General features: G+C 41.5%; 1 protein-coding gene and 1 pseudogene across 1 annotated transcript; both read left to right on the top strand.

Annotated features, from left to right (window-relative positions):
- Positions 1 to 17,338: 17,338 nt before the first annotated feature.
- Positions 17,339 to 24,873, top strand: LOC131412282 (transmembrane and coiled-coil domains protein 1-like; annotated as a pseudogene).
- Positions 24,874 to 36,103: 11,230 nt separating this feature from the next.
- PROKR1 (prokineticin receptor 1) lies at positions 36,104 to 49,638 on the top strand. Its single transcript, XM_058550658.1, has 3 exons — positions 36,104 to 36,349; positions 38,348 to 38,975; positions 46,322 to 49,638. The coding sequence occupies exons 2-3, from the start codon at positions 38,503 to 38,505 to the stop codon at positions 47,016 to 47,018; spliced, it is 1,170 nt and encodes a 389-aa protein (XP_058406641.1). The 5' UTR covers positions 36,104 to 36,349; positions 38,348 to 38,502; the 3' UTR covers positions 47,019 to 49,638.
- Positions 49,639 to 53,578: the final 3,940 nt, after the last annotated feature.

Raw genomic sequence — 53,578 nt, 5'->3', positions numbered from 1 at the left:
CATCACACTACTCAGAATGGTGTGCAATTTAAAACTTATAAATTATTTCTGAAACTTTCCATTTCATATTTTCAGACTGTAGTTGACGGCAGGTAACTGAAACCCTGGAAAGCAAAAGCCTGGATATGGGGGGACGACTGTATAGCTTTAAACTACTGCAGTTGGGAGTGAAAAAAAAAAAACAACTAGTGGTTCTAATTCATTATAAAATGCTAAATAAATACCAATCTATGAGTACACCTAATGCTTAGCCCCATACTGTATACAGAGCTGGTTTTCAGAAAATGTTTGTTCCTGTGAATTCAATTTAGATCTTGTGACTTTGAGAAAATGAATACTCTAAAATAGAAAGTGACTTACACTGTAGCCAACAGAATCCCAGTCCACATCAGCTGAGAGAAAGATAAATTCATAACACAAGAAACCTTATAAATACTTCTATCTTAACCATTAATAACACCCAAATTATTAAAAGCTAGAAAATGTCAAATGAAAATAATGAAGACCTTGTAAGCATATTAATGAAATATGTGTTATTATGTATGTGCTGATATGTGTATGAGATAATAACTTAAAAATAAGACCTTCTTTGGTGTTACACAGGCATTTGAACTTTGTTTCCCTTTTTACAGTTAAATCATTTTTATCTAATTCAATCTAACTCAAAAAAGTCATTTATTCTCTGTGGCCATCATTATGCTGAAAAAAAAATTAAAAGCTATTGAAAATGTGATTAATCATGCCCTTTAAGTAAAGTAGTTTTTCAAGTTCATGACAGGTTGGCTAATATTCCTAAACTTTCCTATATAACTTATTAACTTCCCATCAGACATTAACTTCAGAAAGCATTTCTGTTTCATCATGATGACTGGAAAATATGTATCGGATTAAAGTAGTGATAAATAAATGGCAAGCAGTAGGATCTATTGGAGCATATGAGGAAGCCATGTGGGGTAAAACTAATTTGGCCTGAGTTTGTTTTTCCAAAAGGGCCTGTCACCTTTAAACATGCATTGTGTATCTGCTTTAACATGTCCCAAACAGAAGAGTAAATGCCTTTAAGATAAGGATGCAGGGCCGGCCCCGTGGCTTAGCGGTTAAGTGCACGCGCTCCGCTGCTGGCGGCCCCGGGTTCGGATCCCTGGCGTGCACAGACGCACCACTTCTCCGGCCGTGCTGAGGCTGCGTCCCACATACAGCAACTAGAAGGATGTGCAGCTATGACGTGCAACTATCTACTGCGGCTTTGGGGGGAAAATAAATAAATAAATAAAATCTTTAAAAAAAAAGGGATGCAACTTCCCCCACAATGGCATTTCCTTAAGGATAAGCATTTCTCCCTAGGCTAGGATTTGATTGCTGTGCTCATCCTGTGACCACCCAGCTCAAGACAACAGACCTGACACCAGCCACGCCCATGGAGACGGCAGACCTGCTCCCGCTGTGTCCATCAATAGCTATTCTGGCAGGGCAATCTGGCAGAGCGATCTTGTGGCTATTGTAAAAGGGACATTGCAATCATATGTGATACGTGCTCTTTGACGGTATATAACCACTCTGTACACTCCACTTCTTTGGTGCCCTTCGTTCCTTAGGGAGGAAAGACCCTGGGCTATGGTCCTCAAAAGTTGGCTCATAATAAACTCAACCCAATTTTGATTTATAGATTGATTATAGATTATTTATGTTGGCATTTCTAAAGGTATCATTATCATTTAGTTTTATTGCTGGAAGAAGCTTTAGAATTTATTAAGAAGCAATGCGGGCTGTGGAAGAATGTTGACTGTAATTTGGGTCAATAATGATTGCTCCCTCTGTTATGACCCCATGTGTAAAGGACCACCAAAAAATACAGAAGAACATTCACCAATAGCTAGGCAATACCTTAATCTTAAGGAAATTTTGGTATATAAAGACCAAAGAATATTGAAATTTTATAACATACTTAAAATTTCATTTCCAAAATATCAGAGAAAACAGACAAACAGAAAGAGCATAAAAATCACCCATAACTGCCAGCACCTTCAGACCATCACTAGTAACCCCCTTTCTGAGCATCCTATTCCCATTTTCCAACTGGTAAATGAAAGATTAGAGAGTTTAAGTGAATTCTCCAAAGTTGCAGAGGAAAAGTTAGTAGCAATGGCGGTTCTAAGAGGAGATGGCAGGTGATTTAGGCCTTCTCCTCGTATACTCTATGTGAATAGTTCGAGTACTCTCTTCCAACCTACCCCAAGTCCCTTCCACCTTTTGAAGCTGCCCCTAGGTGAGAGTGGTGGGTTCAGGGGTGGATCTGGTTCACCTGATGCTTGGACCAACTCTCTCACACCTAAACTTGTAAACAAACGAAGGCCAGGAGGTCTGATTTTTACCTCATGCTTTGATCTTGCTTCAGGGCACTGCTTTAGAGTGTAGACAATGAGAGACTAATACAATTATCAGCCCTACTGGAATCCATCGTCTCAGCGAACTAAAGTCCTGTTTGCTAGAGTTTCTATTTAAAAGAATGAGATAAATCAGTAACGGAATAAAGTAGATGCCCACCCAGCATCGTTCTTTCAGCGATCAATAAAGTATTTCTGAAAGAGGGGTTCTTGATTCAAGACGCAAGGACCCTGTTATGCTAATTTCAGCCCATTTCCTGCCTCGAGATGACTTCCCGCTTCTGTCACTGCCAGTGACTGACAGCCGGCTTAATAATTAAATTCAAGCAATGTTTGCTTTTCTTGACCTTTACTGAGAAATGAATTTTCAAGCTCTGGACACGGATAGAGTGCCTTAATTTGGGGAGAACAATGTGTTTGCATCATTCCCAGCAACCCGTGGATCTGATTATCTGTGTTATTTCTACGTTCCACTTCACAGCAGACGTCTAGAGGACGGCTGGTAGTTGCAGCGGCTCTGTAATTAATTCCCAGCTTTAGCTTTCCGCACAGCGTCACCCAAAGAGGGCATGTTTATTTCTGGTTGAATGAAACTCTAGCTGACCACTGCTCTCAAGAGCCTCCAAAACCTTATTTTCATCCTTTAGATTTTTCATAGGTCTTTGTTCATGTTGGCTCATGGGAACAAATAGTTTTCTCCAGTTGTAGCTTCTTGTTCTCGCCTTGCTTCCACCCGCTCTTTCCTTCTTTCTTTGATTCCTTATTGCTCTCCATCCCCCTCTGCTGGGGAAGACTGGGTGGTGCAGCAACAAAGAGCCCTCACCTTGGTGAGCTTCAGGTTTTCATCTTTAAAATAGGAATAACAGTACCCATCTCATAGACGCATTGAAACAAGGCAAGACCATGTATGTAGTGTGCCCAGCAAGTGCTTTGCACACGCCATGGTAGGCACTGGATCCACGTAACTTCTGTCGTTATTTTCAGATATATACAAGAAGTCTTCTTTATGATTCTTCTTTCCCCTGCTGTGCCGACTTTGCAGATTGCCCTCTTTTTTTTTTTAATCTTAGCTTACTTTTCTCAAATCCTTCAAAGAAAATCAGTTTCTTGAGAGAAAATTTTTCCTCTTTATCAACATCAGTTTGGCTGCTCCAGATCATCCTGAGATTCTTTCTTTGTCTGGTTGGCACCTACCTTGGGATTTCTCCAGGCCTCTCCTGTCAGTGGAGGATGCCACCTCCAAGAACTCAGCTAGCTCTAAGGAGGCAATCTTCTCTGTAAACAAAAGGTTAGACTCCATCTTTAAGAACTCTTCCAAACTGAGTCTAAGAACGAGTAAAGACAAGCCCATACGCCTCAGAGACCTGTGGTGGGGGCACAGAATGTTCAGACATATTATGCATAGCCAGGGTGACTGTATAGTTTATTGCCACACTGGGATACTTCTGAAAGTGAAAGAGGACACTGAAATTGTTTTAGAATTAAGTGATTTTTAAAATATTTATTTATTAAGCAACAAATTGGTTTTATTATATTGGCAGACCCACAAAAGAGTTTCATTCAAAACTATTTTTCAAAACTAAAAATCTTGTAAAAAACTTAAGTACATATATGTATACAATAAATCAAAATTTAAAATTCCACTATAGGTTTTTTAAATATTAAAAAATAGCATAAGGAGAATATTTGTTTTGTTATATATTCTTCTCCTTTAATTAATTTCTTAGCCATATTACTATCTTATTCTGTGACACTAGTATTCTACTGAAGAATACATTTTTTTAGTATTGTCTTTTTAAAATTTTTTCATAAAATCATCTGCAATCTTCTTCAAAATTGACATTATGGTTAACCAATTTGAAAATTTTCTATACCTTCATCTGTCTCTTCTCTGTAGAATATAATTTGTTAATGGAGAAAATATTCAATCTATAGATGCTGAGGTACCCAGTAAGCTTAAAGCCAATTCTGCTAAATGGAGGCTATTTCCAAATTTATTTTGTTTTGTATTGAAATGGAACAATATGTTAATCCAAATGTTTTCAGAGGTACTTTATCACTATTCAGAGTACCTTTCTTTAACAAATGTTTTTACAAGACAAACTCATCAAATATATTTTGTGTTTATTTATGAGTCTTTGGATGCTTTCAGCAAAGTGTCTCAGATTCTGTAAAAAATTGTAAGCTCACTCAATTTCATTCCATTCTGGTACAGGATATAAAGTTATTCAATTAGAAATAGGAGCCCCATCAAAAGATTCTACTTTGAGAAACCAAAGCTATAAGACTTACAGAAAACAATTAAAAAATGGCAATATTTAACTCCTTCCCTATCAATAATCATGTTAAATGTAAATGGGGTAAACTCCCTAATCAAAAGACATAAGTTGGCTGAATGGATTAAAAAAAAACAAAAAACTGGATCCAACTATGCTGTCTACAAGATACTCATTTTAGATCTAAGGGTGTGCCTAGTATGAAAACGAAAGGATTGAAAAGATATTCCATTCAAATAATAACCAAAAGAGAGCAGGGGTGGCTATATTAATATCAGGCAAAATAGACTGTAAGTCAAAGACTGTTGCAAGAGACAAAGAAGGACCCTATATAATGATAAGACGGTTAATTCACCAAGAAGATGCAACAATTATAAACATATGAACACCAAATATCAGTGCGCCTAAATATATGAAGCAAAACTGATAGATTTGAAGGGAGAAATAGACAAGTCCACAATAATAATAGGAGATTCAATATCACACTTTCAATAATAGATACAACAATTTTATGGAAGATCAACAAGGAAGCAAAGGGCCTGAACAACACTATAGACTGATTGGACCTAACAGACATATACGGAACACTCCACCCTGACAATAGTAGAATACCATTTCTCTCAGGTACGCATGGAACATTCTCCAGGATAGACTATATGTTAGGCCATAAAACAAGTCTTGATAAATTTAAAGAGATTGAAATCATACAAAGTATCTTTTCCAATCACAATGGAAGGAAACTAGAAATTAATAGCAGAAGGAAAACTGAGAAAAATCTACAAATATTTGGAAATTAAACAACACACTGTTAAACAACCAATGGGTTAAAGAAGAAATCAAAAGGGAGATTAGAATATATCTTGAGACAAATAAAAACAAAAACACAACATACTTATGGGATGCAGCAAAAGCAGGGCTAGGAGGGAAATTTATAGCTATTAATACTTACATCAAAAAAGCAGAAAGATCTCAAATTAACAAGCTAACTTTATACCTTAAAGAACTAGAAAAGAGGCATACACTGCACTCAAAGCTAGCAGAAGGAAAGAAATGATAAAATTAGAGCAGAGATATATGAAATAGAGAATAGAAAAGCAATAGAGAAGATCAATAAAACCAAAAATTGGTTTTTTGAAAAGATAACAAAACTGACAAACCTTTAGCTAGATTAATGAAAAAAATAAGAGAGAAAACTCCACTAAGAAAAAAACTAAGACTAACTAAAAAAAAAAAAAAAAAAAAAAGAGATAAAGGGAAGATATTACCACTGATTTTACAGAAATAAAAAGGATTATAGGAGAGTACTATGAACAATTGTACACCAACAAACTGGATCTCTAAATGAAATGGACAAATTCCTAGAAACACAAAATCTACCAAGAGTGAATCACGAAGAAATAGAAAATCTAAACAGAGCTATAACTAGCAAGGAGATTGAGTCAGTAACAAAAAGCCTCCCAACAAAAAAAATCCCAGGGTCAGATGGCCTCACTGATAAATTCTACCAAAGAATTAAAGAAGAAATAACACCAATCTTCCTCAAACTCTTTCAAAAAATTGAAAAGGAGGGAATATTCCCAAATTCATTCCATGAGGCCAGCATTACTCTGACACCAAAGCCAGACAAAGACACTACAAGCAAACAAAACTACAGACCAATATCCCTGATGAAAATTGATGGAGAAAAAACACTTGAAGAAATTCAACACTCTTTCATGAACGAAACACTCAACAAACTAGGAATAGAAGAAAACTATCTCAACATAGTAAAGGACAGATACAAAAAGACCACAGCTGACGTTACACTCAATGGTGAAAGTCTGAAAGCTTTTCCTTTAAGATCAAGAACAAGGCAAGGGTGCCCGCTTTTGCCACTTCTGTTCAACATAGTACTAGAAGTCCTAGACAGAGCAATCAGGAAAGAAAAAGAAATAAAAGAAAAGAAAGAAGTAAAACTTTCTGTTTGCAGATGACATGATCTTGTATGTAAAAAACCTTAAAGATTCACAAAAAACAACTTTTAGAACTAATAAATTAAACAAAGTTTCAGGATACAAAATTAACACACAAAACCCAATTGCATTTCCACATACTATTAATGAACAATCTGAAAAGGAAATTAAAAAACAATTCCATTTACAATACCATCAAAAAGAATAAAATACTTTGAAATAAACTTAACCAAGGAGGAGAAATATTTATACACTAAAAACCACAAAATGTTGCTGAAAGAAATTAAAGAAGACACAAATAAATGGAAAAAAAATCTCGTGTTCATGGGTTGAAAGATTTAATATTGTTAAGATGTCCATACTACCTAAAGTGATCTATAGATTTAATGCAATCCCTATCAAAATCCTAATGGCATATTTTGCAGCAATAGAAAATTCATATGGACTCTCAAGGAATCCTGACTAGCCAAAACAAGCTTGAAAAAGAACAGAGTTGGAGCTCTCAAACTTCCTGATTTCAAAACTTATTACAAAGCTACAGTAATCAAAACAGTGGGGTACTGGCATAAAGACAGACATATAGACCAATGGAATATAATAGAGATCCCCAAAATAAACTCTCACATTTATAGTCAAATGATTTTCAGCAAAGGTGCCAAGAACATTCAATGGGGAAAGGATAGTCTTTTCAACAAATGCTATTGGGAAAACTGAATATCCACATGCAAAAGTATGAAATTGGATCCTTACCTTACATTATATATAAAAATTAATTCAAAATGGACCAAAAACCTAAACATAAGACCTACAACTACAAAACTCTTAGAAGAAAACAGAGGAAAGCATCATGACATTGGATTTGGCAGTGTTTTCTTGGATATGACACCAAAGAACAAGAAACAAAAGTAAAAATAGGTAAATTGGGCTACATTGAAATTAAAAACTTCTGTGCATCAAACAAAACAATCAACAGAGTGAAAAAGCAGCCTATAGAATAGGAGAAAATATTTGACAATCATATATCTAATAAGGGGTTAATAACCAGAATATATAAAGAACCTCTACAATTCTATTTAAAAAACACAAATAACCCAGAGGCTGGCCCAGAGGCATAGTGGTTAAGTTTGCGCACTCCACTTCGGAGGCCTAGAATTTGCCACTTGGGATCCCAGGCATGAACCTATGCACCACTTATCAAGCCATGCTGTGGCGGCATCCCATATAAAGTAGAGGAAGATGGGCATGGATGTTAGCCCAGGGCCAACCTTCCTCAGCAAAAAGAGGAGGATTGGCAACAAATGTTAGCTCAGGACTAATCTTCCTCACAAAACAAACAAACAAGCAACAACAAAAAAACAACCTGATTAAAAAATGTACAAAGGACTTGAATAGATGTTTCTCTAAAGGAGATGTACAAATGGCCAACAAGCATATGAAAAGATGCTCAACATCACTAATCATTAGGGAAATGCAAATCAAAACTACAGTGAAATATCACTTCACACCGATTAGGATGGCTACTTTCAACAAACAAACAAACCACAACAACAAAAACCAGAATATAACAAGTGTTGATGAGGATATGGAGAAATTGGAACCCTTATGTGTTGTTGATGGGAATGTCAAATGATGCAACCACTGTGGAAAACAGTATGGTGGTTCCCCCCAAAATTAAAAATTAAATTACCATATGATCCAGCAATTCCACTTCTGGGTATATATCCAAAAGAATTGAAAGCAGGGTCTCAAAGAGATATTTGTATGCCCATGTTCACAGCAGCACTATTCACAATAGCCAAAAGGTGGAAGCAACCCAGATGTCCATCAACAGATGAATGGAAAAACAAGATATGGTACATACATACAATGGAATATTATTTAACCTTAAAACAGAAGGAAAGTCTCACACATGATACAACGTGGATGAACCTTGAGGACATTATGCTAAGTGAAATCAACCATTCCCCAAAAGACAAACACCGTGCAATTCCACTTATGTGAGGTAGCAGAGTAGTCAAATTCATAGAGACAGAAAGTAGAAGGCTGGTTGCCAGGGGCTGGGGAGAGGGGGGAAGTGGGGAATTGTTGTTTTCTGGGTATAGAGTTTCAGTTTTGCAATATGAAAAGGTTCTGAAGATTGGCTGCAAAACAATGTGAATACACTTAAGATTTCTGAACTGTACACTTAAAAATGGTTAAGATGGCAAATATTATATGTATTTTACCACAATTAAAAAAAAATCTTCTTGGGGCTGGCCCGGTGGTGCAAGCAGTTAAGTGCCCGCACTCCGCTGTGGCAGCCCGGGGTTCGCTGGTTCGGATCCTGGGCGCGTGCCAACGCACCACTTGGCAAGCCATGCTGTGGCAGCATCCCATATAAAGTGGAGGAAGATGGGCATGGATGTTAGCCCAGGGCCAGTCTTCCTCAGCAAAAAGAGGAGGATTGGCAGATGTTAGCTCAGGGCTGATCTTCCTCACAAAAAATAAAAAAATCTTCTCACAAGTAGAGATATTCCAGTGCACAATTAGAGATTCTCAGTTAAAACTCTCTCATTTAATTTTTTCAGATCCTCTAGCTTTTATAGGGATAAATTTCAATATTTCTTTTCAAGCTTTGTTTTCAATAATTGTAATTTTCTAAAAGCTTTAAAACTTAAGTTGTTTTGCTGTTGTAGGGGAGGAAGACAATTCCTCTACCCTCTATGTCTTTCTGGCTGGTCTAAGAATTAAATTGACATGAGACAGAATAACAGGAGAAAATCAAAGTTTAATAACATGTATACATGGGAGAAACCCAGGAAAATCCAGGAACTTGCCAGAATGGCCAAAGTAGCCATCTTAAATGCCATCTTCAGTTAAAGACAAAGGAGGATGTTGGGGGTGGTGGTTTGGAACTTCAAGGGGGAGGAAGGCAACTCACATGGAGATGGACAAGCAAATGTTTAGTAGACAGAACTTTGGGAAGAAGGTGCTTAGCAAGGACCCTCACAGTCTACCGGTACCCAGAGTTATCTATGGTGATGGCCTGTCCTGGGGACAGACTTTTTATCTTAAATTCTTTTAGTCAGTTAGGGAGAAGATCAAAGCTTCTTCCAGAGTCTCTTGTCCTTAAAAATAATCAAGCCAAAGAGACACATTTTGGTGTGTGCAATTTTGATCCCCTACACTGTTAAAGTCATTGAATACTTTAATTGAAGATTTTAAATTGTTCATGCTCAAAATGCAACCAAAATTTAGAGGACCTATTAAAAAATTTTAATGCAATCATAAGACACTTTAATTTACAAATTTGTTCTTCAAAGACACAATCATTTCCAAAATCTGATTGATAACAGAAGGTAAATAGAGATAACACATTCTGGCAAGCTAAAGAATTTTTTTTTGTATTTAACCATATCTTAATTTTTAAAAATGTTTAGTTGTTATTCTACATTTATTTATAATATTTATAAATGTTGACAACTGCAGCTTCTGTTTGGTTTCATAGACTACTGAAAGCTTGAGTATACTTATGAATTATATCTACAACAAAACTAATTTTAGATAGGAGTCTGCTCCATAAGTTTCTTAATTTAATAAAAACATAGTTTTTACCACAATACTGTGCTTCCTTGAAATTCAGATTATCAACATACACACACACCAAATAATTTTATCTTCCATATTAAACTTATTACTTGAATTTATAATAGCATTTACTATAATATCAAATGTTTACCTTTGCCAGAATGAACGTCCAGAAGCTTTACTATGATGCTATGAGTGTTGAAAAAAAGCGATCAAACCATTATTGGAATCAGCTCAACTGACTTTCAATTAGAATCATTTGATGACACCAATATAAAATGTTCATGTAAAATTTTTTTATAAATAGAGCCAATACACTAAAAGCTATTGCGTCATTTGCACACACCAAGAAAACTTTGAATTAAAGCAGAGTTAAATGAACTGAGAAGAATGGTCATTTGATCTAAATGAAAAGTCATACTTCATGGAGTAATAAGTAAAAGCACCTTCTGCAGTTGGACATGGAAAATTAGACACAGTCTTCTTAAAATAACTTCTAACTCTTGTAGTAGATGCTGATACTTTTCCAGCAGATCTGTATCTTCTTGTTTTCCTACGGTCAGTGATATCACTACGGCCACTATAGTGGACATTTATCACCAACTTCCCTAAAAAAATGAAAATTAGTACTTTCCTTTCCATAAGTTCATGGATATCAAGAGATTTTATTGCAAAAAAACCCAAAAAACCCTACCAAACTGTATTCCTGATGCCTCAGCATCCTCACACACAGACCAGGTGCACCAGTGTGAGAGGGCTGGCACCTGCCACAAATTCCCCTTCTTGCTCTCCCCCGACTGTGACCTAGTGGCATTCAATCGCACCAGTGAAATTCCTCATAACTTTTGCTTGTGTCCTTCACCCTGACCCCCAATAAAGCCCCTTGCCCATGGGTCCTCACCCTTTCTTGGCTCCTTAGCTCCTTGGTTGAGTCCACTCCCTTGGTCCTCCACCAGCGGGGTCCCCTGTGTGGCATCCTGTGCCTCCCTCTTCTAGGACCTGCGAGTATAACACAACTCTCACTTTCACACACCTCTCCACGGTGTTATACTGGGTGCATGCCAGATTGATCATCAAAAAACCCCCATTTTAAGTAACATAATTATTCCTCACAACACACAAACATTAAAATAAATACATAGTCTTGATTTTTACCATACCAAAGATGATGAAGCCACTGTAGCACAATCACTCAGACCACTCTCTCTACTCTCTATGGCAGGACAGCTCAGCCTCTGTTCCCACACTCCTATCCTGTCATTTCCCATGTTTCCCGGGGACCCTGTCAGCTGGTGGCTGGCAAGCTTGGAGCATCTTGCAGGCCACAGCATATGGGCCATGGCACAACTGCTTGATTTACCAAGCAGCCAGTATGGACAGAAGCACTGAAGCCTTCTACCCCCCCTGGAAGACCGGAAGAACTTAGACGACACTCACGTCTAGTTTTATCTGCCCCTTACAGCTTCACTGATTTACATTGCCTTCCACACAGACATTCAAGTTTGCAATCCCTGGTTCTAAAATGTTTTTGCCATCCAGCTTTGTGATGGTGTATTTGTGTTGATAATTCTTGGATTTCTCTAGATGATTTCAAATACCTCTACTATGCATCCACTTACTTTCTCAAGTACCTCTGAGGGAAAGAAAGCGCTGCTCCCCTTCCTGCAGTGGAAGTTGAAACTACGGATAACAAATGGCAGCACAGGAACTTGGACTTGCATTTGTCTGATTCCAAGGCTCATGTTCTGTCCAAGACTCCATGCTGCTCCTCTTGCCCCTAAGCACTGGTGAGGACACAGATGATGGATGAGTACAATAGCCGCTGTTTGCTGAGAGCTGCCAGATCCTATGGTAAGCATTTTAGGTTCTGAAGCACTTTAAAGTTTCAAAGTTGTTGCTTTAAGCTGCCAAGTTTGGGTCATTTTTATGTAGCAATCGATAATTAATTGAATTAATGTTTAATTTGACTCCTTTAACCAACTCCCTAACCTTATTCAGCTTCCATTGCTGCCCAAGAAACTTACCCAGAGAGAACAGATGAGTCATGGCGATCTGCGTATTCAAGATCCCATGAGCGTTAGAGTTCTCTTCTCAAATTTGTAAATGGAAATGTGATTTTATTCTTCAGTGTCACATGCTTGACTAATGAGTCCACTCTAAAGAGATTGATCAGTCCTCGTTTGGCACAAAAATCAGGTTGCTGAGCCATGAGGCTGAAGGCCACACCCCGAGTGGTTGTGAACACAGGAAGTTAATGATTGCCCTGTGAGGGTAAGACAGCCCTTAAGCCATTCCTTGGGTGAATATATCTGCTTTTCCACACAAAACTCCTCAATTTGGTTACCTGGGAGTAAGAGTAGGAGTCCTGAGGAGCCTAACTCCAGTGGGACCTTGAATCCACAGACCCTCATGACTCATCTCTTCTCTGTTTTAAGTTTCAGTGGAAGTTGAATGAGGTTGAGATGGTGGTGGTTAGAGGAATTGAATGTTTATGGGTGTATTAATTATTGATTGTTGCATAAAAATTACACAAAACAACAAACACATTTCTCACTCAATCTCTATGGATCAGAAAACTGAGCATAGCTTAGCTGGGGCATCTGGGTTAGGATCTCTCATAAGACTGCAATCAAAGTGTCATATGGGGCTGTGGTTATCTCAGTGCTCAACTGGGGAGGATTCACTTCCAAGCTCACTCACATAGCTGGTGGCAGGCCTTACGCCCTCACTGGGTATTGGCCAGAGACATCAGTTCCTTGCCACATGAGCCTTCCCATAGGGCAGCACGTTGGCTCTAGATCAAATGAGAGAGAAAGAGAGGGTGCCCGAGACAGAGCCACAGTCTTTTTCAACCTACTCTCAGAAGTGACAGATCGTCACTTTTGCCATATCCTATGTACTAGAAGTGAGACACGAGGACTAGCCAATGCTCGAGGGGAGGGGATTGTAAAGGGCATGAATACTAGGAGACAAGGATCATTGGGGGTCATCTTAGAAGCTGCCTACCACAACCTTCCTTGTTCTTTTTCAGAACTGCCATGGCTATTCTTGCAGAAGTCGAGAATCAGTTTGTCAAATTCAATAAGGAATTCTATTCAGATTTTAATTGGAATGCACTCAATTTATAATTTAATTTGGGGACTGCTAACATGTTTACAAAATTCAGGCTCATCCAGAAGCATACCAGCTCCTCCATCTACTTGTTTCTTCTTTTATGTCATTTAGTATTATGGTTTTCTTAATAAGCCCTTGCATATTTCTTGTCAGTTTTATTTTTAAGTACTTCATAATTATTGTTGCCTTTGTGAATGGAATATATTTTTTTCCTTTGCATTTTCTAATTGGTTATTGCTATTGCTGTGAATAAGAAAACAACTTAATTTTCCTGTGCTGATCTTTTATGGGACCAATTTAATGGACTGTCTTAAATTAGTTTTAGTATTTATTTCAATATATTTTAAGAGATTTTCTAGTTAAACAATGATATCATCTGCAAACTATGGCAGCTGTGTTTATTCTTTTCCAATATTTGCATTTCATTTATTTTTCTTCTTGCATTAAATTAGCTAGAACTCCCAGGACAGTGTTGAATGATGGAAGTGACAGCCAGTATCCTCATCTTGTTCCTGATTTTAATGGGGTTGCTTCTAATGTTTCACCATGAATTATGGGACTTGCTGTCATTATAGAAAAAAAAGCCCACAGAGTTAGCATTTTATAAACAAAACTTTTGTCCTTTATCTAAAGAGTTGTGTAGAGGAAGAAATGAAGGAGACAAACACAATAATTCAGTCCTATACACATTAAAATCACAGGGTCTTTTTTATAATGTAAGCATAAACTAAGAGCTCTTTAAGAATTGCTTTGTGGTAAGCAAGGAAGAAGGGGGTCTCATGATATCCAGTAGGGGACATAAGACCCATGGTCCTACAAGGGAAGATCAAAGCGGTCCTTGTGTCATAGTGTAGAAACTTTAAGGTCCATTTAAAAAGGGCGTTGATAACACATGTGATATTTATCCAGGACAGTATTTGAGAAGGCAACACAGCATCTTTTCCAGGGGAGTCAAATACTGAAGACCTATAAAGAGATCTCAAAGTTGGTCCAGAGGACTAAAATATTAAGTAATTCTTTGCTGAGATGCTAACATTTAGAATATATGACATGAAGTTTCATCGATTACTGGGTCTGCTTTCTTCTGTACAATAGATTTCTAGTTAAGTAAGTTTACTTTTATTCATAGCTTATAAAGAGTTAAAAAAAAGGATGGTTTTGAATTTATCAAATGTTTTAGCATCTAGTAAGTATACTTCTTCACCTTTCGTCTATTAGTGTAATGCATTACATAATTATTTCTAATGTTGAACCATGCTTGTATTCCTGGAATAAATCCTGGTCATGATTCTTCTGCTGTATCCAATTTTGCTAATATTTATTAAAGGTTTTTGATCTTTGCTCGTAAGGGCGATGGGAAAATATACGGTGAAATTTCCATCATCTGTTCCTCAACAGTTCAATAGACTTTTTGCGTAAATCTGGGTTTGGTACGTTTTATAGGAGGAGACGTTTAGCTACTTTTTCATTTCTCTGTAATTACTGTGATTTCTACCTCTTCTTGAGTCAATTTTTGTAATTTCCATAAAATGATACACTTTGTCAAGTTTATAAAGCTTTACTTTCATATTTTAAAAAATCTCCCGTACAACCATATTTATGTCCCTTTTTTGACTGCTAAAGCTATCCTCTACCACTGATCTTGTTCATTTCTTTCAGAGATTTCATGCCCTTTGACACTTTGCCTTGGTAATGATGGGTGAGGTTGATGGGTGATTTTGAATACAGATGATTGTTGTTTATTGTTTTCCTAGCACTAACTGCTTATTTACTTTATTCTGTTTGCTTTGGCTGCCTCCCTGAATCACAGACCATTAAAAAGGCAGAATGGAATAGGGGAAATGTTCTAATATCAAGATACCTGGATTCTCATCTTGATTCCAGAACTTACGAGGTTTGTAGGCTTAAGGCTCAAACACACAACCACACGATGGACAACCCTCTCCTCTCAAAGTGAGAATCAGTACAATAGGGGCCAGTGGCCCAAGGCGGGGAAGGTAAGCCATAAGGATGTTTGGTTTCTGGGCTTCCCCTGGTACAAGGAGCACAAGTATAAAAAGCACTGTTATGGATTGAACTGCATCCCCCCAAATTCTTATGTTGAACTCCTAATTCCCAGTACCTCAGAATGTGCCTTTATTTGGAAATAGAGTCATTACAGATGTAATTAGCTTGGTAAGATGAAGTAATACTGGAGTAGAATGGGCCGCTAATCCAATAAGACTGGTGTCCTTTTAAAAGATTTCATGCTTATTAAAAAATTTGGGTACAGACATGCACACAAGGAGAAAGGCACGTGAAGATGAAGGGAGAAATTGGGATGATGCTTCTACAAGCCAAGGAATGTCAGAGATTGCCAGCACACCACCAGATTTGGAAAGAGACATGGAACAGATTCTTCCTCACAGCTCTCAGCAGGAACCAACTCCAACTACACTTTGATTTTGGATTTCTAGCCTCCCAAACTGTAAGACAATAAATTTCTGTTTTTTAATCCACAGTTTGTGGTACTTTGTCACAGCAGCCCTGGCAAACTCATACCAGTGCTGAACTAGACAGTATCTCTAGGAGTATCTCTAGATACTCCAGCAGTTCATGATTCTAGTCTTTGTAAACCATCACAGGCTGTATTCGTCAGCCTTTGCTGCAATAATGGTGCATTACTAACAACCTCCAAACTCAGTGGCTGAAACCACCAACATTTATGTTTTCACTCATGGGTCTATGGCTGTGGCTTTGCTTAATGCTGCCGGCCTTTGCTGGACTTGACTCCATCATGTAGGAAAGATCCGGGTCTGCTCTCTCTGTCTACTCATTTTGGGAGCAAGATTAAAGGAGCAGCCACCTCTGGGACACATTCTCAAGTGGAAAGCAGGAGCTCAGAAGGTGGAGCCAAACCATGCAAGTGGTCATACAGAGTATATTCATTCACATTCCATTGGCCAAAGCAAGTCATCTGACCAAGCCCAAGTCAGCTGAGGAGGGGCAGGGCCAGTGGAGTTAGCAAAGTATACTCTACCTATGGACAAGTATGAACAAATAATCACTAACAATGCAATCTACTGCACAGGCCCTGAGGCTTAAAATGAGCTTGGTTTTGGCTTTGTTTGTTTTTTCACTGTTAGATAAGCTATTTCCTTTTCCTGAAAAGCCCTCCCTTCCTTTCTCCCCTTTTCTCCTTTAAGACCTGTGTTGCCTGGCATGGGGCTTTGCATACATCAAGCAGTCAATAAATGTTTGTTAAATTTATTGTTGAATTTAACCTTTTCTTCTTGATGTGACTTTTAAAAAATGCAGCCTTTCAAATAGCAGGCATTCAAAAAAAAGGAACTGAATTGAGGACAGGAAAAAGAACAGCTCTGAATTCAGCTGTTGATGGAGACCCAGACGACCTTGACTGATTCAAGGATTACAAACGAGAAAACAAAATGGCATCCTACTGAGATTTTCTGATGTCTTTAAGAGCCAATAACTTGGCCCCAAACTAATTAAGGTCTATCTTTTTAATTCAATACATTTCTTTTGAGTTTTATTAATTCTCTCACTATTTTTATTTGCTATCTTTTCTAGGAATTACAAGAAAATATTAACATATTTCATTTTCTTCCTAACCAGAACTTCCAGGGGGTGTATCCCAGGTATGTGTATAGTGAAAATGTTCCTCGGGTGAATCTGATGCACAGCTTATATTTAAAATCATGTTTATAGAGGTAAAAAAAAAAAAAAAAAAAAGCCTCAGGAAGCCTCTTAATCCTCCCAAAGAAACCTTTGGGCTGGGAGGCCATATTCAGTCCTGCCTCTTGCCCTATTCTTCTCCAAATCAGTTTGCCTCACCAGAATGGAAACGGCATAAATTTCAAGTTCTGGAAACATGAGTTGAATTCTGGCTCTGCTATTTACTACCTGTGTGACTTTAGGATATTACTTCTTTTTTTTTTTCCAGTGTAAAGTGGAACTAACGACAGGACCTACCTTATAAAGTTGTTGTGAGGATTAAATGAATAATGTATATACAGTGTTGACACATAGTAGGTACTCAACGAACATGTGCTCCCTTCTTGGCAAGGCATGGAGTCTGGTCCCAGAGAGTGACCGGGTCATGGAGGAAGAGAACTCTGTGGAAGGACCTGGATTCTCCCCTTGGGAGTTAGTCTCCTCCATTTCCAGAAATAACTTGTGCACCTCAGGCAAAGCCACTGTGTACAGGTAAAATCTTGACTGTGAATGCTCCCAGCTCAGTGAGAACCATTTAATGCTGGTTGCTGTTGTTTGTTTTTTTCTTTTAATCTGAAAAATCTATGGGGCAGGGGTGTGAAACTGAATGAATCAAAGATTACAGGGGATTTTTTAAAAATCTACTAACTACTTTTGCTGAAGCTTTTTCCTGTTGATTGCTGACCTTTGAACTGGGTCTCAGTCCTTTCCACAAAGATTCCACTGAGCAGGCCTTTGTGCCCCAGGAAAACGCTGGTTATGCCTTGTGACCAAACCCTCAGCCCAGGCTTAGGACAGGACTTGGCATTTGTGATAGAACCTAAGAGTTCATTTTCCTAGAAGTAAGGCTACAAGAAAAACAATAACAAATGGTTAAACAAGTTAATTTCTCCTTTAGCTAGGGAGAGAAGCACTTAAAAACACTTGAACTGAATTAAATGGAATTTGGCCCATAGCCAGAGGACCTTGGTACAATCGTTTCCTGTCTTGTCTAAGGCAGTTACTAGAATGGAACATAGCTAAAGATGGAAACCTTTCTTTTTCACAGGAGAAACAAGAGTATGAAGACCCACAAAGATGGTAGGTATAGTGCTGGGGACAGCAACAATATAATGTCACGTAGTGTTGTGCAATCACCAGTTATATCAAGTTCCAAAACATTTTCATCATCTCAAAAGAAAACCTGGTAACCATTAAGCAGTCACTCCCCATTTCCCCCCACCCCCAAACTCTGGCAACCACCACTCTGCTTTCTGTCTCTATGGATTTATCTATTTTGAATATTTCAAAAAAATGAAATCATACAATATGTGTCCTTTTGTGCTTGGCCTTTTGTGCTTTCTGTGTCACTTAGCATAATGTTTTCAAGGTTTATTCATGTTTTAGCGTGTTTTGCTCTTTCAGCAAGAGAAATTATTTCATTTCTTTTTTTGGCTGAATAATATTCCATTGTATGGATATACCACATTTTGTGTTATCCTTTCATTGGTTGATGGACATTTGGATGTTTTTGGCTAGTATGAATAATGCTGTTATGAACATTCATGTACAGTTTTACGAGTGAACATGTATTTTCAGTTCTCTTGGGTACCTGCTGTATTAGTCAGCCTTTGCTACAATAATGGTGCGTTACTAAAGGCAGTTGGAATTTGATAGGGGTTGCATTGAATCTGTAGACTACCTTGGGGAGTATTGCCATCTTAATAATATTGTCTTCTAATCTATTAACACGGGACATCTTTCCACTTATTTGAGTCTTCTTTAATTTCTTTCAACAGTGTTTTGTAGTTTTCAGTGTACAAGTATTACACTACCTTGATTAAATTTACTCCTAAGCATTTTATCTTTTTGATGCTATTGCAAATGGAGTTGTTTTCTTAATTTTATTTTTGGATTTTTTTTTCTTTCCTAATTGGATTGGCTAAAATTTCCAGTACAATATTGACTAGAAATATGAGAGTAGACATCTTTGTCTTGTTCCTGGTCTTAGGGTGAAAACTTTAGACTTTTACCTTAAGTGTGATGTTAGCTTTGGGTTTTTCATAGATGTCCTTTATAAAGTTGAGGAGGTTCCCTCTATTCCTAGTTTGTTGAGCATTTTTATTATGAAAGAGCATTGTATTTTTTCAGATTTTTTTCTGCATCAGTTGAGAGAATCATGTGGTTTTTGCCCTTTATTCTATTAATATGATATGTTTTATTTATTGATTTTTATAAATTGAGTTAGCATGTCAGGGGTAAATCCCACTGGGTCATGACATAATCCAAATGATATAATCCTTTGTATATGTTGCTGGATTTGGTTTGATTGCATTTTGCTGAGGGTTTTGGCGTCTATATTAATCAGGGATATTGGTTTATAGTTTCCTTTTCTTATGATATCTTTGGTTTTTGTATCAGGGCAATACTGGTCTCATAGAATGAGGTAGGATGTTTTCACTCCAATTCTATTTTTTTGAAAGAGTTTGAGAAGGATTCGTGTTCATTCTTCTTTAAACATTTGATATAGACTTCACCAGTGAAGCCAATCTGGTTCTAAGCTTTTCTTTGTTGGAAATTTTTTGATTACTGAATCAATCTTTATACTTGTTTTAAATCTATTCAGATTTTCTGTTTTTTCTTGGGTCAGTTTTGGTAATTGGTATTTTTCTAGGAAATTGTTTGTTTCATGTAGGTTATCTAATTTGTTGACATAAAATTGTACATAGTATTCCTTTACAATCTTTTTTTTTTTTTTTGTGAGGAAGATTCGCCCTGAGCTAATGGCTAATGTCTGTGCCAGTCTTCCCCTACTTTGTATGTGGGTCACCGCCACAGCATGGGTGATGTGTGGTATAGGTCCATGCCTGGGATCCAAACCCATGAACCCAGGCCGCCAAAGCAGAGTGCACCAAACTTAACCACTAGGCCACAGAGCCGTCCCCTACAATCCATTTTGTTTCTGTAAGGTCGGTAGTAATATACCCTCTTTCATTCCTGGTTTTAGTAATTTTCATTCCTGACTTTACTAATTTTAGTAATTTCATGTCTGATTTTATTATTTATCTCTTTTTCTTTTCTTGGTCAGTCTAGCTAAAGGTTTATCAATTTTGTTGATCTTTTAAAATAACCAACTTTTCATTTCATTGATTCTCTGTATTGTTTTTCTATTCTCTATTTTGTTTATTTCTATTATAATATTTATTATTTCCTTTTTCTTGCTTTAAATTTAGTTTGTTCTTTTCTGGTTTCTTAAATTGAGAGGTTAGGCTATGGATTTGAAATCTTTATTACTTTTAATGTAGGTACTTACAGCTATAAATTTCCCTCTAAGCACTACTTTCACTGCATCCCATAAGTTTGGGTATGTTGTGTTCATTTTTGTTCATGTTTTTTTTCTTTCATCACTTAGAATATGTCATCCCACTGCCTTCTGGCTTCCACAGCTTCTGTTGAGAAACCAGCTCTTAATCTTATTGAATATCCTTGTATGAGTTGCTTCTTGGCTGCTGCTTTCAAAATTCTCTCTTTGTCTTTGACTTTTAACAGTTTGATTATAAGGAATCTCCATGTGGATCTCTTTGAATCGATCCTACTTGGAGCTCATTGAGCTTCTTGGATGTGTAGATTAATGTTTTTATATTTTTTTAAATCAAATTTGGGAAGTTTTTGGCCATTGTTTCTTCAAATATTCTTTCTACCCCTTTCTTTCACTCCTCTCCTCTGGGACTTCCCTTATGCGTACGTTGATATGCTTGATGGTGTTCTCACAGGTCTCAGGCTCTGTTGATTTTTCCTTATTCCTTTATTTTTCTGTTCCGCAGACTGGACAACCTCAATCAACTTTTCTTTAAGCCCAATGATTCTTTTTGTGCCTGTTTGAATCTGCTGTTGAGCCAATCTACTGAATTTTTCATTTCAGTTATTGTACATTTCAACTCCAGAATATTCTCCATTTGATGAGATGTTGTTCTGATTTTCTTTAGTTCTTTCTCCATGGCTTCCTTTAGTTCTTTGAACATATTTTAAATAGCTGACTTAAAATCCTTGTCTAGTAAGTTCAACATCTGGACTTCCTCAGGTACTGTTTCAATTGATTGCTTTTATATTTCCCAGTTTATTGTTTCTTTGTGTCCTTTGTAATTTTTTGTTGAAAACTGCACATTGAATATTAAGTGGGTGACTCTGGAAATCAGATTCTCCTCTCTCCCTAGGATTTATTGTTGTTGTTGCTTGCTGTAGTTTTGGTCTTTGTTTGTTAGTGACTTTTCTAAACTAGTTCTGTAAAGTTTGTATTCTTTGTTACATGTGGCAACTTAAGTTTCTGTTGTGTTAGTTTATTGGTCACCTAATGATTGGACAGAGATTTCTTTAAACACCTGGAACCAAAAATTCTTCTAGCCTTTGCCAATGGGTTCTGTGTGTGTGCTGAGGCATGCCTTCAATGCTTCTTGTGGAGGGGCATAATTTTGGAGTTCCTTACTCTGCCATTTTGCTGAAGTCCCACTTAACTTTGAATAACCATGCCAATATTGGGCATTTGAAGATGTTATGCAGTATTTCAAGGAATTTCATATCCATTTTCTCATTTCATTATCATGACAAAATTTGGAGTTGAGAAGTAAATATCCCTTTTATAGATGAGGAATTTGAAATGTTCTGCAGGCAGTTACTCTATCTTCTGTGTCTCCCTAGCTCCTCTGTCACATCATCATAATTGTGATTAATCTGTTTCATAAGCAGACCGTGAACTCCAAGACAGAATTGATAATGCTACTTGTGTCTTTGAATCCAGGCACACAGCATAAGTCTTAGAACAAAGTGCATGTTTTTTGGAATTAAAAAAATAAATAATGAATGAAGTTTTAACATGTAAGATCTCTTTCCTGATGAAAGGATTCATGGACTCCTACAGTGTTAGACCTGCAAGTGTCCTCAGGTGCTACACAGGGAGGGAAAAGATGGTGCAGGACTTAGCTTCCTACCCCAATGTTTCAACAAAACCAGCTCCACATTAGTTTAGTTTCCCTCATGTTCATTTAACAAATATTAAATGAGCTCCTACTCTGTGTCAGGCCTAGATAAGGACTTAGAAATTAATAAGACAAACTCCTTGCCATGGAATTTACATTCATGGGATAGAGAATAAGCATATGATTTCTAGAAGTAAATGCTAAAAAAAACAATTAGAAAAGAAAAAGCAAGATAAGGTACGAGAGCACTGGGGGACACAGAATTATTTTGGGTGGAGTTACCAGAAGTATCTTTTCTGAGGTGACATTTGAGCAAAGATATGAATGAAATGAAGGAACAGGCCATCTGAGGATGTGGAGACAGTGTTCCAAGAAGAGGGAGCAGCAAGGGCCAAGGTCCTAAGTTGGGAGTGAGGTTAGCATGATCCGGGAGGAATGAGAAGGCCACAGTGGCAGGCACGGGATGATCAAGGGCAGAGCGCCATATGTGAGAAAGGTGGAGATCAACCCAGTCAGTCATGTAGTGTTCTGCAGGTTATGGGCTGCCATGTTACATTTGCTTTGAATAGATAGTTCTATGGCTAACGAAAATGTTTGAAAAATTTTCGTTTTTCTATTACAATTTGTGATTACATATTTACTTGTTTCTCTCATCCTCCCTTCCTTCCTTTTTTTCTCTTTCTTCCTTCCTTCCTTCCTTCCTTCCTTCTTCCTTTCCTTTCCTTCCCTCCCCTCCCCTCCCCTCCCCTCCCCTCCCCTTCCCTTTCCTTCCCTTCCCTTTCCTTTCCTTTCTTTATTTCTGTTTGTGTTCCCCACCAACAAAGGGGTCTGGGCCATGTTTTCTTTACCTATGATTAGCACAGCATTTGCTGTTGGAGGGTACTCAAATGATATTTTTTGAATGAGCAAGGAAATTGACAACCAGAAAGGTAAAGTAGCATTTTCAAGGCCACACAGCTAGTTAGTAACAAAGTCAGAGCCAAACCTATATTCAGTTCACTTTCCATTACTTTACCACATCAGTAGCATGGAATCAAAAACAGATCCAAAGAATTTTACAATTAGTGTGGCTTGTTGTTTCCTGTTACTGACTCCAAGTATAGTCTAGTCACACAATGACACAGATGAGACATTAGCAGAAGATTACTTGTTGTTTCATTGAGTCAGATCAAAGTTTTCATGGTGATAGTTAGCATCAAAGATACAATCATGTTGTAAAGAACCAAAAGGTGTGTTTGTGAGGGGTGGGGTGGAGGGGCTGGACCATTCGTCCCATGTCCCATGTCAGAGAAGGGTGGCTTAGTTGCAACCCCTCCTTAATGAGGGGAAGAGAGAGAAAGGAAAAATAGTGTCAAGAAAATGATAGTTGTCATTGCAGATGCAGAGGCCACAAATCAGACAGAATCAGAACACCCATTGTTAAAATGATCCATGATGCTTTGGAGAACATTACTGTGATTGGCCAAGGCTCGAAGCATCTCTTTTAGCACAAGCGCAAGAGGTCATCAGTATCTCCACACAATGTGCAGCAAATTCAGGCAGACCCAGAGCCTGAAATGGATCCAGAAAACAAGAATTCATGTACTGAGATTGATGATGTCTTCACCCACCCCACAGCTCTGAATTGAGTCCTGCAGCAGATCCTGCCACCCAAGATGAAGAGAAGGACGAGCTTTAATAGCAGTGTTACCAAAATAAGTGGGCTTGCCTCCTGGTGAGTTAAATAAGACCAGTGGAAGTTGTCTCACAAAGTAAAGTGTATTTGCAGCAAATAGGAGGCCATGAGGAATCATTTCCAAAGTTGTGGCATCCCTGCACAAAGGGAAGTAGAAACTTTTATTTCAGATAGGGAATGAATATTCAAAAGGGAGAGGTGGGTATTCGCTTGCACAGGCTCAGTTGGAGAACATGCTTCCACATAATGAGGCCTAAGCTCCTGGAGAAATCTTTGCATTAAAAATAAGGCAAAGGTTGTGGGCATAGCTATTGTGGTGAGGGTTGGTCAGTTTCAGGATGGCTGGTGGTTACATCTCCTTAACATACAAAAAGAAAAGAAACAACTTAGAAAAACAGTAAATTGCTTCCAAACCCACCTTTGAGTTTCTCGAGGCACCTAGTCGGTGACAGTGGGCAGGGCAAGCCAGAGACCCCAAAGGAAAGTCACCAAATCAAAAAGAAATCTGGCCAAAAGATGGCAGCTCTTATACAAGCAGGCCAGCCCAGGTCTTCCTCTCTGATTGATGCTTCTGCCGGCTCAGCAGTGATGGAAATAGCTTGTGTTGCTGCTCCACGTCAACCAGGAGTGGATGGAGTGGTTGGAAGTAAGCAGCATTGCCCAGACTTTCAGTGCAGTGGCCACTAGCACTGATGGCAGCATCCACACAGACTCCATGGATGGAACACCAGATGCTCAGTGCACAAAGGCTGCTACTGCTCACGTGCACCAGAAGATTCTGAAGCTTACATAACAGATCAAGGCTGTACAAACAGCCCAGGGGACAACATTGACGAGTGGCTGAAGCTTGCCAACAGGGCAGACGAGCAGTAGGCCACTCACATCAAATAGGTCTTCGAGAAGAAGAACCAGAAATCTACCCAAATCATCTTCCAGCTGCAAAAAAAAGTTGAGCACTACCACTGGAAGTTTTGGGAGCTGGAGCAGAATGGGATCCCTTGGCAACCACAGGATATCTTCAGGGACATACACCAGGGTCTGAAGGATGTGGGAGCAAAGGTGACTGGCTTCAGTGAGAGTATTGTTGACATTGTCCAAGGTGAGCTTTTCAGCTTCTCCCGCACCCATTCAATGGTGGGGGCCACGGTCTCAAAGCCCAGAGGGATCATCTCATTTGTTCAGAACAAATTTGACAGTGTAGACAATACCTCTAACTTGATGCCACAAGGAATCATGTAATTTTAGAGCTTGAAGGGACCTTAGAGATTATGACAAAGCTGAATCCCAGAGAAGGTAAGCAAGTTGTACATCATCACACAGGTAACAGCAAGGTAGAAATCTGAACCCAGAACTTTAGGCTTCCAGCATAGTGCTGGAGCCTTTTCACTCAACTGAATGTAGAATGCGAGAATACAAATAATCATCAACTAGCATGCTGAATTGATAAAACAGACGTTTAAGGACCAAGGATTGATCCAGCAGACAGAATCTGGGCCATTGCTAGTGTTTAGCATGCCTTTGTGCAAACTAGAAAAAAGTGCCCCTTCCTCTGGGTGGACTTAGGCCACAGGAGGATCATCAGCTTGGCACAAGGCACATGGGCAGGGCTTCAGCCTCCACGTGCCTCTTTTTCTGGGTGCTTTGTACAGGATATGCCCTTCACAGCCTCACCCAGCAGCCTGGCAGAATGGGGAGACGGTGCAGAGAAGCCCAGGAGTTTAGAGGATAGTGCAGGGTGATTCGTACAGCAAGGAGCTGACTCATTTCCTAGTTTTTGGGGTTTGAGGAAGGGTCAGTCTGCACCCCACACACCTCTCCCCCTCACTATCGAGTTGCTAAGATTTGACTACAGAGGGTCAACCTCGAGGCTCCTAGTTTTATCACCATAAGAAATTGAAAGCACTCTTTGTAAAACGACTGGTAACACCTCATGTTAGAGAAGGCGAGGTGTGGAGGCACAGTTTGTAATAGCGAAAAACTGGAAACAATATAAATATCTATTAGTAGGGGATTATATCAAGAAATTGTGGTATATCTGTACAATGGAAGACAGTACAGCAACTAAAAAGGATGAGGTAAATCTATCATATATGTAATGGCGTGGAAAGGATGTCACATTGATAAGTGAGCAAAGCAAACTGCAGAACAGAACATAAGGTATATATACTTTTGTTTAATGAAAGTATATATGCATAATCTCCCTGATTTGTACAAAATGAGGTCACATTCCTTTTACTATTCAGAGTAAATGTCACTGAGCCTACATGTCAACCCCTTATGAGAATTTCCTTCATGTCTGTACATTACATTTCAGGAATAAATCCAGGAACCCCCAAGATACTTTTGTACCCAAAGCCCAGTTCAGTGTGCCCCTGTCTATCTAATGGAGTCAGAAGTCAGATACACCCCCTTGAGGCTGGAGGACTCCCCACTGTTACGGGACCTGGTTCCTCCAGGATGTGTAGCTAAGCTCTGTGGCTCTCACTGCTTAAACCATGAAACCCTGAGACTCCCACTAGAAGCCTCTCTTCTCTGCCGTTGCCTCCAATCCCAAAATGCATTTCTCCCCTATATTGGGTGCAAAGGGCCAGTTCTGGTTGCTTTCCTGACTAGAGGTGGCTCTGAGGCCTGCTGCCTAGACTCTGGGGCTCCAACACACTGCCAAGGCTTTTCTCACAGCTGCCCCGGTCATCAGTCAGAAAAGTGGAGGAAGGATCTGGCCACACAATCATCTTGCTTCTTTAAGACCAAGGCAGTTCATTTCCACCACTGGATCTTCCATATGGCCTCTCCATGCCTCCCTTCCACGTACCCCAAGAAGTGCCTTCCTCCAGCAGGCCCAAGGCCCACCCATTTCCTCCCTAAGTATGACTGAGATGCAGAATAACTGTGTTATTGTCTTGTCTTCATGGGTTCCAACAGACAATCTCCTCAGGGAAAATAATCTGAGGTTGAAATTCTACCAAAGCATGAATTGTTTAGTCTTCTACTTAGTTTCTTTGATACACATACACAGAGAGTATTCTAACAAACAATGTACACAATTAGAATGTTAAATTAATGTTCTGGCAGTGAGGTAGGTATTTTGAACATCTGTGACTTTATAGTCTATCCTCTCTATTTGTTAAAAAAATACATTAACATATGCTAATATCACATTAATGAATTCTGTATAAGTTATTTTAAGATACTCTATATTTAGGAAAATATCTATACCGAACTGCTAATAATGGGATTAAGGATAAAGGTAAGTGTGAGAATGTTTGTTTTCTATACTTAATACGGCTTGAAATTTTTTTTTTACAACACGTTACTTATAGAGACAAAACTTAAAGACCTTGAAACTATATACTTCATGTACTATGCCTAAGTAAACGTTATATGTATATATATCGCCTTGTTCTTGAGAACAGTATTTGATGCGGAGGGTGGGGTGAGAGAAAGAGAGAGAGCGAGCGAGCAAGGAGCTGCAAGTGAGCATGAGCTCTGGACACACACCTGAGCATGGATGAGGTGGTATCATCTGGAAAAAGCTGAGGAGGAGACCAAGGAGTCAAAGAGAAGAAGGTGCCATACAACGTGGCATTTCTGCCTGAGCCACTTCACCTCTTCTCAAACCCTCTGGCTGAGCGATGGCTTCTCGTCTTCTTCACCTACGTGTCCTTTGTCTCCATATTCCCACTCCTCTCATCCTCCTCCCCCACTTCCTCTCTGGGTTAATTAACATTGAAAGTGGTTTCATTAGGTCAGCTGTATCTCTACAGTCTGGCTTTTTGCCAGTGATTAAAGTGCTTCTGGGGCTTTGCCTTGTGTATCATGTCTCCTTGCACCCCCGTCCCCCGCCCCCCGCCACAACTTGAAAACTATCTGAATATAAGGTAGTTTTGTAACTTACTCAGTAAACCATGCAAAAGATTAATTACACATTTTAAAGTGTAATATGAGTTTGAAACTGGAGGCCAACTTGCTTTAAGTATACTCAGTGAGTTGCCTGTAAAAGTAGATAACGTATTACTAAAGCCCACCCTACAGATAACATCTCTGATGCTTGGGTTACCATGGTAACGAGTGCTTAAGTTATTTTTCCGGAACTGAGAGATCACTCCTTGTCTAGTTCAGGCCAGTTAAGACCAACGACTCATCAACTGGGCCTGTATGAATGCCTGATAGGTGACCCTTTGACATTAGGGGGCCAAAAACTCCACCCTCACCTCATGCTAATACCGCCATTTTGAGACCATATGTCCTATGAAGAGCATGAAGTTTGACTATGCTTGAGAAGATCATCTGTCACCCCACTTATCCTCACCTCCAATCATCTATCCCCACACTTTAGACTACCCTTTATCCTATAAATAACCCTAATCCCCATTTTCAGAGAAGTGGATTTGAGCCTTGTTATCCTGTCTTCTTGCTTGGCTGCCTTGTGAATAAACCTTTTCTTTGCTGCAAACTTGTCCTCTCAGTGACCGGTATACTGTGCGGCAGGCAAAATGAGCCTGGTTGGTAACAAGTTCATCCTTCTCCTGTGCATTTCTCTACAAGTGCAGGTAGCACAGAACTGTCACACCTGACTTCCAATGATGTCATCTTCTTGGCCCTGTGCCTATGGCTGTTCTGGCTGAACCTCAAGCAAACGTCAGACAGACCTAAAATCAGAAGAGGGAAAAATGGTTATGTAGAATCAACTGAAACAACCCATATTTATTACAAAGCACCTCTGGGTAGAATGCAGTAAAGGCTGAAGAATCTGAGAAAGCTGGAGATTCTTCCAAAGTTAGAGTGTTTCTTTGAATTTTTAAATTAAGCTACTGATCCAATTTCAATTTTTACAGTTTGTGATCTGGGCTAATTTGAGAGGCAAAATAGTATCTTATTGTTTTTAGATGACATTTCTTTTTGTTAATTGCCTATTTGTGTATTTTGCCCATTATTCCTTTGAAGTACTAGTTTTTTCCTTGGTGTGACAGTGCTTCAGGCATTAAGGATCTTGACCTTTTGTTTGCAACATTTGTCATAAATATTTTCCTGGTTTGACATTTATCTCTTACTTTTGTTTATGATTTTCCTGACTTTCAGATGTTTTGAATTTTAATGTAGAAAAATCTGTCCATTTTCTCCTTTGGGATATCATCTATTTTTCTGTTGTTTGTTTGTTTGTTTTAAAGCCTTCAACAGTCTGAAATCACATAAATTTCTACCAATATTTTCTTTCAGTTTTTAATTTTTTGAATTTAACTCTTTAATTCTTGCATATTGCATTTTAGAATATAGTGTGAGATAAAGATCTAAATTAATGATTTTCCCTAACAGTTGAATCTCCTATTCATCGTTATTAACTCACCCTTTTCTCATTGAAGTTTAAAATATTATACAAATAACATAAGTTCATTAAAAAAATCAGAAAATACAAATAATTGAAATGAAGGGAAAAACATTTGTATTTTCTTTTCACTCTGAGTTGAGGATTAGCAATTTGCTTTGTCCCTTCAGGCATTTTCTTTTTTAGATATATGCACATGTTTCCCCTCCAAATGGAATCATATTGCAATGTGGTTTTGTAACCTGATGTTTTTCCATTCAGTAATATATCATGACTATCTTTCCATGTCAATCAATATACTTTTACAGCACTGTGTCCTAATTAACTTTCAATTGAAATATACTATAGATTCAGAGAGGTGCACATTTCATAAGTGTTCAGGTGGATGAATCTTTACCAACTGAACACACCCATGTGACCAGCTACCAGATCAAGAAAAAGAATATTACTAGCACCCCAGAAACCCTCTAAATGGCTCTTTCCAGTGATCTCCCTTCCCCAAGGGTAAACATTGTCCTTCTATCCTGACTTCTAACAGCATAGATTCATTTCACAGCCCCATTTTTGATAATAACATAGTATTCCATCACACATAAATGTATTATATTATACTTTTTATGGGTTAAATTGTGTTCTCCGGAAAAAGATATGCTGAAATCCTAACCCCTGGTACCTGTGAATGTAACCTTATTTGGTAGTAGGGTCTTTGCAGATATAATCGAGTTAAGATGAGGTCATTAGGATGGGTTCTAATCCAATAAGACTAGTGTTCTTACAAGAGGAAAACACAATATGAAGACAGAGACACGAGGAGAACGCCATGTGATGAAAGAGGCGGAGATGAGAGTGGTGCAGCTGCAAACCAAGGAACACCAAGGATTGAAAACTACCACCAGAAGCTAGGGAGAGGCAAGGAAGGATTCTACTCAGAGACGCAGAGGGAGCATGGCCCTGCTCACTCTTTGATTTCAGACTTTAGCCTCCAGAACCGTAAGAGAATAAATTTCTGTTGTTTAAAGCCACCTAGTTTGTAGTACTTTGTTATGGCAGCCCTAGGAAACTAATAGATACATAACCCAATTTTGATGGATTTGGGGTTTTTCTAACATTTTATTACTTTTTATAGTGCAATGAATATTTCTCTTTTTAAAATTTTTTTCCTTAGAAGAAACTATAAAAGTGGACAATCTGTATCACAGAACACTAGAAGGACAACGGCTATGAATCACGAAATCCCTGTCTTTGAGCATTGAACTCGTGATATAGATGCTGCTTCCCTATGCCTATGGGTACAACAGGCTCACATAATGATATAATTGACTGCTGACATCATCTGCATAATGCAGAAAACTCCAGCCCCTTCTCTGTGGGAGTCTCTAGGGGATTTATCATTCAGGTTCTTGAATAATCCTCTCTCATTCTTCCCCTTCTGCTCAATCCCTCAAAACATCCTCCCATAAAGGCTTTTGGGGCCCTGGTTATGCTACTTCCTCTGAGAGTGCACTGTGTCAGTGGAAAGGACCCATCTCAGGGCTTCAGAAGCTGAGCCTGCAAGGTGCCAGGGCATTGTGACATTCCACGTGGCCCTCACTGTGTTAGAACCAGGTCACGTTTCTCAAACAAGGAGAAAAGGCCTTTTTGCCCCACTCTGTACCAGGAACACCCAAACAGCACTGCCTGTGTTCTCCCATTTTCCAGAGTCCCACTGCCTATAGCCCTGTCACCTGGGGCTTAGTCAGGAAGACCAGAACCTGAGGCAGATACCATGCGTCAGCTCCATCTCTGTCCACATCTCTCCCCTCCCTCACCCCCATGTAAACTAGTCCAGATTGGTGCTTCCACTGAGTTATCAGACTTCACGCTGAGATATATCCAGATCTCAACAGTGGGCACACTTTATGCTCAAACTCATTCCCTGCTGTCTTCTTAAACCTTCATAATATTTCCATATTAATAGGTCAAATTTCCTCTTATTACACTTCTTTTTCAACAAAATTCTTGTATTTTTCTATTACCTGTTTATTCTTTCAGATAAACATAGGAATAGTTTAGTCAACCATTAAGAATTTGTTAGGGGTGGCATTAAATCAATCAAATTAATGCAAGAACTGACATCTTTGAAGTGTTTGGGCTTCCATGAGGAACGAGGGCATGTCTCTGTACCTGTCTGCATCTTCCTTCACATCTCCAGAGGGACTCAGGGAAGTGGAGAGAAATGGCAGAGAGCAGTCCAAATGACCTGCTGAGTGGGCTTTGGGAAGCCGATCAAGCATTGCTGGCTTGAGTGCTGGAGAGGTAATTGGAAAAGGAGGCGGGATGGATTCTGAGCCAGCTCTGGGTACCCTCCAGGAATCCTTGATTTTTTTCATGGCACTGGATGAGAGTGTGTGCCAAGAGAACAAATCTGATGAAAGCAGAAAATAAGCTGATTTAGTAAATTTGCCAGACAGGAGGAACTGTGGCTGGGCCCTGGGGCCAAGGAGCACGGAAAGAGGGGCACATTGAGAACAAGCAGTAATACGTGCTGTGGGTGTGGCCGGCCAGAGATGGAGGGCTGGGCTAAAAGTCAGGAGAGCTGGATTCCAATCCGGGCTCCGAAATCAGCTAGCTCTGTTCCCTTGGGTTAGTAGCCTTCTCTCTTGAGCATCTGTTCACTCCTTTCTCAACATAAGAGTGCTCACTGAATGATCTCTGAGATGCTTTGAGCTGTTTCTGTGTGGTGTTTGCTAGAGCATCACGGGAATTGCATAGCTGATAAAAGCTCCAAGAGGTTAAAAACTTCCATGTCTAAACCAAAGAACGTAATTACGGAATAAAATGACGAAGAAATGAGAATTCAAAGCGCCTTTGGGGTGATTTCTGCCAGTGGAGTAGGAAAGAAAATATATTTAAAATAGCCCAAGAACATTATTTAGGGGTGAGGGACACCGCCAAAAAAAGTGTTTTCCAACTGAGTTCTTTTGATTTTGTCTGGTGAGGGCTCCCTCGGGTGGCAAATTCTCCCAGATAGAGTGGCTTTCTTGTAGGCAGGATGAGGCAAGGCACCTCTGCCCCTCATGGCAGTAGACGTTAATCACAGAAAACATTTCTAGGCTGTTGATATCCTTGGGGCTACAAGTTTGAAAAAAAATACATCATTGGAGTTCCAGATTTTGTTTTTAATTTCTTTCCTTTTTTTTTTTTTTTTAAATAAAACATCTTTTTTAGTTCCAGATTTTAACTCTGTTGCAGAGGTAGGCTATCAAAATTGGGCCCCAGATGCATGTCTGCTTCTCAGATGAAGGAGGGCTCTCCTGAAGCCTTTGGCAGAAACTGACATGAGGGACCAAGTCCTTCAAAGGAGTCCCTAACAAGATCTGCAGTACATAGAACCTGCAGGACTGCATCTATGTCCATTATTCCATTTCCCCCATGGAGGTCCCAGCCAATAGATCATCCCAATTATGGCCTCCTGACTCCAATGCCAGGAGTCATCCAGGACCTCCCTACTCTGAAGGTCAAAAACTTCTTCGTTGTGGCTAACCTCATCGTTAGCCTCAAGTACCATTCATTGCCAGGTCTTTGAAAGGGAAAAAGGAAAATTTTAAGTTCTGCATGGTAGCCAGCCTCCAAGATGGCCTCCAAATCAGTCCTCAATAATTCACACACTTGTGTGGTCCCCTCCCACATTGTACCAGGGTTGCTGCTGTTGTTGTTTTATGATGAAGTCAGCTACCATGTTGTGAGGTCACTCGGGCAGCTTATAGCTAAGCCTATATGATGCGGAGCTAAAGTCTCCAGCAACAGCCAGTGAAAAGCTAAGACCTGACAACAACCTCGTGAGTGAGCGTGGAGGTAGATCTTCCCCCCAGTTGAGTCTTTAGATGAGACTGCAGCCCTGGCTGACAGCTGGACTCCAATCTCATGACAGACCCTGAACCTGGAACCATCTAGTTAAGCCACTCCCAGATTTCTGATGCTCAGAAACTCTGTGAGATTATACGCATTTGTTGTTATAAGGTGCTAAGTTTTGGGGTAATTTGTCATGCAACAATAGATAACCAATGCACTCTGTGCTTTGTTTTTTGATTTTTGAGTGGAGATAGAGTCAGGAAGACATTTGCTGTGTCGAATGAGGACATATGCTATGTGGAATGACAAATCAACATTTGTCTATCTTGTGCCAGGCTCTGTTATAAGTCCCTAGATCCCTAAATTTATTTCATAATAAGAATCAACTGGGGCGCTGTTTAAACATACAAATTTCTAGGACCCTTCTCTGGGTTTAGGGTGGGACCAAGGAATCAGTATGTTTAACTAGCACCCCAGATAATTCTTATCATCAGGCAATTTTGAGAAACGTGCCAGAAAAGGATTCAAAAATGAATGTGACATAGCCCTTCCTCAGGCAACAGTGCAAGATGGGAAGCCGATCTATACACAAAGGTGCATTTAAAGAGAGGCACCAAGTGGTAAGGAAAGATGTGAAAAACATTGACGGAATCAAGGAATACTTCCTGGAAGAAATGACACAGTAGCAAGCTCTCAAAGGTTAGTTAAAATCTCATGGAGCAAGATATGGAAACAATCACAGAGTGACAGTAACAGCTGGCATTTATCAGGTGCCTGCTAAGCACCAGACATTGTGCCAAGCACTTTATCTGCCTAACTTTATTTAATCCTCACAACAACTGTCTGCAGTAGGCACTATTGTCTTCTGTAATTTACAGATGGGAAAGCTCGGCTTTGGTTACCACACTGCCCAAGGTCACACAGCTAGAAAGGAGGCAGCTGATTTCATATGCCATGCTCCTAACCATTATCGTGTTCCACGTCCCAAAGGACTTGAGACTCAGAGATGTGAAAGGGCTGTGACATTTTTGCAAATGACAGGAGTTTTGTGCAAATGACAAGAGAAGGTGTCCAGGGAGGGATATGGGCCAGGGGAGGATATTGCATGAAGTGTTGGAACCTGGCAGTGACTTCCTAGTGCGAGCTGAACTCATTCATTTTGTAATGAGGAAAGGGAGCCCCAGAAGGGTTATGTGACTTGACTAGAGTCACACAGTTTGATAGTGGCAAAGCAGACTAACGGTCCAGATCCCGGGCAGCCCCTTTCCATTATGGACAGTTGGAGGCCAAACTGGGATTGGCCTCGAATGCCTTGCTAACGAGGTCTGAACTATTCTACAGCTCATTGTAGCCATTTTAAGTGTACAATTCAGTGACATTAAGCACATTCACAACGTTGTGCAACCATTATCACTATCCATGTCCAGAACTTTTTCATCGTTCCAAAGAGAAACTCTGCATCCATTAAACAATAACTCCCCATTCTCTGCACCGCCCCCCCCCCGGTACACATCATTCTACTTTCTGACTCTATGAATTTGCCTATTCTAGGTACCACATATGTTTGGAATCATATAAATTTGTCCTTTTATGTCTGGCTTATTTCACTTAACATGAAATTTTCAAGATTCACCCATATTGTAGCATGTATAATATGCTGGAATGTATTACTTCATAAATACTTCATTCCTTTTTTCCCCTGTTTTTTATTGTGGCAAAATATAGATAATATTTACGATCTTAACCATTTTTAAGTGTACAGTTCAGTGATTAAGTACATTCATATTGTTGTGCAACCGTCACCACCATCCATCTCCGGAACTCTTTCCATTTTGCAAAACTGAAACTCTGTACCCATTAAACAGTAACTCCTCCTTCCCTTATCTTTCCAGCCCCTGGGGATCACTATTCTACTGTGGGTCTCTATGATTTTGACAACCTAGGTACATCATATAAGCGATATTATACAGTATGCGTCTTTTTTTGTGACTGGCTTATTTCACTTAGCACAATGTCCTCGAGGTTCATCCATATTGCAGAATATGTCAGAATTTCCTTCCTTTTTAAGGCTGAATAATATTCCATTGTATGTATATACCACATTTTATTTATCCATTTATCTGCCAATGGACATTTGGGTTGCTTCCATCTTTTGGTTATTGTGAATAATGCTGCTATGCACATGGATGTACAAATATCTCTTTGAGACACTGCTTTCAATTATTTTGGGTATACACCCAGAAGTGAAATTCCTGGATCATATGGTAATCCTATTTTTTAATTTTTTGAGGAACTGCCATACTGTTTTCCACAGTGGCTGTATCATTTTGCGTTCCTACTGACAGTGCACGAGTTCCAGTTTCTCCACATCCTCACCAACGCTTCTTATAGTTCATTCCTTTTTTTAAAGATAAGACATATTCTAATGTATGTAGGCAACACATTTTTAGAAATCCATTCATCAGTTGATGGACATTTGGGTTGTTTCTGCCTTTTGGCTATTGTGAATAATGCTGCTGTGAACGTTGGTGTACAAGTATCTGAGTACCTGCTTTCAATTTTTTTGAAGTGGAATTGCTGGATCGTAGGGTAATTCTATATTTAACTCCTTGAGAAATCTATGGACTTTTGAAGGACATCTGTGCTCTGTAAGCTAGCTCTGGTCATCCTAGCCTTCTTCTGAACAGATATCCGTGAGCCGGTGCACAGACTCCTTCCTCTCCCCTGCATGCACACTGCCCCCCTACCCTGACTTCATTGCTTTCTGGAAGGTAGTTCTCTGAGCCTCTTTTACACTGAGGTACAAGCAGCTGAGAGGGAAGCTGGCCCTGGTGTCCAGTTGGGCTCGCCCGAGGGAACCAGGTTTGGGTTGGTCCCGGCGTGTCCTGCGAGGGCGGTGATGTAGGCAGGAGGGGAGGCTCCTCTCTGTTCTTTGAAATCTCACCAGCTAAGCGAGCTGTATCCGCCCACTCTGGCGGTGGCCCTGGGGCTGCCCAGGTGAGCCGGCAGATTAGTCCCGTGCCCTGGGGCGGGCACAGCCGGGCCTGGTGGGTCCCTCTAGCGCGGAGTCCTCACTGAGCTCCGCTCCCGGCGCGAGCGCCCTGCTTCCCGCCCGGGGCGGCCGTTCCGGAGCCTGGCCCGGCTCCCTCTCGGGTGTCCTCGCTGCGAGCTGCCGCCTCTGCGTCCCCGACACTCTGGACCGGGGGCGACTCCGGGTCCCCAACCGCGCCGCGTGCCCGGGAGACCCCGACGTGCCCCGACTTCGAGCCCGGACCCCGGCGCCTCTCCAAGCCAGCAGCCCGAGCCCTGCGCGCCCCGCGGCCCCGGGGGCGGGGACAGCGGGTGCGGGGCGGGCCCGGGCCGGGGGTGGCCTCGCCACGGAGCCGCCGTTCCTCGGGTCTGCCGCGGCGGCGCGAGCGCAACTCCCGCCGGAGAGAGCCCCGAGCAGAGGAGAGAGGGGACCTGTCCTCTTCCTGCGGGCCTCTAGGAGAAGCGGCTCGTGTCCCCGGGCCCGGAATCAAGAAACCGGGAACTGGTCCACTGGGCGCCGGCATTCCGCAGGTACTGAGCGCGCCCTCCCGGGGAGATGCTCCAGGGAACCCACGCGGCACCGGCGGCCGCCGAGGCGCCAGGGCTTTTGAGTGGGGACGGGGGCTTTTCCAGAGTCTCGCACTCGCGCTCGTTTCTTCAGGGGAGCCGGCTACCCCCTCCTTCTGTCCTGAGGCGTAGCTCCGGGGCTCCAAGGAGAAAGTTGGGAGCAAGACAGGGCTTATCAGCAGGGGCTGCAAAGAGATGCTTCCGGCGATCGGCAGAGTCTGGCCAGGGGGCGAGCGCTAAACGGCAGGGGCCCCAGAGGACACTGAGCGGGAATGGGGTTCCCCTTTGAGAGGTGAGAATAAAGTAGAGAAGCTCGCTGGAAAACTTCTCCCCGAATCTAAATCTTCTAATCTCTGCCCCCCAAGAAGTTTTTATTCTCTTTGTTTTTAAGACCTGACTTTGAGCCTTCCAGGTAGCATGCTTGTAGGGTGCCCCTGCAGAGGTGGCATGCCTCTGAGACACACAGGGCCTGCGAGGAGTGTGGACTGTCCCACCCGGACTGGACTGCAGCTATCCCTGCCTGGGCTCCAAGCCTGGCCCCCTCTGACCTTTCAGCTCTGGGCTCTGCTTCTCACACCTGACAGGGGGAAAGAGCAGGGCCTGAAGGGACTGAACTCACGGCTCAGAGGAAGGAAAAAATCAGAGAAAAAGGGTGTGAGGAATTGGGAGAGAGGCAGGAATGGGGCTGAGCCTCGTTGGGGTGCAGAGGGACTTTAACCCTGGTCCCCCAAAGACAAGTTCCAGATGTGTCATGTTCTGAGGAATGTGGAAAGCAGGCTTTCCTAGGGGGTCTTACGTGTCTTCCTTGTGTCTCCCTTTCCCAGGAACCTCAGGTTTTCCATACTCCCCTGCCCTTTCTGATTTTCCTGAAATTTATGGTGCTCGCCAGACCCCAGCTCTCCTCTTACATCCCAGCAACCTGGTGTGATATTTTCAGGCTCTGGGAGGGACTGGTGGGGCAGGGACAGGGCAGGGGATGGGGGACTCTGGCTTCCTCTTGGTTTGTGGTCCTCAGCAGTGCAGCTGACACCCCTCCCCACCCCTCTCTGCAGCCCCATTATGTGATGTGGTGGAGTCATCTGGGTCAGGGTTTCCCTCTCCTTCCTTGCGGCTGACTGAGGAGGCCTGAGCACTCAACAGCAATTCCTTGCAGTTCTAGGGTGTAACACCCTCCCTCTCCAGGGAGCTCCATACTTTACAGACATTATTGATCTCCTGCCTGGAGGATGTCGAAACTCTGAGTGTTTAAGCTATTTACCTCAGGACACACAACCAGCCAAGGAAGGATTTTGCTCTGGAGCCCCCTTTCCAGGCCACTTAGTGATTGGGTTGTGACTTCAACCCTGCAGCCTCTGCCTGGGGACAGGCCTTGGTAATTACTGTGCCCAGCCTCTGAGGTCGCAGCAGACCTGGATGGGGGGACGGGAAGCCCAACGAGGAGAGGGGAAGGCAGCTCTCTGTGATTGGCTCTGTGATTCTAGAGCAGTGTATTGCCAAGAAGGAAGAAGCCCAGCTCATGGAGAGTAGTCAGGGTTGTCTCAGAGCTCTCCCTCTTTGATGGTATTCAGAATGATTTCTTTTAAGCCACAGAATGGGACAATTCCACAAGGACAAAATTCAGGCTGTTGGGGCAGCAAAGGGAGTTGGAGCAGATCACTTTCATTCTCTTTGGCCTCCCCACATTCCCAACTTCGGCCCCTGAGAAAAAGTGCAACATTTCAGTCATCAGTGGACCGGAAATAAACTGAGGCTGATTGTCTCTATAGCAGTCCAATCTTCCCTGAATGAGTGGGTATGTGGTTTTATTCATTTGTGTTCTCTCACTGGTGCCTTTATTTGCACTCCATCGCCCAATGTTCACTCTGAGCAGGTGGCTAATGGGTCTGCTTAGGTCACAGGATGGTTTTAAATTTGGCCAGGTTCACTCACCTATGTAGCCAACTATTTGTTTGTCTTTTTAAGGCAAGGGAGATCGGACCCTGTACCCTCCGGTTGCTGGCAGGGACTCTGACTCATTAAGGGAGAGCTGAGTGTCAGCAGAGGGGGCAGACATCAGCCTCCTGGAGGAATTCCCAGCAGTGTTGCTCATAGCACCACTTGGCCAGAAGGAGATCAGCATGGGGGTCTTGGATGAGAATGCCACCAACACCTCCACCAACTTCCTTTCTGTGCTCTCTTCCCGTGGAGTGCAAGCTGCTTCCTTCCCATTTAACTTCAGCTATGGCGACTATGATATGCCCTTGGATGAGGATGAGGATGTGACCAATTCCCGGACTTTCTTTGCGGCCAAGATCATCATTGGCATGGCCCTGGTGGGCATCATGCTTGTGTGTGGCATTGGCAACTTCATCTTCATTGCTGCCTTGGCCCGCTACAAGAAGCTGCGTAACCTCACCAATCTGCTCATTGCCAACCTGGCCATCTCTGACTTCCTGGTAGCTGTTGTCTGCTGCCCCTTTGAGATGGACTACTACGTGGTGCGCCAGCTCTCCTGGGAGCATGGTCATGTTCTGTGTGCCTCTGTCAACTACCTGCGTACTGTCTCTCTCTATGTCTCCACCAATGCCCTGTTGGCCATCGCCATTGATAGGTGAGTGAGGGGGCAGTGGGGACAACAAAGAAAGGGGCACTGGAATTGCCCCTTCTTTTACTGCAGGTGTGGACTGATGAGAAATATCCATATTCCTCATAGATGTGGATGCGTGGGGGCTCAAAAGTTGGCCCATTGACTGAACAGTAGGAAGAGTTCTAGTTTTCCAGCTGTGGGCAGGCAGAGGTAGCAGAGCTCCCTAGAGTTGGGCGTTGGGAAGGCTTTTGATCCCTCTGCTATGGACGTGCTCCAAGATGTTGTATCTGTTCAAGGTCTAGAGGTAGAAGGTAGGAGGAGGTGCAGAGGGACAAGTTTAAGTTCTAGGCAGGTACCTCCTGAGTCAACTTGGAAATCTTGGTGGAGGTTTCTATCTCAAGACTTCTTCTACTAAAACATGACCCCCCCCTAGCACCAGTTGATTTTAAAATAAAATTTAAGGATTTGTTTTGAAAAAAAAAAAAGAAAGAAAAAAGAGAACATATACTTACTTAGACTTTTTTGTTGTTGCATTCATCAGTTTGCTCCTTTTCTTACATTTGCATGCAACAGTATAGAAGACCTGTTTTTAGTGATGGTAAATAAAACCAATAAGAGCAGCCTATGCAAATGTTTCTTATGTTATGTTTATTTTTTTTCATTTAGTATAATCACCTGTGCTAATGGGCCAGGGTGGTTTTTTCCCCTCAGGACAATCTTTGCAAGATCCTCTGCCCAAAGTTGGACTCATTACAAAGCACCACGTTACAGTCTAGAGACAGTTGCCTTGAGGGTCAAATCCGGCCACCATGTACTGTACTTGCATTGAACAGCCTGTCTCTCTTCCTTAACCCAGAGAGCCTGAAGGACAGATGCTCTCCCTGTTCCATGGCCTCAGGGCTGGGCTGGAGTTCAGCTGCCCCTCACAATCAGGACACCACCCGACAGTGTTCCAGCGGGGAGCACAGTGAATAGGGTCTGCTTTCTGAAGCCACAGGCAGGACAACTAGGGATAGGATAACCCCGAAACAGACCACTACAGAGTAAAGGGGGTTGAGAAGGAGCCTGGCTTTCAAACCACTGAGGGGTGGAAGCTCAGCTTCCTTTCTCCAGGGAAGGGTGTCAGGGAGTTAGCCACTTACACAGCCCTTGGGCTGTCACCAGTGGAAAGTGCTCAGAGATGTCATCCCTGCAGAGGGCCTCTTCTCCTTGGCCAAGGTCGTTCGCAGGAGTCGTAAAGCCCCATGGCATTTTGTCCACCCAGGAACAGACGCTGGGTGAATACAGAAGGAACAGGAGGGGACAGTCAAGCAGAGCATCCACCCCCTAAGTGCCCTTCAGAGCTGGCGAGGAAGAACTGCAGGGACCTTGTCTCTGACCTCTTCTGAAAGTAGAAGCTGCCTTCATCTCTCTTAGCACATAAACAGGACAAAGCATCTAGGGTCATTTCCTTAAGTTTCGCTTTAGCAAGACATCTTTTCACGGGGGTGCTCCCAGCCACTGAAAGTGGGGTAGGTAGGGGCCTGCTGTGGGGTGGGACTCAGGTCTGTTTTACCTTGTGGGAGTCCACTTGTTGAAAGGGGTAATACCTGCAGTAGGATGTGGCTTCAAGGAGGGTGGGAGCCAGGATAAATTAAGGGGCACTGGGTTAGTTTGAACACGTAAGAGGTAACATCTGTGTCAATTAATCCACCTCGATCTCCTGAACTCCTTCAGGCTCATGTCCTACTTTCGTACCAAATTCAGGTTGTCTGAAATACCACAGGCGTGTCTAGTGCAGTGTAAGTTTATATAATGCAATTTAAATACAGTAAGAAAGATTAATTGGGGAACATGCTTTGCTTCATGGGGCTGCTATTGTTTATAGTGGGGTTGTGGTTGGAAACTTGCACCCAGGCGCTGAAGGAAAGCACTGTTGCCTGCACAGGGCGGTCCAGTGGCTTGGCCAGCTAGCTGGCTGCTCCAGTGGGGTAAGTTCCTTTATTGATGTTTGTCATCTTTGCTTCAGATTTGTTTTATTTTTATGTGTTTTTACCATCTAATTTCAATTTTGTGGTCTAGGGCCTCATGGATTCTTGTCTGGCCTTGTGTCTTGTTCAGGATTTGATCAGTGATTTCAGACTTGATTTGGTTTGTTTTGGGCAACTAATTTTTATCTTGATATAACAAATACACCCGCAGTTATAAAAATAGCTTTATTTTTGTTTAATGGAATTTCTGTAGGAATAGTGTCAGTAGCTATTCTGCCTAGGTTTAACCTCCTGCTGCACCGATTAGCTGTAGGGCCTTATATTGGTTATTTGACCTCTCTCTGCCTCAGTTTTCTCATGTATAAAATGGGAATAATAAGAAAACCTAATGTATTGGGTTGCTTTGAGGATTAAATGAAATAATATATGTAATTGTTTAGAATAATGCTTAAAACAGAGTAAGCACTAAATAAAGTGTGGGTATTATAATTCTTGAATTAATCCTTACAGGAATAACAACAAAAAAACCCAGAAAAACTGATGAATATTTCTGGTTGACTAACCTCTTTGTTTTCATTGAAGTGATTGTTTTTATGATGTGATTAAAAAAAATAATACAAGGTCTCTGAGAAACACAGCCATCAAGATATGGCAGAACAGAACTATTTATCTTCTACCTGCCTGGACTTCTCTGTTTCCGTTATTGGTTCCATGGTTCTCCCAGGTATCTAAACTAGCAAGTCTCCTCCATCCTGGCCGCCCTCTCCCTTTCTCCAGCATTCATTCAATTTCCAGGTCCTGGCAATACTCCCTGCTATCGCTCACCTGTTCACTCAGGCCTGGACTGTCATAGTCTCCTCTTGGTCTTCTATCTTCATTGTCTCTTGGTTCTGTCCCTCTGCCAACCCTACTCCCCCACAATCCATCCTAAACATTCATTCATTCAAACAATGCATTTTTATAGAGCAACTAGCACTGGGGATAATGGTGAGTAAGAAGAAAAAGCTCCTTGCCTTCATGGAGCTTATACCCACGGGGTGGAGAGAGCTAGCAGTCAGGCAAACAGACAAGGAGGGTAACTTCCGAGCATGAGAAGTGCTCAGAACAAAAACAAACACATGGAAACCATGAGAGTGACAGAGTGGAAATTATTGGGTGTGTAGTCAGGAAAAGTGTCTCTGAGAAGACATTTGAACTGACCTCTGAATGACGTAAAAAAATAAAATAAAAGCTGGCCCTGTGAAGATTGGGACAAAGCATTCCAGACAGAGGGAGTTATAAGTGCAAAGGCCCTGAGACAGGAACAAACCCGAAGTATTCTAGGAACAGAGAGAAGGCCCCTGTGGCCTGAGGGAAGAAAGCAGGACTGCAACCAGTTTAATCTTCCGTCTTGTGCATGTTCCTCTCTCTTTCTCATAAGACCTCTAATGACTCCATTGTCTACAAAATATGGCTCAGCCCCCCTCATCTGCCCTTCCAGCCTTTTATGATCCAGCCCCAGACTACCTCCCAGTCTCATGCTGGGTTGGGTAAACGCATTTATGTCCTGTTTTCCAAAAACGGTTGCAATCTCTTTGAGAACTGTCACCATGACTCATTACATTTCTATCCATTCAGCGCCAGGCACTTGCTGGGGGTGAAGTTCTACTAAAATCCTAGGTGCCCGGAATTCACAGACAGCAAAAGGTTATAAAAGAAATAAGACTTGATCCCTGCTCTTGGGGAGCTTACCGTCTAGACTGGGGTTGGGGGAGAAGGGGAGAACTAACATTTATGGAACAGTTAAAAGATAAAGTAAAGGATACATTTTAAAGGAAATTTAGAGAAGGGTGAGATCATCATGTACCTGAGAAATCAAAGGAGGTTTCATGGAGGAGGTGGACTTTTAACTGGCCTTCAACCAATGAGGATCAGCAAAAAAGAGGAAGGATTTTCCAAGAGGGCAGAACAGTGTTTGCAAAAGTCAAGAGGTGGGAATGCTTGTGCTATGAGGTCCTTTGCGGAGGTATGTGGGACAGGGGCAAAGAACATAAGGAGAGTAGAGATCAGAAAGGATAGGGTCATATTCCAGAAGATCTCAAAATCCAGGCACGGGGAGTCAGACCTGATGGTAGCAAGGAACTGAGAAAGATCCTCAGAGGACTCTGTCCCCCCGCTCTGGGTTTTCTCTTTGATGTGGAGACACCTGCACTGTCCTCGAGGTGTATCCTGCAGATCCCAGAGCACGTGGGGCACTGGGGACTCCCCCTTCTTTTACCCAGAATCTAGGGGAAACTGGCCAGTCTGCCTGCCCATTGGCAGCTCTCTTCTGTCTGGATGAGGCCAGCTAAGGCACGAGTAACTGCGCTCAGCCTTAGGGAGCACCAGTGCTCTCCGGTGAGCTTATCGGGCAGCGGTTGTGCATTCCCTGTCCATCCCATGACCAGCCTAGGAGCTGCTCCCGCTGCTATTTCCATGGTTTATCTGGGGCTGGGTCCTGGGTACAGAGAGGGAGCCCAAAGGCTCTTTGCTTAACTACTCAGCCCACTATCATCACACAGTTATTGCCTGGACATTGTTTTGTCCAGCAGCCGTTATTCTTCGTTCTCTGGGAAATGTTGGCTCTAAGTGGATCTGGACCTGAGCCACTGTGGTGGTAGACACACAGGGCAAGCCAAGGCCCACTCATCAGCAGAGAAAAGTAGCTGACAGTTGCCCGACTTCTTCTTCGAACATCAATAGGTAGAAACCAACTGTGATGCAGAGAAAAGAGGAGAGGGGTTGCCAGGATGTCAGGAGGGCAGAAGGAAGGGATATTGCTTGCTCTGGATGGGAAGGGAGGGGGCACATGGCGTACTAGAGAGGCCACTGGATTTGGAGCAAGATAGGGGTCCATGTCATGGTTCTGTCAGTTTCTAGCTGTGTGGCTTTTGGCAGGTTATTTAACTTCTCTGAACCTTAGTTTGCTCATCTTGTAAAATGGGCATCTTTGCTCTCTTCAATAGAGTTGGGGTTATCTAACAAGAAAGTGGATTTGAAAATGCTCTGTAAACTATAAGTTGCTTTACAAACATAAGTAAGTATTACTAACACTGGAGTTCTGGAATTCTGTTCCTAGCATAGCTAAGGCTGGTGGCAATCCTTGACACGGTTTTCTGCAATTTGCCTACTGATAAATGTATTTGGAAGGCACATTTCACAGCTCCTCATGCTAACCCTGGGGATGGAGTTGGGGTGATGTCGGAGAGACAGGAGGAAACAATTATCTGATGGGTAGCCACAAATTACCCTGAAGATTAGTTCTGATGTGAAGATAAATAGATCCAGCAAAATAGAAAGTAGTAAAGAACTTGCAAATGCAGAGTTTGCCAATAACAGGTAACAGAAAATTGCTGTGTTTACAGAATAGCTCTGAAAAAATACATTTTAGGATACTAACAGTTTCCTGCATATTACTAGCTTGTTGTTTATGTGCAGTGTCCCATTGGAACCTCAGTGTCGCTGTGAGGTTGGCAAGGCAGGTGATAGACCCGTGTCACAGAGGAGGAAGTGGAGCCCACAGGGCTAGGAAAAATGACCCAAAGTCATATAACAAGTTTGTGACAAAGCTGGGATTAGAGTCTTGGTTTTCTGACTCCTAGATTAGCATTCTCTCCTAATTGTTCCTTGAAAAAACACTCTAAGTTTGAAACATCATGAAGACTTTGGAAGTTACTATTGGGAAAAGAAGGAACTGAATCATATGGTGAAAATTCATATAGTAAACAAGTATGAATATAGAAATATTCTTTGATAGAGTAATCTTCAGCACATTATGGGGTAGATAGAGAGGGAGAGAGCTGGTGAGAGCAAAAGCACTAAACTTTTAGTTTTTATATGAATCAGAGCAAGTTTGGGGCCCTCCTTACAGCAGGAGCACCGTGGTCTTTATGAAGGGCCCATCTGTGTGCATTGACAAAAGCATTGCCAACACCCTGCAGACACTCCCATGCCACCCTTCAGCACTCGGGAGATTGGCAAGAGTGCCACGAATTGCTGCCGATGGTGGAGGGTATCAAGCAGCCAGCCGGGTGTCCAGAGGGCGGACCCAGCCCACCCAACTTCATCTAACCTCTGGGAGCCAGAAAAGAGTGGGAGCCTCATTCCAGTGAACTCTCCAAATGACACTCAATGGAGTTGGCTGCCTGTGTTGTGGGAGGAGGAACAGAAACAGCCAGAACATGATCTGATCAGGAAAAAAAATAAGAATGAACCTCCTCTTCCAATCAAAATCTCAAGAAAGATGACCTCAAAGGGATTGGTTTCAAAGGAAGCAGAAATGGTTTGGCTTTCCCTCAGGCCCCTGTCACGTTTGCCCTTGGCTCTACCTGGGATAAGCTGTGGACACGTGAGAATGTGTTTATTTCCAGTGCTGGTTAGTCATTCCCTCCCACTTAACTTCCCATCTTTCTCCTTCTCCAGCTTCTACCCTCTCCCAGACACGGAAAGTCTTCCAGGAAACCAGAGCTCTCTGCATAAGTATGTACACTGTCTCTGGGAAGGAGGCTTTCATACCGCACAAATGACTCACATCCCCCAGAAAGTGCTCTCTCCTCGTTCCTGGACCACTGTGGTAACAGCAGTGTGGTTTTTTGGGAAAGAACAAAAGCAATATCTTATACTGTCTGGTGCTTTGTGGTTAAAAAAAATATGTTCATGTATATTCTCAATTGATTTTTACATCAACCATGTGAGATAGGGTTAAATGTTTTCTATCAAAGGTATATGATATGACCTTGTATATGACCTTGAGAAAGTCACTCATCTCTCTCCAGCCTCCATTTTTCTACCTGGAAAATAAGATAAATGATCTCATGCTTTTCCTCCACCTTTGCATGCAGAGCAATGTTTTCAAAAATGTGGAATGAAAACAAAACTTTGCCCGCTCCTTCCAGTGGGAAGGGTAAATTCTCCCAGCAACTTATCAGGCCCTTAGCTCTAAACTGTGGAGTAATGAGGATGAATGGCCCTGAAAACAGGAAGGAGCTGGGAATAGCGCCAGACTAGGAACCAATGGGAGGCATTATTAGTATATTTAATAATCATAGTCACCATGTATTGAGTATATACCATGTTTGAAACTGTGCCAGGAATTATGTATACATCAGCACATTTAATCCTTAAAAACAAACAAACAAAAACCTTTGCAGAGAAGAAAACTGAGATTCAGAGAGATCAAACAAAATTTGCCTGAGGTTGCGACAGCTAGTGAGGGGTGGAGCTGGGGTTTACATTCAAGTCTGCCTTTCTCAGAAGCCTACATATCATTGTGTTTTTCTTCCACACATACCATTCGGTTGCACCTCCTAATGTTGCAGAAATAATATCATTATCTAGAACTTTCTCATCACAGTGGTTGACCGTATTGTGTTCTTGTCCCAGATATCTGGCCATTGTCCACCCGCTGAGACCCCGGATGAAGTATCAAACAGCCACTGGCTTGATTGTCTTGGTGTGGACGGTGTCCATCCTCATCGCCATCCCTTCAGCCTACTTCACAACTGAAACTGTCCTCATTATTGTCAAGAGCCAGGAGAAGATCTTCTGTGGCCAGATCTGGCCTGTGGACCAGCAGATCTACTACAAGTCCTACTTCCTCTTCATCTTTGGCATTGAGTTCGTGGGCCCCGTGGTCACCATGACTCTGTGCTATGCCAGGATCTCCCGGGAGCTCTGGTTCAAGGCGGTGCCTGGTTTCCAGACAGAGCAGATCCGGAAGCGGCTGCGCTGCCGCCGGAAGACGGTGCTGGTGCTCATGTGCATCCTCACCGCCTATGTGCTGTGCTGGGCGCCCTTCTACGGCTTCACCATTGTGCGTGACTTCTTCCCCATGGTGTTCGTGAAGGAGAAGCACTACCTCACGGCCTTCTATGTTGTTGAGTGCATTGCCATGAGCAATAGCATGATCAACACCGTGTGCTTCGTGACCGTCAAGAACAACACCATCAAGTACTTCAAGAAGATCATGCTGCTCCACTGGAAGCCTTCGTACAATGGAAGTAAGTCCAGTGCAGACCTTGACCTCAAAACCATCGGGGTGCCTGCCACCGAAGAGGTGGATTGCATCAGACTGAAATAACTCAATGGACCTTTCAAAGTTTAAACACAGACGGGACCTTTGGGACCCTAACCAGTGTGTTTAGTTTCACACTATCAATTAAGAACTCTTGGTTTGCTGCAGAGGGCAGAGAAAATGGACAACTATATGAACACTGTGTTCAAGGAGCTCAGAATTTCTAAAACTGATGTGACTAGATACCATCACCCGTGGCCAACATTCACTGAATGTCTAATTTGTGCAGAGTAGGCACAGATGAAACTTATATATGTCGACTATGTTTAAATGGCAAAAAGAAATAGAGATTAAACCAAGAAAAATGTTGGAGCACGGACGGTCTGGAATAAGGGAGTTTCCAGAAGAGAATGCGAGTTGGCATCTTGGACCGTGGTACATGTGTTTGTAGAATGATGGTCTCTCTGGACCCTTTCAGCTATTCATCAGACACTGATGTAGCCCATCTTTAGGATTATTCTTAGGCTTGAGTTGGCTCCTAACATTTGCAGAGTTGAAGCAAGAGAACAAAACAGGTTCCTGGTTCTTTCTCTATCCTTCTCTTCTTATCCCTTGTCTTGACTCTCACTGTGAGAAGCCTTACATGCATGCACATGGACACCTCAGTATGCATGGCCAAGTTCTGTCCAAACCCTCTTCCTGTACCTTGCCCCATGACCACCCCTCGGACCTAGGGCTGTACCTATACATGGTGAGACCCATCATCAGGAGGATAGACCTGGGGAAGAAATCACACAGACCTTGGAAGCCATTTGGGCATGGAATTATGGGGTTCTAGGTACTCGGAGCAAGTCAAGAGGGAAAAGCCTGGGCTCAGGATGGTTATGTCTTCTTGGCTCCATGGACTTCTTGCCCCAGAGCACAGGTGGACGACCTCTGAAAGTGTGTGGGGCTCAGGGCAGGGGCTCAGGTTCTCTGGGTCTAAAGGGTGATACTGCTTCCACCTCTCAGTTATTCTAGCTTAGACCAATCAGGCTTTCTCTTAAGTCCTTCTCTTCCCTCTAATGTTTCCATGCTTGTGACGCATGGAATCTTTGAAAGTTGACAAAACACCTCATGGATGTGGCTATCAGCCATTTTTCCATTCCCACCAGCTCTCACTCTCGTTCAAATGATTTGAGGGCAAAATGTCTTTGTCACTGGTGCCTGAATCCTATCATAGTCATTATTCCTCTGGATTAAGACTTGATTCTCTTTTAAAATGGAGGTATTCTTGGGAGGGGTAACCCATCACATTTCTACTTCTCAGTGTCAATGAATTTATGCAATCCAGTGGCAAGTGATGAATTTCAGTGGTAGAGCCCTGGGCACCCAGAAAAGAAAAGAACATACAAACTGGGGTGGGGGGCAACAATGAGATTGTGTGACTCTACAGGCTTATTGAGAGCTCATCCCACTTTCTAATCCACCTGCTTTGTTTGGTGTTTTGAATTTTGGAATTTGGAATTTTGGAACCAGAAGATCTGATGCAGTTTTGGCTGTGTCACCTGTGTGGCCCAGGGTAAACCCTTTCAGAAGGGTCAAAGACAGTATCTGTGTTAGCTACTGATGAGGTGGTTGTGAAGAGCCAGTGAGATAATATGTGGGAAAATTCTTTCAACCACACAAGTAATCAGAAGAATGGACTAATAACTGTGAATAGTGTGCCTGGACAAGGAAAAACTTGTTACTCTGGCATATGTGTCTAGAAGCCTCACCCTCTCCCCCTTTCGTTAGTCTTTGTGTGAATCATTCCCTTACCCCTCTGAGCAATGCTGTATGCATTATGTTCCTAATAACATGTTGGTACAACAAGGTAGTGACAGTTTGTGGCAGAAGTGTAAAAGGAAATGGTAGATTGGTTCCCAGTCAGAAGATGAGCTCCAGGTGTTAGAAACTTCAGAATCGGAGCATCTTTGTGATCATGGAAGTATTCACCATCTTCCTATGCCTGTTCCCAGCCAGCATGAATCTGGGCAATGCGATATCTGTTTCTCAGTCTATTTTTATTCTCATGAATGTGTACAGCTATGGAGTGGACTTGTCCTTTTTTCTTAAATAAGTTTAGAGCAGCACATTTATAATGCTATTTAAGTGATATTTGTATGGACTTTTCCCCCTCCAAATACAGTCAACTCTTTATTTTTGGCAGCAAAGTTTATTTTTTTTATAGTTACTTTATTTCTCTAGAAGATGCATTTCATCTTCTATTTATTTCTTTCCATTAATCATCCAGCAGACTTACCCTACAGTTTAATCAGAATACTCTCAGAGAATAAAAACTAATTAAATTATTAGCCTAAAGCCAACATGCCTTGGAAGACAATTCTTATTTTTTATAAAATCATATATTGCATTTTAAAATCAGAAAAGTTAGTTTTTGGACTAAAAAATAATAAAATTATATAATCTGTTGTCATTATGTTCATCTTTTCCATTAGGAATGCTAACCAAGAGTTGACTATTAAATAGGAGCTTTTTGTATGTGACAACCAAACCTCTTTCTGCTTTTTAGCCTAGAATGTGTCAATTTTTCACTCGTTTAATTATCTGTACTGTTTCTAGATATTGTGTCTGCTTGTGATTTTATAGTGAATGAAAGTGTTGTGTTGTTATCAAGTGAAATAAAAAAATATATATATATATAATCATCAACCATGATGTTCCTGTAATTTCTCCCCACATCCTTTTCTTAGTTATAATGTGATGGTTTTTTGATTGAGCACTGAATACATGCTGATTCCGTGATCAGATGAATTGTGAGAACAGTGCTAATTCATGCTCTTATTGCCTACAAATTTCTCCTCTCCATCCTAAAGAGGTTTAACTGATATATTTCTTCTTCCTATAAGTCTGCTCTGGTAAAACCATTAATACTTTTTAGCATCTGAGTGCCAAGGCTGGAAATCTGAGGACCTGTTTATGCCTGTTACATAAGCTAAGGCTAAACCTTTGAACAGGCTTAGTGTCTGCACACACAGAGTGAACCAGATGAACCTACGATGCCACGCCATGTTCAGATTAGTGGTTAATTCACTGAACTGAGTGGTAGCCTCGCCAGCTGATGGCTTCTCCAAAAACTGCTGGTAAGCCCAACAAGGTGACACCTGTGGTTATGTGTTTCTTTTCTATTCTCTACATACTTTTTATATGCACATTGTCATCTACAAAAAGGTAAAGAAGTGATTTTTATGAAATCAAGCCATTTCCTTAACTAAAGTAAAAAAGAAGGGCATATTTACAGCAAAGCTTTTGGAGATTTTGCCTAATGAGTACACATTTAAAAAATAATTTCTTTAAAGACACTAAAACATGGCAATGTGGCAGTCACCACAGCTAGCCCTTAGGCGTGAAACAATTTCCATTCACCTTGTGGAAAAGAATGCTAAAGAATTCATGAGATGGCCAGAAAACTGTAAATATGAGTCCTGTTTCTTGAAAAATATGATAAATTTTGGAATGTATCCACAAAGAATGACTCCAGTTCTCCTTCCTAGAGTGTAAGTGAGAATATTGAATTCAAATCATTCATTTTACGGTTGATGAAACTGAAGCCCAGAGTGGGGAAGAGGTGTTCAAGATCTCACAGGTGGTCGCTGGGAGAGCCAGGGTTAGACCCGTGGGCTCCCAACGCTCAGTCCAGGGCTCTTCTACCACAGCATTTGTGGATGCAGGGAGCATCAATCTTGGAAAGGGAAGGATCGTTCCCAAGAATCCTTAGGGTGACTATTCACCTCCAGTCTGGCCTTCTCTGGAGACCCCTAAGGAGTTTAGCAGAGACATTCCTGGTTCCTTTGCAAGCCAAGTTTAGCTCATCTTACCCCCTGGGAACTCATAGCGCAGACATGGAGACCAGGAGGTTTGGGGGAAGAACTGCTAAAAAATGTTTACGGCTGCTCTTTCTTTACCTTGTGTAGTTGGGGGGGTCCCTAAGAATGTAAAAGGAAAAATACCAAGCCCCTGTCCATGAAGACAGCTGCCCAGCCCAAGGAAAGCAGGAGAGGGAGATAAAGAAGCCAAGCTTGGCTGACCGTCGAGACTGGAGGGCAGTCCTATGTGTTCAGAGTTCAGTGGTGTCAGAGGACTACGTCCTGCCGCTGCCGGCGAGGATGAGAAGGGTAGGGAAGGATTTTTGAATGAGGTGGGACGTGAACTGGACAGTGGGGTGTAGAGAGCAAGAGGGCAAACAGTCCACATGGGAAGAGAAACATTTCTTTTATCTGCTCCTGGAAACGGAAATCGATTTTTCCTGGGGGAAAAGACTTCTCACGCAACGATGGGATTGTCATAGCTGGAAGAGGTGGCCAAAACCTGAAAAACACACGGGGACATAAATAGAGCTTCATCTGAGAGTGGGTTTCCATAAGAGGCGGAGGAAGAGAGGAGAGACAGAATCTAGCCTTGTGAAGCAGGTCTGTACGATGGGGTGTGGGAGGTGTCTCATAAGAAGGGAAATAAATAAGAGAAAAGATTTGGAGGAGGAAGTTGCTGAAAACAAATTTGGCTGACTTGAATACAGCAAGGAGCATCTACCACGTGGCAGGGGCTGAGCTGAGCACATTACAGGAACTGTCTTGCTCAGTCCTCACAACAGCCCTCCAAGGCATGGGCGAGTATCACTCTCATTTTACAGAGGAGGAAATCGAGTCTCAACTCGCAGAGGTTGCTCAGGGTCACACAAGGACTGAACAGTGCGCTGAGATTTGAACTCAAGCAGTTTGACTCCAGACCTCATGCTTTTGATCACACTGTGCTGCAGCCTTTATATGATTTTCCTAGACCTTCCTTGTGCTTTCTAATAAATGCCTCTCTCCTTAAGTCCAAACATTGAGTGCTAAATCATCTCCTAAGTTAAGTAGATTTTTCTCAAAAACTGAGAATAGTGCAACTCCCACCTTTATTTTTCCTTCTATGAGAAGTTTTGTTCACCCTCAACAGCTGACCCCAATGCAGAGGTCCTTAACCTTTGAGTGTCATGGGCTCTTTTGGCATCTAGCGAAGTTTATAGGCCCTTCTCGAATGAATGTTTTCAAATTTATTAATTAAAATACATAGAAATGCCAAAGAAATCAATTATATTGAAATGCAGTTATCAAAATATTTTAAAAGTTTATGGTATAATTGTATAAATCTTTATATAAATTTCTTTATATTAAATCTTTATTTAATGCCTTAGATAACAAGATTTAGCGTCAGGGCTAATTGCTACCATAATTTTAAAGTAGTGATAAATATGAATGAAGTTTTGAGATCTCTCTCCAAACTGCAATGTGTAAAATATCTGTGATTTCTCTTGGGGACAAGTTCAGGGACTGCTAAGACTAGAGTGGTTTGTTGCCTACATCATAATGGAGGGAAATGCTAAAATTTAGTAACAGGTTAGTGAGAAAAACAGTGAATTTTTTTCCATCCATGTTCATGGCCCCTGAACTGGTTAAGAAGACCTGCCTGAGAGGGAGGCCCAGGTAAGCACACCCCAGAGTGGGCACTTGTAGAAATGGAGATGGAAGGAAGGAAGGGCCACACACATTTAAATGGAATTAAATCAATAGATCGTCATCAGGCACTCTTCTTGAGAAGACACCTCAGTAGACCTCGTGGTTCACCAATTCTCTGCCTTGTGCCTTCTCAGTGGCCCAGTTCTCATCCATGTGGCAAAGATTCACCTGAGAAGCCAGAGAAGGTCTCCATTGATAACCTGGAGATTCAGGACTCTTTCACACAATTATTTAACAAACATGTATTGTCCTAAGCTGTGATGTTACACAAATTTACAAATTAAAATTGAACAAGACACAATTCCAGCTCTTGTCCGTTAATTGGTTTTAAGGAGACAGGGCATTTTGGTTGCCCGGGAAGCACAAGGAAGAATCCTACAAAAGCAGCATTGCAGACTTATCAAGTTGACTGCTTTGCTCTCTTTTGGTTTGTTACTTTCTGTTGTTATATTAATTATTTTGTTTCTGCTTTCTTCATTTTAATTTTGTTGGCCTTTTCATATTTTCTTGAGTTGAATATACACTTCTTTTATTTTTATTCTTTCTTGTGTCTTGTAAGTGATTAAGGGACTGAGTTTCCTTTGAGTAGAGCTTTACTCTTGGTTGGATGTGTAGAATATCTTTAGCTCTGAAATATCTCTTTTCGTTTCATTCTGTTTGATGTATGTATCTCTTCGTTCGCGGTTTCCATATTCTCTTTATGTATTTAAGATTTCCAGTATTTGTTATATTTATTTCCTTTTGTTTCCTGTGATATTTATTTCTTCCAGAGTCAACTATTCATTTTTCTTTTGCAGGCTCTATTCTTTTCTTTTTCCTTCTCCTCCTCTTACTTCCCTCCCTCCCTCCCTCCCTTCCTCCTTCCTTCCTTCCTTTCTTCCTTCTTTTCTTCCCTTTCCTTTCCTTTCCTTTTTGCATAATTGCTAATAGTTTTCTTGTTGCTTCTTTTCATTTTACTCACCTTGAACAACACACTGGGTATTATAGCTGGCTCTGTCCAAGGTGAGTATCTATATAGATATCTATCTATATATACCTTACTGTTGTTTATTTCATTAGATTTGATGATCCTATGTCTCCTTCACCACA

Source organism: Diceros bicornis, chromosome 12 (assembly GCF_020826845.1).
Source record: "Diceros bicornis minor isolate mBicDic1 chromosome 12, mDicBic1.mat.cur, whole genome shotgun sequence".
Taxonomy (NCBI): Eukaryota; Metazoa; Chordata; class Mammalia; order Perissodactyla; family Rhinocerotidae; genus Diceros; species Diceros bicornis.
The sequence above is the reverse complement of the archived record's forward strand: the minus strand, read 5'-3'. Positions and strand labels throughout refer to the sequence as shown.

Coding starts and splice junctions, on each gene's coding strand:
- PROKR1 (XM_058550658.1), top strand. CDS start 38,503: ATGGGGGTCTTGGATGAGAATGCCACCAACACCTCCACCAACTTCCTT. Junction 38,976..46,321: donor TTGGCCATCGCCATTGATAG/GTGAGTGAGGGG, acceptor TTCTTGTCCCAG/ATATCTGGCCATTGTCCACC.